The sequence below is a fragment of the Coregonus clupeaformis genome, chromosome 17, assembly GCF_020615455.1.
Source record: "Coregonus clupeaformis isolate EN_2021a chromosome 17, ASM2061545v1, whole genome shotgun sequence".
NCBI lineage: Eukaryota > Metazoa > Chordata > Actinopteri > Salmoniformes > Salmonidae > Coregonus > Coregonus clupeaformis.
In genome coordinates this window covers 29,241,335-29,312,100 of record NC_059208.1, presented here as the reverse complement: position 1 = coordinate 29,312,100, position 70,766 = coordinate 29,241,335, and the positions used below count along the sequence as shown (strand labels likewise).

The 70,766-nt window shown below is 42.5% G+C and overlaps 2 protein-coding genes across 5 annotated transcripts in view; both read right to left on the bottom strand.

Annotated features, from left to right (window-relative positions):
- Positions 1-11,239: 11,239 nt before the first annotated feature.
- Positions 11,240-37,866, bottom strand: LOC121586246 (aromatic-L-amino-acid decarboxylase). Its single transcript, XM_041902792.1, has 14 exons — positions 37,802-37,866; positions 33,996-34,203; positions 31,569-31,682; positions 30,818-30,937; positions 25,285-25,419; positions 22,518-22,667; positions 21,493-21,559; positions 21,227-21,321; positions 20,023-20,090; positions 18,218-18,294; positions 16,574-16,593; positions 16,311-16,409; positions 14,276-14,377; positions 11,240-13,929 (listed from the first exon to the last, which is right to left on the bottom strand). The coding sequence occupies exons 2-14, from the start codon at positions 34,194-34,196 to the stop codon at positions 13,729-13,731; spliced, it is 1,449 nt and encodes a 482-aa protein (XP_041758726.1). The 5' UTR covers positions 34,197-34,203; positions 37,802-37,866; the 3' UTR covers positions 11,240-13,728.
- Positions 37,867-45,154: 7,288 nt separating this feature from the next.
- Positions 45,155-70,766, bottom strand: part of LOC121586245 (growth factor receptor-bound protein 10-like) — an 81,661-nt gene continuing 56,049 nt past the window's right edge. For 3 of the 4 annotated variants that reach the window (XM_041902788.1, XM_041902789.1, XM_041902790.1), the window contains exons 6-17: positions 57,160-57,316; positions 54,190-54,305; positions 53,563-53,637; positions 52,098-52,235; positions 51,663-51,773; positions 47,950-48,045; positions 47,647-47,721; positions 47,249-47,365; positions 46,801-46,867; positions 46,600-46,687; positions 46,308-46,401; positions 45,155-46,125 (exon numbers count right to left, since the gene is read on the bottom strand). In XM_041902788.1, coding sequence (XP_041758722.1) covers positions 45,979-46,125; positions 46,308-46,401; positions 46,600-46,687; positions 46,801-46,867; positions 47,249-47,365; positions 47,647-47,721; positions 47,950-48,045; positions 51,663-51,773; positions 52,098-52,235; positions 53,563-53,637; positions 54,190-54,305; positions 57,160-57,316 — 1,281 coding nt within the window. In that variant the 3' untranslated portion in view covers positions 45,155-45,978. Of the gene's footprint in view, positions 46,126-46,307; positions 46,402-46,599; positions 46,688-46,800; positions 46,868-47,248; positions 47,366-47,646; positions 47,722-47,949; positions 48,046-51,662; positions 51,774-52,097; positions 52,236-53,562; positions 53,638-54,189; positions 54,306-57,159; positions 57,317-59,124; positions 59,426-70,766 lie in introns of those variants that run through there. The other variant, XM_041902791.1, reaches the window with a different exon arrangement.

The following is a 70,766-nucleotide window of genomic DNA, read 5'->3' as shown; positions in this document are numbered from 1 at the left end:
TATTTATCATTGTAAGGGAAACCACAAGCTCCAAATGCATTTGTAGATGCCATGGAAGAGGGTGAAAGGACTGCAGCTCCAGCTGTCAGAGAAGGGAGAGAGTTGGCTACTGGATAGGGCAGGTAATTTTGTGGGAGGACATCCAGTTCCAGTCCCTTGTAAGGGAAAGTATTAGGACAGAGAGATAATAGCAACACCACTAAGCAAGGGGCACCACCAAGCAAGCAACACCATGAAGATTAAGGAGCTCTCCAAACAGGTCAGGGACAAAGTTGTGGAGAAGTACAGATCAGGGTTGGGTTATAAAAAAATATCTGAAACTTTGAACATCCCACAGAGCACCATTAAATCCATTATTAAAAAATTGAAAGAATATGGCACCACAACAAACCTGCCAAGAGAGGGCTGCCCACCAAAACTCACGGACCAGGCAAGGAGGGCATTAATCAGAGAGGCAACAAAGACACCAAAGATAACCCTGAAGGAGCTGCAAAGCTCCACAGCGGAGATTGGAGTATCCGTCCATAGGACCACTTTAAGCCGTACACTCCACAGAGCTGGGCTTTACGGAAGAGTGGCCAGAAAAAAGCCATTGCTTGAAGAAAAAAATAAGCAAACATGTTTGGTGTTCACCAAAAGGCATGTGGGAGACTCCCCAAACATATGGAAGAAGGTACTCTGGTCAGATGAGACTAAAATGTTACTTTTTGGCCATCAAGGAAAACGCTATGTCTGGCGCAAACCCAACACCTCTCATCACCCCGAGAACACCATCATGTTTTTCATCGGCAGGGACTGGGAAACTGGTCAGAATTGAAGGAATGATGGATGGCGCTAAATACAGGGAAATTCTTGAGGGAAACCTGTTTCAGTCTTCCAGAGATTTGAGACTGGGACGGCGGTTCACCTTCCAGCAGGACAATGACCCTAAGTATACTGCTAAAGCAACACTTGAGTGGTTTAAGGGGAAACATTTAAATGTCTTGGAATGGCCTAGTCAAAGCCCAGACCTCCATCCAATTGAGACTCTGTGGTATGACTTAAAGATTGCTGTACACCAGCGGTACCCATCCAACTTGAAGGAGCTGGAGCAGTTTTGCCTTGAAGAATGGGCAAAAATCCCAGTGGCTAGATGCTAGAGACATACCCCAAGAGACTTGAAGCTGTAGTTGCTGCAAAAGGTGGCTCTACAAAGTATTGACTTTGGGGGGGGGGGGTGAATAGTTATGCATGCTCAAGTTTTCTGTTTTTTTTTCTTAATTCTTGTTTGTTTCACAAAAAATATATATTTTGCATCTTCAAAGTGGTAGGGCATGTTGTGTCAATCAAATGATACAAACCCACAAAAAAATCCATTTGAATTCCAGGTTGTAAGGCAACTGTCACGCCCTGGCTCTGGGGACTCTTAATTGTTGAGCCAGGGTGTGGATTTTCTATGTTTAGTTTTCATTGATTTTTGTTCTAGATCGTTTAGTTTCTATGTTGGCCAGGGTGGTTCCCAATCAGAGACAGTTGTAGCTCGTTGTCTCTGATTGGGGACCATACTTAGGCAGCCTTGTGGCATGTTAGGTTGTGGGATCTTGTTCCATTAAGGTTTTGTGTTAACCTAGGACTTCACGTTTCGTTTGTTGTTTTGTTCGTATTAAGTACTGAATAAAGTATGTACGTTTATCACGCTGCACCTTGGTCCGCTTCATCAGTCAACGATCGTGACAGAAGATCCCACCACCAGAGGACCAAGCAGCGTGCCCAGGAGGAGAAGAGGGCGATGGCTCAGGTGGGCGAATGGTGGTCATGGGAGGAGATATTCGCGGGCAGAGGGCCATGGGCAAAGGTGTATGCCCAGACAGAAGAGGAGACTGTGGAGGCGCGCTACAGAGAGGAGCAGCGGCAACACAGAGGGTACCAGCCGAGGAGGAAGCCCGGGGCTAAAAGGGTGGTTGGCAGGGCCACGTACTATGCCGCGAGTGTTCCGGCACAGTCCTGTACGTCCTGTGCTAGCACCACGCACGTGTCGTGCTAAGGTGGGCATGCAGCCAAGACGGAGTGTGCCGGCTCAACACTCGTGGCCTCCAGTACCCCTCCTCGGTCCCGGATATCCTGCGCCAGTGCCACGTGCTGTAGCGCCAGTATGAGTGCACAGCCCTGTACATCCTGTGCTGATGCCTCACACAGATTGTGTGGAAATAGGCATTCAGCCAGGACGGGTTGTGTCAGCTCTCCGCTCCAGACCTCCAGTCCGCCTCCACAGTCCGGCCCGGCCCGTTCCGGCTCCCCGCACCAAGCCAATGGTGCGTGTTCCCAGTCCAGCCCGGCCTGTTCCTGCTCCCCGCACCAAGCCAGTGGTGCGCGTCGCCAGCCCGGTCCGGCCTGCTCCTGGCCCTCGCACCAAGCCAGTGGTGCGCGTCGCCAGCCCGGTCCGGCCTGTTCCTGTCCCTGTCACCAAGCCTGTGGTGCGCGTCGCCAGCCCGGTCCGGCCTGCTCCTGTCCCTCGCACCAAGCCAGTGGTGCGCGTCGCCAGCCCGGTCCGGCCTGCTCCTGTCCCTCGCACCAAGCCAGTGGTGTGCGTCGCCAGCCCGGTCCGGCCTGTTCCTGTCCCTCGCACCAAGCCAGTGGTGCGCGTCACCAGCCCGGTCCGGCCTGTTCCTGTCCCTTGCACCAAGCCTGTGGTGCGCGTCGCCAGCCCAGTCCGGCCTGTTCCTGTCCCTCGCACCAAGCCAGTGGTGTGCGTCGCCAGCCCGGTCCGGCCTGTTCCTGCTCCCCGCACCAAGCCAGTGGTGCGCGTCGTCAGCCCGGTCCGGCCCGTTCCTGCTCCCCGCACCAAGCCAGTGGTGCGCGTCGTCAGTCCGGCACGGTCCGTGCCTGTTCCACCGGTGCCGGTCAGCTGCTCCACTCCGGAGCCAGAGCAATCCGCTCCACCGGTGTCCAGTCCAGCTCCGGCCAGCGGGACCAGACCAGGGGCGCAACGGGGGGGTAGAGAGAGAGTGGTGGTCACGCCCGGAGCCGGATCCGCCTCCGAGGCGGAATGCCCACCCGGCCCCTACCCTGTTGTGTTGGTGTGGCGCGGTCGCAGTCCGCGCCTTTGGGGTGGGGTACTGTCACGCCCTGGCTCTGGGGACTCTTAATTGTTGAGCCAGGGTGTGGATTTTCTATGTTTAGTTTTCATTGGTTTTTGTTCTAGATCGTTTAGTTTCTATGTTGGCCAGGGTGGTTCCCAATCAGAGACAGCTGTAGCTTGTTGTCTCTGATTGGGGACCATACTTAGGCAGCCTTGTGGCATGTTAGGTTGTGGGATCTTGTTCCGTTAAGGTTTTGTGTTAACCTAGGACTTCACGTTTCGTTTGTTGTTTTGTTCGTGTTAAGTACTGTATAAAGTATGTACGTTTATCACGCTGCGCCTTGGTCCGCTTCATCAGTCAACGATCGTGACAGCAACAAAATAGGAAAAATGCCAAGGGGGGTGAATACCTTCGCAAGCCACTGTATGTGTACCTATGTTAGCAAATGCTGTATACAGTTAAAAGTTACACAATGTATAACCCTATTACAACTAGGGCAGGCCAACCCTGCTCCTGGAGGTCTGCTGGGTGTTTCAGGCTTCTGTTCCAGCCCAGCACTAACACACCTGATTCAACTTATGGAACCTAATGGGTTGATAATCAAGTGTGCTATTGCTTGGCTGGAATAGAAGTCTGCTCACCCAGTAGATCAGAGATCAGTGGAGCAATGTTGGCCAACGCTGGTATATACTTATTTAGTTCACCTGAAATTATGCTTTAGTAATAATAGCCTACTTGTTACTACTCAATTATCTATTGTTGTATTGGTTGTAATGTTGCAATGTTTTATATCAAGGGTGGCCAAACATCCTCCAGGAGCGCTACAGGGTGTGCAGGCTTTTGTTCCAGCCCCCTCTAACACACAACATTAAAAAAATAATCTGCTCAACAGGACCTTGATAAACAGACTCTGTGTGTTTCAAGGCTGGACCAAAAGCCTGTACACCCAGTAGCTCTCATGATGGAGGGTTGACCACATGTTTTATACTGTAGCCTAACTAACAGTGCATTTATTCTACTTTGTGGGGGGTTAAGTGCCTTGCTCAACGGCACAATGGCAAGATATGATAGATGAATTCAGAGAGCAGCCTCCCATTGTTAAAGGGAAACTTAATAATTGTTCAACTTCATATTCATCACCTCCAGCACCACTAGAACATCAACATATGTGAAAATGGTGCATTTCTATGTTTTGTAGTTCAAATGATAGAGGAAGATATCTTTCCAATGACATCATCGATGTGCATCGTGTGATTTTGACAAATTGAGAGTAGTTAGTAGCCTACTAATTGCCTACTAATTGGTTGATGATGTCAATGGAAACGTACTTACTACAAAACATAGAAACGTGCCATTTTCACATATGTTGATATTGGGGTGGTGCTGGATATGATGAATATGAAGTTGAACAAGTTTGAAATGTCCCTTTAATACCATATTTATGCTTACTTTTTCATATATACATAGAGACGCCACCAATTATTGGTCATCGAAATGTGGTTAAAAAGTAATGGAGAGGTCATGACATTCCATCTGTCAAAATGTGTATGAACCCTGATCTATATACTGCTCGGCAGGGGAAAACACATTTGAATATAATAATGTAAAGAGTTAAATCCTTTGTTGTTGTTGTAATTAATACTTTACAGCCATGTTGTTTTTCCATCTGATTTTAATGACAGTATGTCAATAGGTTTTATTGGTTTAAACTCATTTTTATTGTTTCAGTTACCACTGGACAAGTAGTTAACCAAAATGTACCATAGGACCATATAGTCCCAGTCAAAAAACCTATGGTACAGCTAGGACCACATGATTACCATATAAACCTGGATTCCAGTGGTATACAGCTACCGCAAAATGTACCATTACCACAAACATTAACATTAAAATGTGGTGCCACCAAATTACCACACAAAAAACACAGGAATGAGAGCAGTCTGGACTGCCTCCCAGTCATGCTAATGCTAACATGCCTGTGCAAGGATTGAGTTTCTTCCTTAGTTGTTTGATGTTGGACGAGGTATTTCAAGTTTATAAATGTTTTCTACTTTATTCTTATTTTTGGGGCTCTGGCACTGTAAAAAGTCTTCCCATTTTACTTGAAAATAAACTAAAACTAATTGCAACTGTCTACAGTATTTTGGCACCTTAACACCATTCCAGCCGGGCGGTCTCTTTACAGTAACCATTCTAACCAAGGTGAATGATAATTTCATGGGTGACATGAACATGCCTCAACATGGGGCTGTCAGAAGCTACAGTTAACTAATCTGACACTCAAATATGTTTGGCATGCTTCACACACACATGCACACACACACACACCATCACACAAACACACACACACACACCCTACACACACACACACACACACACACACACACACACACACACACACACACACACACCCAACACCCACACACGGAAACAGTTGAATATGAACCTTTAATAGTGTATTTTGAAGCACTCTGTGGAAAACCGAGAAGCTTTGCTGCGTTATGATGTGTGGGCTTATCTTCTGGGAAATGCACAGACCACATGAGAAGGGAACTGTCATTAGGGAGACTGCATATGCTGCTGTAGTCTGCTGTCCAGATCAATGGACAAATAAACCTCAAACAGCACTCAGAAGGGCAAGCTGGACATGCTTCCTTTGACGGCCAGCACTCAGAAGAGCAGGCTGGACAGGCTTCCTTTGACAGCCTACAGTAACAGCATGCAGTGTCGAAAGTACCACACAAAGACAGCTAACTAGACTACTGCTGCCTGCATTGAAATCCACTAGACTCGTGTGTGGTCCAAGGCTGAATACAATACAAAGCAAGGGGCAATGATCCAACTGAATTTGATTTGTGATTCATCACGCAGGGGGGTATTTTTAGCTACTGGGAGTGTGATCTGACACCCGCTTGTCTTAGGAAAGCGGAAAGGCAGCCCCTTACAATTAGATTTAGGAGGAAGATGCAAGAAAGCTAGCAAGGCTCCACTATCTCCTACACTGACTGAAGCTCTCTGTCTTCATAGCTCTGCACACAAACAACAGCTCCTGCGATCATCAGTCTTTTAGATTGTGAACTTTAATTCAGTTAGGGATGCAAATTGATGGTGTGTGTGTGTGTATCTTTCACTGTGACAGTAAAGACATTTTTTGCAATTGTTTTATCATAGTTATTCAAAATGTAAACCCAATCTTAAGTGTTGTCTTAGTTCAAGAGGAGTTACGCGGCTGTCTTAGAATTTGAATACAAGCTCTACCTACGGAATGCCTGCAGTAAACAATGCATGCAATGCGAGTATAAAAACGTGGCACACAGAAATGCAAAGTATATTGCAACAATATCTATTGAGAACATCTGTGATTGACGTTTTGGAACAGAACTGTTTTTATCGCATTGCAATTTAAAAAAGCTCCATGCATTGTTTTCATAACAGGTCTTTCCGTTTCCCTTTGCATTAACATTCTGTATCACTTCTGTCTCTGTTCATCAGCATCAACCTTGCTACATTAACGACTGCATTACGACATCTGAAATCCCCAGAGGAATAGACCCAAAAATTAATGACATTGAACCCAATGTTCTCAGAGTGCACTAAACTCCCCACTCGGAGATGACACTGGCGGGAATAATATGTGGTCTTGCTTGTGGCCAGATCAATTAGAACAGAAAGCTCTTTTGATCCTCGGTTGGGTGACTGTCAGGAGCCACAAAAGAAAATGACGTCCAAGTCCAACAGAAGGACAAGCTAATCAAAGAGGATCATTAGAGAGGAGACAGATCATATATGGTCTCTCTGCGGCCAGCAGCACTATGAATCAACAATCAATCAATTATGAGGCAAATGCCATTAAAATGGCCTCTGCAAACTGAGTTAATTCAGTATAGAACAACGTTTAAGGTGTCAAATTAGTCTTTCTGAAAATGCAATTTTCTCATAATGACATTATGAGATATTGAAACAGTGGAACACTATACAATAACAGGCTATGGGACAGAATTCCTGAATTCAAATCTATCTAAGTTAGGTTACCTTACCAACATTATCTTAACATTGTATCCTACTAACTCCTGAAAATTATGTAATGATGTAAGGCAAATGCTACTGTTAGATACATTTCTGTTGTGTGTACTTGTGTCTCCCAATACAAAGACAGTGTTATTAGAGGAGCATTGGATAGCCAGCAGTTCAATGTATCACAAGAAAAGGACACTGTATATTCCATGAAATACCCAACTACTCAGAAATGTGGAATTACTCAGAAAAGACCGTTTGTTTGGAGTAGGCCGACATTCCAACCATGATATCCACCAGACATGGGTTCAAATAATATTTGAAATATTTCACATACTTTGATAGTTTGCTTGAGCCTGCCTAGAGTGCCAGATAGGAGATGTTTGCGAATTCAGGACTATTCCAATGATTTTAATGATTCCATTACGCCAGGAAAGATCAGTCGAGCACAGTTTAAGTATTTTAAAGATTTCAAATACTATTTGAACCTAGATCTGATATCCACTAGACATCTACCCCCATTTTAACCGTTTTCTCCTGTTATATACAATCAGTCGTCTGAAAGTATGTTGCTAATGTCCCCCATGTGTAGATGATGCATTTAAAAACCTGGGGAGAAGCCTGTTTTATTACATGTTATCATAATTATTTATGCAAGATCATTATTATTTTTAGAACAGCATCATAATGCATTATATATTTCAGCCTTACTTCTACTATATTACTGAAGCAGCTTCTCCTTAAAGGATGTTACACAATACAATAGGTAATAGGCTTTGCATGTAAAGTTGTGAAATACTAACCTTCATTAGCATTAAATTACTGGGGCACTTTGTGCTAATTTCATTTCAATGTGGTACTACACCAATCAAAGCACAGTTCAACACAAGCATTACACGCAAGCTCTGAAACAGGATACGCTAGTTCTCGGATATAGCTATGACTGTAAATTAGATTTGCTTCTTATGACTTGCAGTGATTTCCCATTCGGGTCTGTGACAGTGTCAAAACACATTATCTATCTAGTCTACTCCCAATTAACAATGTCTAATAGGGAAATGGCCGCGCTGGATTACAGGAAAATTTGGGATTGGGAATAGTTTTTAATACAACTTTGTGGATGCTGGAAGGCTGTGTGTAGCTTACATCTGCATCAATCACTTGTAGTTTAACTTCCTGCACACACACATGGGCTTTCTGTTTCACTAAGGGAGGAGGTCATAGACCTGGCAGTGTGGTGCCAGCACAACAAACTCTCTCTCAACGTCATTAAGACCAAGGAGCTGATCATGGACTACAGGAAAGAGCTTCCTGACTGGTTGTATCACCGTCTGGTATGGAAACTGCACCGCCCTCGACCGAAAGGCCCTACAGAGGGTGGTGCGGCCATCCCAGAGCATCAGTGGGGGCGAGCTCCCAGCCATCCAGGACATATATGCCAGGCAGTGTCTGAGAAAGGCCCGAAAAATTGCAAAAGACTCCAGCCTCCTGAGACATGGACTGTTCTCCATGCTCCCGTCCGGCAGGCGGTAACGGTGCATCAAGGCTCAGACCAACAGACTCCTAAACAGCTTCTATCCCCTGGCCATAAGCCTGTTAAATGGCTAACAATTACTGCTCTCCCTCTCCCACATGACTCTATGCCCATCCACAGGTCTCTACCCACTCAAACACACACCTTCACTGTCACTCCTCACACGCACACACACACACTCACATACACCCTCACTCATAACTGACGACACACACTTACACCCCCTCACACCTACGCTGTTCCTAATATTATTATTGATTAGATTTATTACCAGCATTATACTGCTGTTCATTGATTATTGATTGCCATTACCATTAGTATTTATCCTGCTACAGGTCAATACTACTCCTGTTTATATTACCATTTGTACATATTACCATAAGTAAAAATGTATGCACACATGACTGTAAATTGCTTTGGATAAAAGCGTCTGCTAAATGGCATATTATTATAGTATATTACCATAAGTATTTATCTATTCCTGCTACCAGTCATTTTTCAGCCCTGTTTACATGTATATCCTACTACCAGTCACTTTTTATGTATAAACCTACATCAACCACTCCAGTACCCCTGCACATTGAATAAGGTGCTGGCACTGACCTGTATATACTTGCATTCTCATGTTTCTTCCACTTATATCATACTTTTTGTGTTTTTTTTTTATGTATTTTTTTTATTTTCTATTATTATTCATATTTTATTATCACTGCAGGGTTGGGAAAGAGCTCTGAAGTAAGAATTGAATTTTACACCGGTTGTATCCTATGTACGTGGAGAAAAAACGTTACTTAAAACTTGAACTTTCAATACAGACCAGATCTGGTTGTTGGGCTCCCCTGGTGGGCCTGCTTGGAACATGGGTGTCCGTCCCAAATTACACCCCATTCCCTATTTAGTGCAATACTATACAGGGAATAGGGTGGCATTTAGGATGTAGACTGGGTATGTGACGGTTTTTATCTGAAGGTTTTACTAAATATTTGTTATAACTAAATCAAGAATGCAATGGGGGCATTGGCAGGGGCACTTGTTCAGTGCCACTTAGACTATTTACATTTTAGTCATTTAGCAGACACTCTTATCCAGAGCGACATACAGTTAGTGAGTGCATACATTTTTCATACTGCCCCCCCGTGGGAATCGATCCCACAACCCTGGCGTTGCAAGTGCCATGCTCTACCAACTGAACTACAGGAGGCCTATGCATGCTCTTCCTGGTACAATAGTGCCCCCAAGATAATAACAAATTAGTCAGGATTATTCTTAAACTTCCAGCCCTTACGCATCTTGACTACTCCCACTTTGAAAGCCTTAGATGGCTCAAAGTGGAGGAGAGAGTCTCTCAGTTTAAATTGTGTCTTGTACATAAGATTGTCCACGGTATGGTCCCCAGGTACCTATGCAACTACTTTAACTTGGTACGGGATAACCATAACTATTCCACTAGGAGTGAAACTGACGTTGTTCCTTTTAGATTTAAATGTGGTATGGGGAAATAAACTTTTTTATACTCAGCTGCCATTCTTTGGAATAGTCTTCCGAAGAATTTGAAACGCATAACCTCCATAGGTAGTTTCAAGTTCTCACTGAAAAAATGGCTAAAAGTGTCTCAAAAGTGAGTGGTAAGATTGTAGTACATGGCTGAGAAGGAAAAGCCTGGGATAGAATATGGTCTGCCTTTTGGTGCCTAGTGTTTATCATATTGTGATTGTCTTGTATATATTAGGGATTGATTGTTTTATATATTAAGGGTATGTGAGACAAGGAAGATGTACCTGTCCATAGTTGTTTATTAGGAAAGGGAATTGTACTAATTATCTCATGTTATGAAACGAACAACGATTTTGTCTGTCATTGTCTGTTGCCGCCTAACCCTGCTGCATTCCCCCTTCCCCCTTCCCTCTTCAAAAGGACCACAATGGAAATGAGCTTTTAAGCTTTATTGTGTTATCCTTCATGATTTTCTGAAATTGTATGTGGAGGTGTCACCAGCTGGAGCGCTCTTATGTGTGTATTTTAAAATTGTTAAATAAATTCAATCAATCAATCAAAGCCTGTCGTTTCCAATGGGAACAAATGAGTCATATTGGGCAGAACAAGCAAGGAGGTGGGCAGAGCCAAGCACGAGCTAGTGAGATCCTATTGGCGCGATTAATCGATGAGAAAATGTGAAGAATGTCAGCCAAAATCCATCTCGTTCCCTCTTCTCCCACTGCCGGCCAGTGTGCTTCCCCTCACTATCATATTTGGTAGTGAGTGGAAACGCCAAGCTGTTGCTTCACATTTATACATCCGGTGAAATATCTGTCTCATTGTTCTATCTGTGGCTTTACTGCCCCAACCCTACCTGGATTGTGACAATGCTGCCATCTAATGGTTTACAAGGGCGTCGCACCAAAACTCCTAAAGAAAATTAATTTGAAATTGCTGATTGAGTTTTAATAAATAATAATAATATGCCATTTAGCAGACGCTTTTATCCAAAGCGACTTACAGTCATGCGTGCATACATTTTTGTGTATGGGTGGTCCCGGGGATCGAACCTACTAAATAGGCTAATCATAAATAATCAGTTGTGGGTACCAATAGACCTTTCCAATCCAATGTAAAAGTATGACATACTCAAACACACATTGCAACACATTTATTTTGTTGTGTAAAGAGGAACGTACAATGATGTCACGAGGCAGATAGGTAGTAGGAAGCCACAAAGCCACTCAAAGCATATAAAAGACTACAGCTACACTTAAGTTTTTCCTCCTTCAAAAAACATAGGATTGCACTACCACCTTATTGCAATGTACAAGCTGATCAAGTTTACTGAGACTGAAGAAGTCAGCCAAGTGCTGGTTATATCAAGTAAACACAGATATAAAAGAGACAACTAGAGACCCCTACACATATTCTACACACACACGCACACACACCTCCATCCTTCATTCAAAAGACACACTTGACTTGCGAATCAAACCAGGGACAGGGATATTTTATCTCTTAAGATTACTTAGTTAATTTATTTAGAGGGACTCTATTACATGCTGGGATTCACAGCTTAAAGGTCTAATCAAATTAAACTGGTTTGTTTATCCAACCACCCAACAATAACATCACATTTGAAACACATTCATATTACCTTCTTAAGGTGAGACTCCTCTCAAGTCAATTCCTCTTAGGCTATGCCCAGTAACTTAATTAAAGCTTGGGACATATTGTATTTGTGTCTCTTCAAATCAACTGAGACATTAGCTGCTGTCTTGTCTGAATATTTTATTCATGTACTTCAGTGCAAAGGCCTACTGTAGGTGGTTTAATGGTTGCTCCCATAAGAACTCTTATTTGTCTCATCATGTGTCTCATGGGTTATTATGATGTTCAGGACAAAGCTGGGTATGAACCAGGGTTGGGGTCAATTCCTTTTCAATTCAGTCCATTATGGAACAAAACATTTATTTCTCAATGCTTCTCTATGAGAACATTATGGAATTTGAATTTTAGTTTACTTTCAGAATTGACTGAATTGAAATGGGAATGGCCCCAACTCTAGTATAAGCTACCTGTTTCTCTGGTATAAGATACCGGTTTCTCTGGTGTACGATACCTGTTTCTCTGGTATAAGATACCCGTTTCTCTGGTATACAATACCTGTTTCTCTGGTATAAGCTACCTGTTTCTCTGGTATAAGACACCTGTTTCTCTCTTTGGCATTTTCTCAACCTGCTGTTCATTTTTGTACTTATTTTTTTGGCTTCATGAAAACAGTGAACAGCTCAAACCTTGGAAGGCAATACTTCAGACAAACAGCAAGTAGGACACTAACTTTTTATATCTCTACATACTGTATAATGGTGCCAAACCATACAATGTTTTCTGACTCTTAAATTCAGCCCTATTGTAAACATTTTTGAATTGTGAACATGTATAATGTGCGATCTTGTTTTAGGGACCTAGACTACCCCAATGTTTTAATCAATATGTGCCTTTCTTAATTGCTGTTAAGGGGATAAATAATGTTAGACTGAATTGAATACCTCTACTAATCACTCCACTAGAGCAGGTAAACACAGCTGAGTGATCAGAGCCTGGATAAACCTCAGGCAGGATAAAGGCCCACTCATACTAAGTCCTTGCCTGTATTTTTAGCACGCTGGCCTTCTCTAAAGTGATTCGGATGAACAGTAGTATTAAGGTTGAGAGGGGACAGGGCAGGGTGGGTGAGGGGGAGAGGGGTTGGAGGAGCAGGCGGGGCATACACAGAGCCCTGAGGGGGATGCTGCCCGTCTCTAGCCTGGCCTGTCCTCTCTCATTTAGCACACTGGTGTGGAGTCAGAGCAGAACTCTTGGGCTCCACAGCAGAACAGAGTCAGTCTGGTTTTACATAGAACACATGCTTGTGTATTGTCAGTAAACCCTACACTACAGTAACCTATCAAACAAAACCTTAACATCTGGATATGATTTGCTTTACCCACATACGCACCTTTAATTTATTCACACTCATCCACACAAATTCACTGATTCACATACAGCCACACAAAACACACATGGGACGAGACAGCAGATAGAAAGGGCTGCAGTTACAGTATGCTGATGATGTAAACACAGTGAGATCACAGGAGGTTGGTGGCACCTTAATTGAGGAGGATGGGCTCGTGGTAATGACTGGAGCGGAATCGGTGGAATGGTATCAAATACATCAAACACATGGTTTGATGCTATTCCAGTTACTCCGTTTCAGCCATTATTATAAGCCGTCCTCCCCTCAGCAGCCTCCACTGAGTGAGATCCAGGCCTGTATTCATACAGCATCTCAGAGTAGGAGTGCTGAACTAGGATAATTTTAGCCTTTTACTTCATAAGGAATAAGATAACATGGACACTCCTACTCTGAGACGCTTTTTGAATACCGGCCATGGACAGGTCGGGTTAGGGCCCATATTCATCAAGCGCCTCAGAGTAGGAGTGCTGATCTAAGATCAGTTTCTAGGATCAATTTAGCCTTTTAGATTATAATGAATGGACAGGGGGGGACCTGATCCTAGACCTGAACTGTTACTCTGAAATACTGCTTGATACATACAGCTCCTGGTCCAACCCAGCCTGTCTAGTCAGTGTGGATGGTCAATGAGGCAGCTCCTGCATCACCTCTTTGGCCAGCTGTGTGATGAGTCGCCAGGCCTCGCGGACGTGGCGTGACTCGGTGGTGCGGGCGCAGATGGCGAAACGGAGCACAAACTGGCCAGACAGCTGGCAAGGCACCAGGTGGATCTTCCTGCCGTTGTTGATCCTCTTCAGCAAGGTCTCGTTCACCTCGTTGGAGCCCTTTTAGGAGGAAAGGTCTGATAGATTTTGTCCCAAATACCACCCTGTTACCTATATAGCCTTTAGGGTTCTGGTCAAAAGTAGTGCACTATATAGGGAATAGTGTGCCATTTGGGATGTACAATAGTCGAATACTTTTTTTTTTTTAACTAAAAGAAATGGATGCCGGCAGTGTGAACAATGCATAATAAGCATAGGTGCAAAAACGTCAACTAAAAATATATACCATAGACCTAAAGATAAATAGTTTTAGTCTTCCCAAGTCCAACGATAGTTTACGACGGTCTGTTGAACGTTCGATGATCATGTGTTGAACTAACATTCAAAGTTGGCTGAATTGTCTTACCTTTAGTCTAAAGCAGACCAGCCCCAAGACGACGTCTGCGCTGATCTCAAAGCGGTGGTCAGCACGAACCAGGCTCTCAAACTCTTTGGCCAACTCCACATGCTGTGAAAGCAGAGAGACAGTCATTCATTCATTCATACTCAGACAGCCTTCCGCTCAAGTCTGAGGTGCTGCTGATGGAAATGAGTTAAGGTGAACTTCTTGATATGGACACTAGGTGGCACCCCAGTAACTTAATTTGACTGAATCATTTTTCCTGGAGGTTGTTGTCCTTACAGCAGGTAGCTAGCTGGCTGTTGGTGCCGTTGTAATAAACCTTTTTTTTTCAGCAAATGCTGAAACTATGAATAGTAGCTACATTGTCTTTAATGTTCATTTACCCTTGAAAAGGGCTCCAGGCTCAACCAAAGGGTTAATATGATGACAACTATTAGACGTGTGAAAATACTAGATAAACATTAAAGCACATAGCCCTATCCATACACCTTCCTGAATCTAACAGAAAATGCCTTGTTGTTTAGTATGCCCATGCAACCAGGGATATCTCTGTTTTAGTATGGAAATTAAAAGCACAAGCTCTTTGACAATGAATCTAGTCATAAAAGGTCAGTATTAGCCCAAAGGCTGGCAGATGGTGATATTGAGTCATTTCATCTTAATGTCCAAAGAGGATCTTCAGTATGAAGCCGGCTATACACTCGTATCCCCCGTGGACCGGCTCGTACATAAAACATTCTCCATTCAGGCTGCAAAGGCATCGATTTCCTCCTTAACTTGATTTAGTGGCGACAAAATGGTGACTAATGCTACTTCCTGACATTGCCTACAGTGTTCAGACCAATGGTAAACAATAGTCTGCTGCAACCTGATTGGCTGAACGCGATACGCAACATCCAGGAATTGCGTTTAGTCACTCTAGCATGGTGGTGGAAAATTGTGTTTCATAAAGAAAGTATGCATATTTTCCCCGTTTTTTTCGGCCTTCTCGCCATTAAATAAAGTTAAGGAGGAAATCGACACCTTTGCAGCCTGAATGGAGAATGTTTTATGTACGAACTGGTCCACTGGGGATACAAGTGTATAGCCGGTTGCATAGATTCCCTTTGGACGGTAAGATTAAACAACTCAGTATCGCCATCTGCTGGCCTTTGGGCGAGGTCAGTATGTACTTTCATGTTTGGACAAAGATGTCCAGAAATCTGGAGAAAATCACCATGAAATAGTCATCAAACTGTTCAACCTTCCTTGGAGGGAAAGCTCCAAGCTAAATACCATGTCCTCTTCCAGCTCACCCTGTTCAAACTCTTATTCACCACAGGATTAAACATGTAATCCATTCACTAATTATCAAAGTACCCTGTGTGTGGCATTGAATGCTTAATGAGAATCGAAACGTGTATCATTGCATGTAATCACAATTACACAGTAGTACATGATGATGTACAGTATTTGTAACCAAAGGCTGAGTGAGAACAGCCAGGACAGGACTATTAGTAATAACTCCAATGCCAACTCACTCATTAATGAGGCCAAAACTCTGGTCCTAACTATGATTATTAGCTGACCACTCCACTTCCTCATTCCCAGCCAGTAGGTCACCACCACTATGAGGTTTAATGGTCCGTGTGTGTCCACTATAATTAACTTACTATTCGTATGTCTATTCAGAAACTGTATGCTGTTGTACCAAGATGATAGGAAAATCCCCATACAGAGACATTTCCGTTTCTTTGTCATCTGAGCTACAGTAATCAATGGTCAACTTGTTGAATAGCACTGTTTTGTAAAAAGACAACTGTAGCCTACATATAATTGATTACAAACATGTCTCTGCTTTACTGGAGTTTTTCTATCTAATATAGACAGTAGATTAATGCAGTATGGCTCAGTGTATGGCTGGAGGCCTTATGTGTTGCTGCTGCTTGTGCTTCATTTACTGGTAGAGCTAGACAGACACAGACCAGGCTGATTTGATTGACAGACAGAGACAGAGGAAGGGAAGGGAACCAAAGCTGTTTCTGTGCTTTGCTGTTACCTTACGGATGTAGTCCTGAAGGCCTTTGAGCCCATACATCCGGAACACAAACCACATCTTGAGAGAGCGGAACCTTCGGCCCAGTGGAATCTGCCAGTGCTGTGAGGCAAAGGGTGAGGTAGTGGGGGAGATAGGGTGAGGCAGAGGGGGATAAGTGGGTTAGGGTTAGTGGAGCAAACAGAGTGAATTCATCTGATATGACATCCAGTGCCACTCTTACACATAGACAGAATATAATGATAATAGATAACCATTCATCTTACCCTGTAATCTGTGACCAGCCCTGTAAATAAACAGATGAGTAATTATACTATTAGCAATTCACAGCCAACATTTTAATTCAATGTAGTCCATCACTTGTATTGTGTGTCTATACCATAATTATTAGCATTTTATGGAATGTTGTTACCATCGCTGACCTTTATACCAAATCATTACCTCTCTCTCTCTCTCTCTCTCTCTCTCTCTCTCTCTCTCTCTCTCTCTTTCTCTCTCTCTCTCTCTCTCTCTCTCTCTCTCTCTCCTCTCTCTCTCTCTCTCCCTCTCTCTCTCTCTCTCTCTCTCTCTCTCTCTCTCTCTCTCTCTCTCTCTCTCTCTCAATTTATTTTTCAATTTAAGGGCTTTATTGGCATGGGAAACGTGTGTTAACATTGCCAAAGCAAGTGAAGTAGATAGTAAACAAAAGTGAAATAAACAATAAATATTAACAGTAAACATTACACTCAGAAGTTTCAAAAGAATAAAGACATTTCAAATGTCATATTATGTATATATACAGTGTTGTAACAATGTGCAAATAGTTAAAGTACAAATGGGAAAATAAATAAAAATAAATATGGGTTGTATTTACAATGGTCATTTACAATGGTCTCTCTCTCTCTCTCTCTCTCTCTCTCTCTCTCTCTCTCTCTCCTCTCATTGCCTCCACAAAAAGTAGAAAAGCCCTGTTGCAGTGGTAATAACCTGTAATTTCATTGAGCTGGAGCTGTTCAGATTGAGCAGCCTCCCTCTGTGAGGAGAGGTCGGCGAGTCTTTTGTCTTTCTGTCAGTCCAATTAAGGAGGCTTCAGGCACAGCTGCAGCCTGGCAGAGGCAGACACTTGTGTTGTGTACAGTTGCATTCCAAATGGCATCCTATTCCCTACATAGTGCACTACTTTTGACCCGAGTCCTATGGGCCCTGGTCAAAGTAGTGCACTTTTCAAGGAATAGGGTTCCAATTGGAACACAGACTACATTTGCATCTAAGATGAGTGACACTCAGTCGCTGGCTAACACTGGCAGGCAGCGATGCAACAGGACCATTACTGGACTATTACAGTGCAAATGTTTTGTTGGGAGGACGTGAGGGACATCGGTAATTGAATTGGATTGTTTTAGAGTGACACATATTGTGTAAGGCGTGTTATTAGGTGAGCGTTTGGACGCCTTATTGTATTAGCTCTCTAACACAAGTACACACAAACGGTACAACTACATGAACACATGCACACACACACACACCCATGTTTGCATACACACACAAGCGTACGCACACACGTTTCCACGCGTACACACACACACGCACAAACTTCCTAACCACATAAAACATGGGGCTTTGGTGGTGAGTATTAGTTTATCCACCTTGGGTTTATTATCAAGCTTAAAGCCAGCAGGATTGTGAGGTGAGTAACCCGACAGACCCTCAGATCCTTAATGTGACGTACTGGGCTCTCACATTAACACCATTCACATCACATAACATTACAGGGACTCCAGGAATCATCTGCACTTCATCAAATTAAACCACTATACTGTACATAGACTGATGAGACTATTGCTAGATTTACCACATTTAAACCTAATAGATTGGGAATAACACAAAAAAGTTATGTCAATATAGACTATTGTCAATGTAAACATATCTACCTGACTCTTGATGATCATGTTTCAGGTATAGAGGATCCATCTTGAAGGCCCCAATGAGATCAGATCTTTTCCTCACCCTATGGACAGACATTGAAACACTTAAACACTGTTACCCTCGGAGAGCTCCCACAGAATACAGAAGGGTAGGCTAAAGGGCAAGGCTTTTTAAAGAAAAGCACAGAAAACGGGCTCCCCCACATACAGTAGTTGTTCAGTGTTACATTAAGTCTTACAAAAGAATAATCTCTATTTTATTGAAGTATATTCTCTTTTTGTTAACTTCATATTGAACAATAAAGTTGTATTGTATTATAAAGTGACAATGGTCTAAGGGGACACCCTACAGGGATGACATTGCAGCAGGCAGCAGAAATAATGTTTTTGTAAACAATGACTTGGCACAACTTGTGCTCTAGATTTAGTCTCTGAGAATGAGTTGAAAGAATTCTGTTTTCACAATCAGTTGAGCATGAAATAAGGAAGTAAGATCATAAGTGATACCAGGGTTTCTCAGTAACACATTCACCTGACGTATTGTTACAAATTGTTATAAACCAATAATACCATACTACCAGAAAAAAAAGGCCATGCAGCCGAAACTCGTCAGAGCTTTTAAAAAGTTGTTTCCATTGAACATGACATACAAATAAAGGCATTTGAATTAATTTGATGAAGAGTGCCTTGGTCCTCCTTTCTTTTTGAATACCATACTACCATTCATAAACTGAGATGCTTCTGTCACGATCGCTGACTGATGAAGCGGACCAAGGCGCAGCGTGATAAGCGTACATTCTTTATTTTGTACACACACGAACCAAAACAATAAACCAAACGATACGTGAAGTCCTAGGTTACAACACAAACCTTTCGGAACAAGATCCCACAATAAACATGTGCCAACAGGCTGCCTAAGTATGGTCCCCAATCAGAGACAACAAGCTACAGCTGTCTCTGATTGGGAACCACCCTGGCCAACATAGAAACTAAACGATCTAGAACACAACATAGAAAACTATAACATAGAAACCTACACACCCTGGCTCAACATATAAGAGTCCCCAGAGCCAGGGCGTGACAGCTACAAGTAATTGTAACTTTGTTCCAGTTACTAAAATACACTATAGCGTCATAAAAAAGAAGCAGACAGCTATTTCTGAGCAGACTACATAAGTCTCTCTTTACATAAGTCATTTCCTTTGTTAACTGATTTTGTCATGGCAACCCACCGGGGATGGAAGAGGGCATTGAGCGTTCTATCAACAAGAAATGTTGGAGTTGTTTGTGGGGTGATGAGCGAGAGGGCAGATGTCTATTCCCACCCACTCTGTGTAAGGAATGCTTTAGGTGTACAGATAGCGCCTCTGGAAGTGACTTTGTTATGACGGCCTATTGTAGAGTGGTGTAGTCAATAGCCACATTAAGCAACAGTGTAACTAAGGATGGGGAGAATAGTACAACCTTAGCTTTTAGGTTATAGACATGTATACAGTTGCACAGTGTTGTGCTGAGCTCATAAGGCAGTTTAGATTTTTTAAATGTTTGTACTTTTTTGCTAAATTAAAAACCATGGTGAAGCCGCTCCCCTCTCCCCCATAGAACAGAAAATAAACTAAAGGGTCATACAAAAACAATGTAAAAAAATATATATGATAAAAATTAAGATTTTACTTAAGGTAGTTTTACGTTTTTATTGAAATGACCAGCAGGGAATCTTACAGACTGTCCCCCTGGTCAGATAAAACAACCTGTTCAATAATAAAACAATGTTTATACAAAGGCCGACTGTCAATCACTTGATAACTTACCACATTGTAGAGCAGTCAAAGTTGACTAACAGCCATTTGTGTGGGTTGAAATTGAAAGAGTCTGCAAACTGAAAGAGATAAAAGAGTTCAAGCCTTTCAATCAGCTGATATTGACCCAAATGTACAGGTCACCCTGTTAATACACAAACCATTTTTTTCCTTCATTTAATTGTAGGAAAACAGTGGTCTTAGAATATATTTGACTTGTCAAAGCCCCTTCCTGCCATCACTAGGTTTGCGTTGACTGCAGCTGGCCTACTACCACAACAGATAACAATATTTCAATAGAATGGCTCCAAATATATGGCGTATGCAGCATATCTAACACCTAGGCAACCTTCATTTGAAATGCTAAATAGAGCATCCTGTACAATAACTCTATTGTCACCATCTTGGTTCCTCAAAGAGAGAAATCTCCAGTCTCATCTATTTGCTCTCTATCACTGCTTTTCTAATATCCTTCCCATCTGCCTTCACAGATCCAATAAAAGCAGGCAGCAATAGGAGACAATATCAATCAGAGGGGCTCGTGCCCAGTTGTTACCATGCTGACAGATGCAGGAGCCTGCCTATCACTGATATCCTAGCAACCAGCCTCAGCTGCAGAGGGAGCCGGTGTGCCTGACTGCCTGTCATTCAGGCGTGTGTGTGTGTGTGTGTGTGTGTGTGTGTGTGTGTGTGTGTGTGTGTGACCGGCTCCTCTACTACATCCCTGCCCCCCACCCCCACCCCCTCTCTCCAACATTATTTGAACTTGTGTCGCTAATAAACAGTGATATTTCTTTGACGAGGAGAGCAGCAGGGTTTTATCTAAAGGTCTGATGATGATGCCTGAGGAAATTACTTTAGCCTTATCTGTGCTCTCAGTGTGGCGCTCCACTCGGCTCCGCTCGGTTGGAGAGACGCATGCTATTCAAAAGGCCAACTGATGCTTTTCTAATTTCCTACTGATTTTTTGGCATATTACTCATTCTAGCACACTTCCCGCTTGACAGTGAAATTAAGTTATTATCAAACACAAATCATAATGGGTGTAAATACTATGATGAAATAAATATATTGCACTTAGCTACTTATGTAAACAAGTATGTTCACCTGCAATTTAACTGGAAGTTAAGCAAAGACAAACGTGTGTATGTGTGTGTGTGTGGTTAGTTGTACAAGACTGTGTGTGTTTGACTGTGTGTGTGTGTGGTTTACTAACCTCAATGCCATTCAACAGGGGTCTGAATTCAGGACAGATAAAGGAACTCCCAGCATATGCAGCATCAATGTGCATCCAGACTTTCTCTGCATTACCTGAGACAAAAATACAAATACATAGAAACAGTAGTATAGAAACATATAGAGCTGGTCCTGAGACATGGCTGTGCAGTAGATTCCTATGGCATTAGCAGTCTACAACCATGTGTCAGTGCTAATAGACAGCCTTTAGGAATATGTTAATAATGATTTGAGAATCGTACTTACATATGGGCCCAAGTTCAGTGATGTGATCAAATGCACATGAGGGAGTGGTCCCAAGAGTAGCACAGAACTAAATGAAAGAACAAAAATCAACAACTCATAAAGTATCATCATTATGATAACAATGAGTGAGGTGTATTATCATGGTCTAACAAAGGGCTCTTGGATAACTGAAAATATAACACCATAATACTCATTTAGTTCTCATGCCGGTAATTTCCTCCTCTAAAGACAGCCGTAGAAAGAGATTTGTCCATTCAGATAAACACTGTGATTAGGATATCTTTGTATGTTGGGAGACAGACTAGGACAGTATAGTAATCATTTACAGATACTGATCTCCTGGCTTTTATCATGGGTTAACAAGATCCTGTTATATTTGGTTTGTTACAAATAACATTAGCTGCTTTTGAGGCCTCAGGGCATGGTATTATTTTATATTGTATTTTTTTGTGATTTTTTTTGTGGTATTCTTTCTTAAAACTGCATTGTTGGTTAAGGGCTTGTATGTAAGCATGTGACAATTGTATTTTATTTTATTTGGTACACACAAACAGCATTGGACAGGGAGAGGAAGATGGGGGAAAGATGTAATTCACCGTTCAATTGTTGCCACTCTACGTTCTTTCTGGAAACATACAGTACTTTACATTATATTCATAAGCGTGTGTTTGTGGACTGTATTGGACTATTGGTTATTTCTGATTGACTATTGACTGTGGCATATTCTTTATAATGAGGGGAGAATGAATGTGTCTATTCTAACTGCCAATCTGCTGCCTCGAAGCTTGTCCATGTAAATGGACGAGTGTTCTGTTCTTCCATAGAAGGGGATGAGTGTTCTGTTCTTCCATAGAAGGGTATGAGTGTTCTGTTCTTCCATAGAAGGGGATGAGTGTTCTGTTCTTCCATAGAAGGGAATGAGTGTTCTGTTCTTACATAGAAGGGGATGAGTGTTCTGTTCTTCCATAGAAGGGAATGAGTGTTCTGTTCTTACATAGAAGGGGATGAGTGTGTTCTGTTCTTACGTAGAAGGGGATGAGTCCTGCAGCCTTGTCTTCCTGTATCATTCTCCGGAGGGTCTCTCCCTGGACAGCATACTTGACTGACTGCTCCGTTGGAATCTTCTTCATCCTCACTCCGGCAATCATACCTGCTCGTTCCACTGAGCAATGAGCCTGTTCAAAGAGAGTAGAGTAGAGTTAACACAGGTGACTTCAAGATAGCCAACTATGTCCCAACCCAAAGAGAGTAGATTATATACATGTAGGTCACTTCAAGAGAGTAGAGCTCCCAAGATAGCCAACAACATCATGCCAGGACAACAACCTCTCCCTCAACGTGAGCAAGACAAAGGAGATGATCGTGGACTACAGGAAAAGGAGGGCCGAACATGCCACCATTCACATCAATGGGGCTGTAGTGGAGCGGGTCGAGAGTTTCAAGTTCCTTGGTGTCCACATCACCAACAAACTATCATGGTTCAAACACACCAAAAAAGTGAGGGCACGACAACACATTTTTTCCCCTCAGGAGAATGAAAAGATTTGGCATGGGTCCCCAGATCCTCCAAAAGTTATACATCTGCACCATCGAGAGCATCCTGCCCGGTTGCATCACCACCTGGTATGGCAACTGCTTGGCATCTGACCGTAAGGCGCTACAGAGGGTAGTGCGTACAGCCCAGTTCATCACTGGGGCCAAGCTTCCTGCCATCCAGGACCTATATAATTTTAATTTTAATTTTTTAATATGCCATTTAGCAGACGCTTTTATCCAAAGCGACTTACAGTCATACTAGGCGGTGTCAGAGTAAGGCCCAACATTTTCTCTCAAGTCACCCAAGTCATAGACTGTTCTCTCTGCTACCGCACAGCAAGCGGTACCAGAGCGCCTAGTCTAGGTACAAAAGGCTCCTTAAAAGCTTCTACCCCCAAGCCATAAGACTGCTGAACAATTAATCAAATGGCCACCCAGACTATTTCCATTGACACCCCCCCCCCCCCTTTGTTTTTACACTGCTGCTACTCGCTGTTTATTATCTATGCATAGTCACTTTACCCCTACCTACATATACAAATTACCTCGACTAATCTGTACCCCTGCACGTTGACTCGGTACCGATACCCCCTGTAAATAGCCTCGTTATTGTTATTTTATTTTTTACTTTATTTTATTTAGTAAATATTTTCTTAACTCTATTTCTTGAACTGCATTGTTGTTTAAGGGCTTGTAAGTAAGCATTTCACGGTAAGGTCTACACCTGTTGTATTCGGCGCATGTGACAAATACAATTTGATTTGATTTGATCACAGCCCAAAGAGAGATAATGATTTTGGTGACTTAAAGATAGCCAACATCATCACGGCCACCAGACCTAAGCCAGATCAGGTTATTTTACACCATTCTAAATTATCATTCTATCTCAGCATATAGTACTGTACATTCACCCAAAGATGAAATAATGTATGTAGTCCGTCCATCAAGTAAGACGTTAAAGGACCAGTTGTACTGTGTAACGTCACTTCTAGAGAAAAGGGCTGTTACCCTCTTCCCCATAAAGGGCAGTGTTGTCCTCTGGGCAGATCCATAACCTAATCTCATCCTGCTCAGGTCAACAGAGCAGAGCTAGCATGACGGTGCTGCCTGACAAACAGACCCATATCATGAGAAGGGCTTACCAAGAAAAACGTCCAAAAGGACTAATTCAAGGCAGAAAGGAGTTGAAGCACGCAACAAAAAAAGCAGAGATTTATTTATTTTAGCTCACGTTAATCCATTGAACAGGATGCGAACAGGTGACTGACGTTTCGACGTCAAGCTGACGTCTTCCTCAGAGTGACCTGACCATTGCACTATTTATAGCCTAGTGGCCCATTGAGACACAAGGTAGGAAAATAATAATGATAATATGTTTCAAGGTAAATGGCAAATTATAGCACAAAATAATACTAATAATAAGATAAATAATGTGAAATTGAGCATGTACAGTATATTACATTTGTAGTGGTAAAATTAATGACGCATTGATTAACGAGACATTATTTATCTTATCATTAGTATTATTTTATGCTATAATTGACCATTTACCTTGAAACATATTATCATTATAATTGTTTTATATTGTTGTGTCTCAATGGGCCTCTAGGCTATAAATAGTGCAATGGCCAGGTCACTCTGAGGAAGACGTCAGCTTGACATTGAAACGTCAGTCACCTGTTCGCATTCTGTACAATGGATTAACGTGAGCTAAAATAAATAAATCTCTGCTTTTTTTTGTTGCGTGCTCCAACTCCTTTCTGCTTTGAATTAGTCCTTTTGGAAGTTTTTTTTGGTAAGCCCTTCTCATGATTTTTGTCATTGTTGTTGAGCACCCCTCCTTTCCTTTGTTTGCTGAAGCACCAACGTGTTGCGGCTCACAGGCCTTCTTCAGGGTGCACAGGTGCACAGCAGTGACAGGTGAAATGAATGACCAGAAATTAAAGGGGAGGTGATATACAGTATATTATCTTAAACAATAGATAAAGAGGAACTAATACCCAAAATTATAAAGAGAAAAAACAAACATTTACTGGCGCCAGTATGTTTGTTTTTTCTTGTAATTATTTTGGGAATTATTTCCTCTTTATCTATTGGTTAACATTGTTAACCAATAGATAAATTAGAAGTCCAAAACGCACCGGCATTACGGTGGGACTCATTGGGTTAAAGTGCTCTAATGTGCTCATCTGGTTTTGTGGCCTGACCTGTTCAGGGTAGGAGTAGGATTAGCAGGAGTAAGAGTAGAAGCCTGACCTGGTCGGAGGAGTAGGCCACCAATTTGGAGGTGATGTCAGTCTCTGGACGCTGTGGGTCACTGGCCAGGATCATTCTGACCGCCCTGGAGCGGGCAGCTAGGAGAGCCACCAGAGTCGCCTCACTGGCCGTACCCTACAGAAAGACAGAAGAAAGTAAGTGGGGTGACTTTCGATGACTTCAGTCAAACCAGTAGGCCTTGCAACATGTACAGTGGGGAGAACAAGTATTTGATACACTGCCGATTTTGCAGGTTGTCCTACTTACAAAGAATGTAGAGGTCTGTAATTTTTATCATAGGTACACTTCAACTCTGAGAGACGGAATCTAAAACAAAAATCCAGAAAATCACATTGTATGATTTTTAAGTAATTAATTTGCATTTTATTGCATGACATAAGTATTTGATACATCAGAAAAGCAGAACGTAATATTTGGTACAGGAAACCTTTGTTTGCAATTACAGAGATCATACGTTTCCTGTAGGTCTTGACCAGGTTTGCACACACTGCAGCAGGGATTTTGGCCCACTCCTCCATACAGACCTTCTCCAGATCCTTCAGGTTTCGGGGCTGTTGCTGGGCAATACGGACTTTCAGCTCCCTCCAAAGATTTTCTATTGGATTCAGGTCTGGAGATTGGCGAGGCCACTTCAGGACCTTGAGATGCTTCTTACGGAGCCACTCCTTAGTTGCCCTGGCTGTGTGTTTCGGGTCGTTGTCATGCTGGAAGACCCAGCCACGACCCATCTTCAATGCTCTTACTGAGGGAAGGAGGTTGTTGGCCAAGATCTCGCGATACATGGCCCCATCCTTCCTCCCCTCAATATGGTGCAGTCGTTCTGTCCCCTTTGCAGAAAAGCATCCCCAAAGAATGATGTTTCCACCTCCGTACTTCACAGTTGGGATGGTGTTCTTGGGGTTGTACTCATCCTTCTTCTTCCTCCAAACACGGCGAGTGGAGTTTAGACCAAAAAGCTCTATTTTTGTCTCATCAGACCACATGACCTTCTCCCATTCCTCCTCTGGATCATCCAGATGGTCATTGGCAAACTTCAGACGGGCCTCGACATGCGCTGGCTTGAGCAGGGGGACCTTGCGTGTGCTGCAGGATTTTAATCCATGATGGCGTAGTGTGTTACTAATGGTTTTCTTTGAGACTGTGGTCCCAGCTCTCTTCAGGTCACTGACCAGGTCCTGCCGTGTAGTTCTGGGCTGATCCATCACCTTCCTCATGATCATTGATGCCCCACGAGGTGAGATCTTGCATGGAGCCCCAGACCGAGGGTGAATGACCGTCATCTTGAACTTCTTCCATTTTCTAATAATTGCGCCAACAGTTGTTGCCTTCTCACCAAGCTGCTTGCCTATTGTCCTGTAGCCCATCCCAGCCTTGTGCAGGTCTACAATTTTATCCCTGATGTCCTTACACAGCTCTCTGGTCTTGGCCATTGTGGAGAGGTTGGAGTCTGTTTGATTGAGTGTGTGGACAGGTATCTTTTATACAGGTAATGAGTTCAAACAGGTGCAGTTAATACAGGTAATGAGTGGAGAACAGGAGGGCTTCATAAAGAAAAACTAACAGGTCTGTGAGAGCCGGAATTCTTACTGGTTGATAGGTGATCAAATACTTATGTCATGCAATAAAATGCAAATTAATTACTTAAAAATCATACAATGTGATTTTCTGGATTTTTGTTTTAGATTCCTTCTCTCACAGTTGAAGTGTACCTATGATAAATGGATTAAAATCCTGCAGCACACGCAAGGTCCCCCTGCTCAAGCCATGCGCATGTCGAGGCCCGTCTGAAGTTTGCCAATGACCATCTGGATGATCCAGAGGAGGAATGGGAGAAGGTCATGTGGTCTGATGAGACAAAAATAGAGCTTTTTGGTCTAAACTCCACTCGCCGTGTTTGGAGGAAGAAGAAGGATGAGTACAACCCCAAGAACACCATCCCAACTGTGAAGCACGGAGGTGGAAACATCATTCTTTGGGGATGCTTTTCTGCAAAGGGGACAGAACGACTGCACCATATTGAGGGGAGGAAGGATGGGGCCATGTATCGCGAGATCTTGGCCAACAACCTCCTTCCCTCAGTAAGAGCATTGAAGATGGGTCGTGGCTGGGTCTTCCAGCATGACAACGACCCGAAACACACAGCCAGGGCAACTAAGGAGTGGCTCCGTAAGAAGCATCTCAAGGTCCTGAAGTGGCCTCGCCAATCTCCAGACCTGAATCCAATAGAAAATCTTTGGAGGGAGCTGAAAGTCCGTATTGCCCAGCAACAGCCCCGAAACCTGAAGGATCTGGAGAAGGTCTGTATGGAGGAGTGGGCCAAAATCCCTGCTGCAGTGTGTGCAAACCTGGTCAAGACCTACAGGAAACGTATGATCTCTGTAATTGCAAACAAAGGTTTCCTGTACCAAATATTACGTTCTGCTTTTCTGATGTATCAAATACTTATGTCATGCAATAAAATGCAAATTAATTACTTAAAAATCATACAATGTGATTTTCTGGATTTTTGTTTTAGATTCCGTCTCTCAGAGTTGAAGTGTACCTATGATAAAAATGACAGACCTCTACATGCTTTGTAAGTAGGAAAACCTGTAAAATCGGCAGTGTATCAAATACTTGTTCTCCCCACTGTACCTCCTCTGGTGTCATAGGGAGGGCCCAGAGAAACTGTCTCGGGAAGTCTGGTTAGATCAGCTACTCAGTGCAAAATGTTTGATAAAAAATGTACTTTACATGTAAAATCTGCTCCATACAAACCTGATGGTTTTCAAAGAACTCTTGTTCTTTGCTGAGGCTATTCATATGCACAGCCACTCTAAGCATCATCAATGCCTATTGAGTCAGCTTGTTGTGCTGTTAGAATCTCCTTTGATCCTATCTGCTAGCCTGCCTGTTGACTATAATGTCCACACCTTAATGACTGAAAATAACTGATATGTCACAGACAGCAGCAAGTCATTGTACAACTATTATTTAGGAAATTGTATGCGGCAAAACAAATGTTCAGATTATAAATATTGAGCATGACTCCTGAACTATTGGAGATATCAAGTTTGATGACGTAAATCAATCCATCCTGATATTTACACCGGTGTGAAGTGGCGCTCTGGCCGTGGAGGCTTCAGGAAGGAGGCGGCAGACAAGTGGATACGGTGTAAAACTCAGGATGAGCGTGTTTAGTTCATTTACAGGGAGTACAAAATAAAGCCGGCAAAACGGTACACTATGCAGGCCTACAAAATATGTACAACAAAAATAACAAACAGGTCGATGAAGAGAGGAACAGAAAGTGGGGATAAACAGACAATATACCTAAACTTAACGCTGCACTCTCAAACAGCCTAAACCAGGCCTCGATCATGCCTGCATGGCAGCAGACAGTATTCCAACCTTAACCCTGTCTGTCTGTCTAGTAGATTAATGACAGGTATTAAATAGGATAGCAATCATAAATCAACATGTTTAATAAATAGAGCTTACATGAACGTAGGCTACAAATCATCATGACCATCTTGAGGTAATATATTTGACATTACATAATTAGCCTATACACTTTTAAATAATATTGTAGAACCATGCCTTAAGCATTAAAAGCCAGGATACACATTTCTCTCCCCGAAGGGATTTAGCAACATTGCATTACCCAACACCACAGGATAATTGGCACTCCCGAACGCAGCTTGATTGACACACACCCTACCTGAGCATGGTCAATGGAACAAACAATTAATCTCTTTAAATACAAGGATTAAAGTAACTGTCCACATTCTGTTAACTCATACCCAAATAATGTTGTTGAAAGATTTGTCATAGGTCCTCATATCCTCAAAAAGTTATACAGCTACACCATTGAGAGCATCTTGACTGGCTGCATCACCGCTTGGTATGGCAACTGCTTGGCATCCGACCGCAAGATGCTACAGAGGGTAGTGCGTACGGCCCAGTACATCACTGGGGCCGAGCTTTCTGCCATCCAAGACCTCTATACCAGTTGGTGTCAGAGGAAGGCCCTAAGAATTGTCAAAGACTCCAGCCACCCAAGTTAATGACTGTTGTCTCTGCTACCACATGGCAAGCGGTACCGATGCACCAAGTCTGGAACCAACAGGACCCTGAACAGCTTCTACCCCCAAGCCATAAGACTGCTAAATAATTAGTTAAATAGTTAACAAAACAGCTACCCGGACTATCTGCATTGACCCTTTCTGCACTAACTTCTTTGACTCATCACATACACTACTTCTACTGTTTACTATCTGTCACTTTATTCCTAGTTATATGTATATATCTACTTTAATTACCTTGTACCCCTGCACATCCACTCACTACTGGTACCCGTGTACAGTATATAGCCAAGTTACTGTTTCTCATTGTGTATCTGTTATTACTTTTATTATTACATGCTTTATTTGTCAATTATTTCTCTATTTTCTTTCACTCTGCATTGTTGGGAAGGGCCCGTAAGTAAGCATTCCACTGTTAGTCCACACGTTGTTTACGAAGCATGTAACGAATACAATTTGATTTGACAGTATTATCATTTAAATCACAATCATAAACGCAAATCTCACTCATTAGCTACAGTCCCCTGTAGCTCAGTTGGTAGAGCATGGCGCTTGCAATGCCAGGGTTGTGGGTTCGTTTCCCACGGGGGGCCAGTATGAAAATGTATGCACTCACTAACTGTAAGTCGCTCTGGATAAGAGCGTCTGCTAAATTACTAAAATGTAAATGCAAAATAAAACTGCTCCTAAATGCATCTCATACTCAAATGCTCATCTGAACATGGTACATCATGTGAGATGCCTGCAACTTGTCACAGCTCTCATTAGGCTGGCAACAAGTGAGAGGAGGCCCATTTGTTGCCATAGTGAAGGGCACTTAAAACCACAGCCACAAACAAAACACCCCTAGGATGAGCCATGCTCCTCGATGGCTTCAATAAAGGGCCATGAAATGATCTCTCTCTCTCAACCACCTCTCCTATCTCATCCCTGGCTGAGACATTCACCTCAGCTGCTCTGCTGTATCCACAACAATAAATGAACGCTTCACCACACAAAATAAGTACCCACAAACACACACACACACTAGCCCATCTTTGCCTGAAATATTAAAAGGCAATTTCCTGCTGTTTATCTGGTGTTGTGAGGCGAAAAAGAACAAAAAATAATATGACAGACAAATTGCTGGGAGCAGTCAATTGCTTCTTCTATTTTCCTAACAACTGCATTGTTTTCAAAGGCAAAGTGGCACAGACTGTGGATAAATATGGTATTGACCCTATTGTGAATGCCATGTGTTTTGTACAAATATTTGAATTATAATGACTTGGCTATCCTTACTTGAAATATGACTATGACAAATATCCCATTAAATGTTTCATTTAAATTCATTAATTGAGTAATTACATGTATTTTAAAGTATGCTGTGGCAATGCAGCAATACAACTGTGTAAATAAAACCAATGCATTGTCTAACCCCAAAGAAATGGTGGGTAGTTTTACCATACCTGGATGACGCCTCCTCCCTGTCCATGTGTCCCGGCAATGAAGTCCTCTGGCAGCTTGAGCATCTTCCCAAGCCAGTCCATCATGACTGTCTCCAGCTCTGTACACGCCGGGCTGGCAGCCTATAGTAACATGGGGTTAGAGACAGGGTCAACACGCAGCTCTGTACATGCCGGACTGGCAGCCTACAGTACCGTGGAGTTACCACACCATTTGGACATGATGCGCGAAAAATGCTAATATCGGTCCAATGAATTGAATGGGATTTGTGCCACAAATGCTATAACGTTAATATTTGGAATCTAAACCAAAGCATGGATTTCTGTCATACCTTGTCCATAATCTGCTTACAGGGTAAGGAAGCCGATGTGTCATTTTGTAATTTGGTTGAACTAACCCTTTAATGTCTTAAAATAGTGATACTGTTCAATAGAAACACTGTGATACTGCTCCCGAGTGGCGCAGCGGTCTAAGGCACTGCATCTCAGTGCTTGAGGTGTCACTACAGACCCCCTGGTTGGATTCCAGGCTGTATCACAACCGGCCGTGATTGGGAGTCCTATAGGGAGGCGCACAATTGGCCCAGCGTCGTCCGTGTTTGACCGGTGTAGGCCGTCATTGTAAATAAGAATTTGTTTTTAACTGACTTGCCTAGTTAAATAAAGGTAAAATAAAATATATAAATAAAATATAAAAATCACATCCAAAAGAAAGAGAGAGGGTGACAGAAACAGATGACAAGGTCATACATACCCAGGAGAATCCGATGCAACCAATTGCTCCAGACAGCATGTCTGCCAGCATGGCCGGGAAGGAGTTAGCCGTGGGGAAGTAGGCATAGAAGTACGGGCTGTGCCAGTGGGTCACCTAAACTCAGAGGAAGAATCGTGTCAGGTAGCCTAGAGGTTACATGCGCCGAATACAACAGGTGTAGACCTTACAGTGAAATGCTTACTTACAAGCCCTTAACCAACAATGCAGTTTTAAGAAAAATAAGTGTTAAGTAAAAAATAGGTGGGTAAAACTAAATAAAGAAGAAAAATAGAAAAATAACAAATAATTAAAGAGCAGCAGTAAAATAACAGTAGCGAGGCTATATATATAGTGGGTACCGGCAGCGGTGGAAAAAGTACACAATTGTCATACTTGAATAAAAGTAAAGATACCTTAATAGAAAATGACTCAAGTAAAAGTGAAAGTCACCCAGTAAAATACTACTTGAGTAAAAGTCTAAAAGTATTTTTTTTTTTATATACTTAAGTATCAAAAGTAAATGTAATTGCTCAAATATACTTAAGTATCAAAAGTCAAAGTCAAAGTATACATAATTTCAAATTCCTTATATTAAGCAAACCAGACGGCACCATTTTCTTGTTTTTATTTTATTTACGGATAGCCAGGGGCACACTCCAACACTCAGACATCATTTACAAACGAAGTATGTGTTTAGTGAGTCTGCCAGATCAGAGGCAGTAGGGATGACCAGGGATGTTCTCTTGATAAGTGTGTGAATTAGAATATTTTCCTGTCCTGCTAAGCATTCAAAATGTAATGAGTACTTTTGGGTTTCAGGGAAATGTATGGAGTAAAAAGTACATAATTTCCTTTAGGAATGTAGTGAAGTAAAAGTAAAAGTAGTCAAAAATGTCAATAGTAAAGTAAAGTAAAGATACCCCCAAAAATACTACTTAAGTAGTACTTTCAAGTATTTTTACTTAAGTACTTTACGCCACTGGGTACCGGTACAGAGCCAATGTGCGGGGGCACAGGTTAGCCAAAGTAATTGAGGTAATATGTACATGTGGGTAGAGGTAAAGTGACTATGATATAGATAATAAACAGAGAATAGCAAATAGTCCGGGTAGCCTTTTGATTAGCTGTTCAGGAGTCTTATGGCTTGGGGGTAGAAGCTGTTAAGAAGCCTTTTGGACCTAGACTTGGCACTCCGCTACCGCTTGCCGTGCGGTAGTAGAGAGAACAGTTTATGACTAGGGTGGCTGGAGTCTTTGGCAATGTTTAGGGCCTTCCTCTACCATGTATTGCCGTGGTGCCACTGAGCCCTTGAGCAAGGTACTTAACCCCTAAACTGCTCTAGCCCTTGAGCAAGGCAGTTAACCCGATAAACTGCTCCAGGCCGAATTCCAGTCTTGTGCGTGTGTGGAGCACCAAGCAAGAGGCTGCCAGTGTCCCTGTCTGTCTCCCTTACATGCTTTCCCCATGGTGAGTCATTCATTAGACTAACTGGGCTTATTCCACACTGTTAAAAGCAGAGGTGGTAGAGGAAAAAAACATGTTTTAGAGGGTCAGATTGATAATGGAATAACGGCTTTCATGTTACAGCTAAGGAAAGGGTTTGGGTTGGGAGTAGGGGGCAGATAGATTGAAACTGGTGGTGAGATTATTGTTGTGAAGTTAATCATTCATTTAAAGTCTTTGAACTCTGCCATGTGAAAGCATTTTACAACCATTTGGCTGATACGTGTCATATACAGTTAATGTGAGCTTTCATTAACTGATTGCTCAGTACAAACAACAAAGTACAACGGAACACTTTGTCTTTGACAAAACTTTCAACAACGAAGCTCCTTACTATACATCTTCTGAATGATTACTAAACAACAGTCAACAGATGCCTCCCCTCCTTTTTCCTAGAAAAATATTTCATTCCATATGCACCACCTATTCATAAGGAAGTATGCATAAGATTGACAACACCTTTATGAAACCTGTCATAACACCTTAATGAGTATTGCAGTATGATTAATAACAACCTTTATAACACATTTACTCAATATATTTAATAATCTCTTGAAATCTTAATTTATCCATTGTACAGTGAAAATGTAAGAGGTTGGGAGCAGCACAGGGTTAGCGGTTGGGTGACTGTGTGTATTGAGTGTTGTGTATGTTCTCGTGATTGTTCAATGCAGCCGGATGCCACTGGGTAAACAGCCCATTGGTATCATCAATATTATCATATTTAATTATGAACTTTTCACTGACGAAATCTGGGAGATAGCGGATCTCCAATAACAGAGTACCTGACCTAGAGCAAGTTATGAATGCCTTACAGTATGTATGCCACCTTCAAGTAAAGTGTCACCGTCATCTTATAGCTGTTATCACCCTTCAATCAATAGTCACCTCATCTATGATAATATAATAATCTAAGCCACCTACCCCAGGCATGATGACCCTCTCAATGTCTTTGACCACGTCTTCGTAGGTGTCAGGCTCCTCAGGGGCCTCCTCAGGGATGAGGGACCGCAGGTACCCAGGCTCCACGTCGGGGTACACCGGCCTCTGCTCTATGTTTTCCAGGTAATCTGCTATCAGGTCTACCATCTCCTTCCCTCTCCTCCGGAACTCTGTAGCGTCCATTTTACAACTGGAACAGACAAATGTCCCACTTTATTGTCCCAACCTTCAGTAACAGTCCCATACACTTAATCCCCACCAACTCAAATCACTGGTAAGAACCTGATTACATGCACGTGCACACACACACACACACACACACACACACACCCACACAATTTAGCATAACGGATTATAAAGGGAAAGCCAGCCACGTTGCGGACACCGACGCCTAGCTTCCAGACAAACTAAAAACTTCGCCCTGTTTTGAGGAAAACAACACTGAGCCGCCGACGTGGGCCCCCGCCACTCACGAGGACTGTGTGCTCCCAATCTCCGTGGCTAAAGCGAGTAAGACATTTAAGCATTTTAACCCTCGCAAGGCTTCCGGCCCATACGGCATCCCAAGCCATGTCCTCAAAGCATGCACAGATCAGCTGGCTGAAGTGTTTACGGACATATTCAATCTCTTACTATCCCAGTCTGTTGTCCCCACTTGCTTCAAGATGTCCACCATTGTTACTGTACCCAAGAAAGCGAAGGTAACTGAACTAAATGACTATCGCCCTGTAGCACTCACTTCTGTAATCATTAAAGTGCTTTGAAAGGCTAGTTAAGGACCATATCACCTCCATCTTACCTGACAACCTAGACCCACTACAATTTGTATACTGCCCCAACAGATCCACAGATGACGCAATCGCCATTGCACTGCACACTGCCCTATCCCACCTGGACAAGAGGAGTACCTATGCAAGAATGCTGTTCATCGACTACAGCTCAGCCTTCAACACCATAATGCCCTCCAAGCTCATCACTAAGCTCAGGGCCCTGGGTCTGAACCCCTTTGTGTAGAAATTGGGTCCTGGACATCCTGACGGGCCAACCCCAGGTGGTGAAGGTAGGCTACAACACCTTCGCCACGCTGATCCTCAACACGTGGGCCCCACAGGGGTGTGCGCTCAGCCCCCTCCTGTACTCCCTGTTCACCCATGACTGCGCGGCCACGCACGTCTCCAACTCAAGTTTGCTGACGTCATAACAGTGGTAGGCCTGATTAGCAACAACGGCAAGACAGCCAACAGGGAGGAGGTGAGTGCCTTGGCAGACTGGTGCCAGGAAAATAACCTCTTCCTCAACGTCAACAAAACAGAGGATCTGATCGTGGACTACAGGAGACAGCAAAGAGAGCACCCGGTGTCACAGGAAGCCCAAGAAGATCATCAAGGACCCCAGCCACCCGAGACACGGCTTGTTGACCACACCAGCATTTTTTTAAACATTCTTTACATTTTAGTCATTTAGCAGACACTCTTATCCAGAGCGACTTACAGTAGTGAGTACATACATTTTCATACTTTTTTGTACTGGTCCTCCATCTACAAGGCAGAGACAATACATGTGCATCAAAGCTGGGACCAAGAGACTGATAAACAGCTTCTATCCCCAGGCCATCAGACTGATAAACAGCTTCTGTCCGCAGGCCATCAGACTGCTAAACAGCCACCACTAGACAGCCTCCACCCAGTATCCTGCCCTCTGCCCAGTACCCTACTTTGCCCCTTAGTCACGGTCACTAGCCGGCTACCACCGGGTACTTTTGCGACTGCACTTGAAGAAACGTTAGAAGTTCTTCACATTTTCCGAATTGACTGACCTTCATGTCTTAAAGTAATGATGGACTGTCGTTTCTCTTTGATTATTTGAGCTGTTCTTGCCATAATATGGACTTGGTCTTTTACCAAATAGGGCTATCTTCTGTATACCACCCCTACCTTGTCACAACACAACTGATTGGCTCGAACGCATTAAGAAGGAAATCAATTCCATAAATTAACTTTTAACAAGGCACACAAGGTATTCCAGGTGACTACCTCATGAATCTGGTTGAGAGAATGCCAATAGTGTGCAAAGCTGTCATCAAGGCAAAGGGTGGCTACTTTGAAGAATCTGAAATATAAAATATATTTTGATTTGTTTAACACTTTTTTGGTTACTAAATGATTCCATATGTGTTATTTCATAGTTTTGATGTCTTCACTATTATTCTACAATATAGAAAATAGTAAAAATAAAGAAAAACCCATGAATGAGTAGGTGTGTCCAAACTTTTCACTGGTACTGTATCTACTGCACTAAATGTTTTATAATTTATTTTTATTTTGGATTATTGTGTGCTTGTTTGACATTTACTGCATTTATTGATATGAACTAGGAACATAAGCCTTTCGCTGCAACCGCCATAACACCTGCTAAACTGTGTACGCGACCAATACAATTAGGTTTGAACACAAGAACAGCATGACAAATACTACAGACTTATATTGTGAGTTGATGTAATTTCTTATCTATTGATTAGATAGATAACATAGTGGGGCTAATATAGTACAGAGAGGTGTTCTTCCCCTGACTGACCACAGTAAACACTGCTACTCATAATCTCCTGTAATCCGCTCTAATGCAGGTGTGTGTGTGTGTGTGTGTGTGTGTGTGTGTGTGTGACCCACTCAGTCTACTGCTCTATTTGATTGCTTGACAGAACATTCTATTAGTGGTGATAAACCTAATCACCTTGCTGATACACTTGCTGGTTCATTATGCCCTATCCAGACTCCAAAATCTGCATCTCTAAACTAGCATTAAGAAAGTAGTTTAGTGCAGGATTTCCCATGCAGCACCACGGAAACAACGTTTCTAATAGAGGTTTATAATCTGTTTCCGTGGTGGCCTAATCTGAAACTAGTGATAAATAATGCAGGCTAAATGCTTAAGGCATGTCAGCAAGTTTCTTTCTTACATATTGAAGATTTATCAAAATGGGGAAAGACAGTCTACAAAATGAAATACATAAAGCTAACTGTAATAGAACAAATGCTCTGATGCAAATAACACAGTTCAGAGAGAATTTCAAGAGCAAAAGAGAAGCAAGAGAGAAAAAAACACAAAAGCAATTGCACTATAGTCTATCAATTCTGTTATGAAACACCACAGTACATCTACAGAAGCATATCATTCTGAATGCCACCCATGCATGCAGCACTCAACAGAGACATACGAACATTGCCCTCTTCTCTTAGAAAAAAGGTGCTATCTAGAACCTGAAAGGGTTCTTCAGCTGTCCCCATAGGAGAACACTTTGAATAACTATTTTTGGTTCCAGGTAGAACCCTTTTTGTTCCAGTTAGAACCCTTTACAGAGAGGGTTCTACATGGAACCCAAAATAGTTCTACCTCGAACCACAAATGGTTCTCCTATGGGGACAGCCGAAGAACCCTTTTGGAATGCTTTTATGTAAGAGTGTACAACCCAACATAGTCATTCAACAGGTGTTGTTATTTCTATAAATCCTCCGTGCCAGAGCTGTGAGTATCAAGATAAGGAGTGCTGATCTAGGAACAGTTTTGCCCTTTGGATCGTAACGACTAAGATTATATATACACCGGAGGGACCTGATCCTAGATCAGCACTCCTTCTCTGAGAGGCTGCATACTGTACATACTGTACATGTATTCTGCATGTATTCTGCAGCCCAGTGGAGACCTGCAGTCCTGATCAACCCTAACAATATTAGAGCGGTGGGTGGGTAGATGGTGGGTGGTAGTAGGCGGTTGGCGGTGGGTGTACTCACATTGTCGGGCACAGCGTGGTCGGGTCCTCCTCTCCTTCAGTCTTCACACACAGCAGCAGTGAGTGGTGGAGTGGTGTACAGCAGGAGAGACACGCACGGCTCTTTTATCTGCCGTGGCCCCCCTCAGCCAGCCAATGGGAGTGTGGCTCCTGGCCAAGGCAGTGTGCACAGGCAGGAAGGGCTGATTCACAAGGAGTTAATGAGATCCTACTCACTTTCCACACAGCCTGATCGACACAGAGGCTTCGCACACAGCTACCTGTTGCACCGTACTGTTATAACTACTACTGTTTATTGATATTACTGTTAGTATTACCAGTTACCAGTAAAGCCTTATAATCTTGGGTTTTGGCAAGCAGCTAACTAGCAAACATAATTTCAACCAATGTGGTATAACTGTTTATTACAGACTTATAAACTCTCTCTAAACTACTAATTTAAAGCGTACAAACTACTTATAAACCCTGTTATGACTCATTTTAGGTATACCATTTTGGTTGATATTTGATAGAGTTAAATCAGTAAACCAAACTCAAACTCAAATGTGCGAACTATGTTGACATTTTTGGCTCCAGGGTTAATATTTGAGACTTAACCCATTGTCAACAAGTTAAACTAGTTCCAAAATATGGTTATGCATCCTCTAGGGTCTGTGGATATCTTAATGCTTAAATACACATTTGAGTTTATACAGACTGGACAGATGTCAATCTGATGAAAGACCTTAAGCAAGATAAACTGATACCTCTTGTCATCTGAAAATCAGAGTACATCTCAATTCTCATCTGCATAACCAGGCTGTTGGTTTATCTACATCCTCTTATGGGGCCTGGATGATTGCTCCATTCTTATGCTGCATTCATAACCAAGGGGCAAGGTGGTAATTACCAATTGTGAAGTTGTAAATACGAGTTAGATGCATTCACGTCCCTTAAACTTGAGAAACGTTGTTTGGCTAATGGCAAAAAAGCTGCATCAACCATAAACTAAAAGTACAGCTAGTGCTCGCAAACAAATTATAGTGTTCACAAACAATATTAATAGATTGCTTTTTATAAATGTTTTGTTTCATTCAACTGCCGAAAATGCTGTTATAGAGGTCATTTCCTTAGTGGGTTACGTCAGAGTTCAGCATGGGAGAAGTCGGCGCTCAGGGATAATAGAACAGTTTCCCACTAGTAATTACCAGTTGGAGGGGCGGTCAAGTGGATTTTTCACAGTTGTATGCTTGTATTTACGAATTTACAATATGTTATTAACGCAGCATTAGATCTGTATCGAGTAAACTGTCCAAGTCAAATTCTGTGTCTCTCAGCTCTTAACAGTTTTGTGCCAACATCTGTGATGCTTTTGAATGAATATTGATTGTTGGGACATGTGAACAATCCTTAAAATGTGAAATGTGTTAGTTCATGACATCTGTCCCTTAAATGGACAATCTGCAGTTTCTACATCCATTTTTGGACTTACAAATTAATGATATGTAGCTTCACACTGATTCTTGAAGAATATAGCTTATAAATGCCTCATGATCTTAGTTTAACTGCTGTACCCCCATCAGACCCCAAAATATAAGCTTGTTTTACTCCAATGTTTGTAAACAAAGAAAATGTAAACATGGCCTCAAAACATGATTAAAACTATCATCATTTTGATATCATGGATGGTCAGTCCTTGCATCCATAGCTCTGTCTATGAATTTGAGAGTAGTTACTCCAGCCCCATCCCTCAGCTTTTTACCGAAACAGTGCAGGGAATATGCTTTGTTATTGTTTCAATGGATGATGTCCCATTTAAGTAGAGTATTTGATTCGCTATTCGTAGTGGTTGTCTGCCATCTAATGGGCAAACAGGGTGAAGTACAACCCCATGTACAGTTGAACATTGATGACATTTATGATGGCTAGATGAAAATATATAACTAAACTCATGGTAAGATGCAGTGGAATTGTAATGCCATCTAGAAGAATTAGCATTTGCAATAGTATTAAAAAGAAAGAGTATGATTTGCAAATAGAATGCAGTGATTTAAATGCATTTGTAATTACCTTGATGAGGACTCAAGGTAATTGAGTAATGAGGAAAAACGTAAAACTTCCCTACCAAGACAATACCAACACAGCTTAAATTAATAGCAATGTATTAATGTTTTATTCTAATTACAATACACAGAACATATCAGTCCCTTATTTGTACAAAAATACCTGAAAAGGTTACAATTAAGATATATAAGCCATTCATCTATTTACAGATTGAAGCAAAGCACAGTATGAATACAGGATCTTTCTCTTAAAAAGAGATACACGTTCTTTTTTTTGTTGCATTCCCTGAAATACATAATCGTTTATATTTATATATATATATATCTATATATATTTGCTTTACTCCTTTGTACAGTCACTGTATCTTGCATTGTGACAATATATGCAAAGCACAAGTCATTATCGATCACTGGAAAAGGTTCCCATGAACGGTCCAAAGTCAGCTCTAGTTTAGTGCAGAGAAAAAGGTCATCAGAGGCACCTGCTGCGTTTTAGGCTTCTTGAGACAAACAGACGTACACAAGAGAAAAGAGGACACCTTAAATCAACTGTGCTGTACTACTATTTGGGAGAAACTACTGGTATGCTGAAATAATATCATAAAGGCCAAACTACTTACTAAAGAAAAAACTGTTTGGTGAAATACTATTAACCCCAAGTTGATCAAAAGAACTACACAATGTATTCGTCGCACATACAAAATCTCACTGGTCTGACGATATGATCAGTTTTCAACAGGCTCCATGTCAACCCTGAGCAACCCAGTTACATTCATTTCTCTGAAATATAAAAAAGTACATTTACTTCACTACTTTGCAGGTGACTCAATGTCACTCGTAACATTCTACTAGTTCATAGCAAGACACTATGTGAGAGAACTCGCCTCTGATATGAGTGTTTCTGAATATGAAAAACACCTATCTGTATCTAACAGGCCTAAACAGTTAGTGTTGAGAAGTCAGTGGTCTGAGTAGCTTAAGATGACTTGCAGGAACTATGAAAAGATGTATGCCCAAGCCTAGTCCAGTTCCATGCCAGCAACATTTCAATATTACAGACATTTGTGAAGAGCTTTTTACATGACAAACATATAAGAAATAAACTCGATATGCACATTAAACCAAATTATAAAAACCACTAAAATAAATCAAGTTTCTTCATTTCCTAAGTAGTTAAGAGTAAGCCAATGCGGTAATAATAGTGATCTGTAACCTAAATACAGTGTTGCATCTACATGGTTTCATATGCTAATATGGTACATTGATTCAGTACACAATTTTTACATGAGTTGCATATAACATTGTACAGCTAAGATTACCATCGGAGGAGGCAATCCTAACTGATTTCTACTGAAATCATTATGACCAATGGGAAGATATATTGTCCCACATTTTGACCTAATTTAGCAAAGGAGTAGTAAACAGCTTTGGCACCTAACCTGCTCATGGTAATGTCATGATGATGCCACACCCAGAGCCTTATATTAACATATATATTATATATATATGGCTCTGGTCACACCCAACAAAACAGTAAAGTGTAGCTCTGAAGTTACTCTCAAAATTCCATGGAAAAGATACTGAAATGGGCATCTAGTGGTGCCATCACATCCAAGCCATTAAAAGGCTTTCTAATTGGATAATACGCATAGCACACTATGTTGTGGAAAAGGCTTGGCTATTTAATGTACTGTACCCCAATTTGTTTTTTGCAAGTGTGGCTCAAGTATTGTGAATGTATAGCTTCACTTCTGACATAAGAAACAAAGTTCTGATTAACACAAAGTTTAAAGAGTGAAAGTTCTGTAAAATGGAAGACAACTAACTGTAATGAAAGGGACAGAGCAACTGAACTGACAACGCATGAATTAAATATCCAGATAAGAAATTCTAATTGATCGACAGTATCAATGAAAGTCACACTTAAGAAGATGTCTAATTTTTAAATATGTAAAAAATATGTAATCTAATTCAACCTGTGTGTTTGAAATATTCTTGAAGGGTTCACGTGAAAAGATTTCCTAAATGTAGAAGAATATGTGAGAGAAAGGCATTAAACTGAATATCGATGTGAAACGCATTGTGACTGAAATATTAGTGACTTTTATTCCCCACACTTTTTCTACTGACACCAATTTGGAATGAAAACCATGACATTAGGGAACACCCCTTGCTTTCAACGTTACTTCATAGTAAGTGTTGGTGATAAAATAGTTTGAGTGTTCAAACATAAAAAGCAAGAAGTGAAATATAGGATATGTAATAATTATGCGGTTCAATCATTCCACGGTAATGATAAAACAGTACCGAACAGCGCTGAGAAAAGAGCTACATTTCAAGTAATCACTCACATCCAGATAAATAAATACATTTGCGAAACAATACTTGAAATGATTGAGTCATTGCATCTTATATTTAAAAATGTCATTGTGCAGAACTTGTAGATAGTGTGGCTAATATTCTGTATCTGAATCTATCTAGCTTAAGACACCATAAATAAAATAAAAAGATGGCTCTTTCTTAATGTTGCATTACAGGTAAAAACATCTTTACAAATCTGTGTTCACTGCAACCTTGGACAAGGCTAGATAGTAAACACCCTTCCACTTCAGGGCATCATCCATTACTAGGGCTTCACAGTGTCTGTTCTAAAAACAATCATTCAATCACATAATGGAAAAGAGAAGACTCGGGCTGAGTCCCAAATGGCACCCTATTCCCGATATAGTGCACTACTTTTGACCAAAGCCTTATGGGCCCTAGTCAAAAGTAATGCACTATGTAGGGAATACAGTGCCATTTGGGACGCATCCTTGGATTAAGGAGATGGGTCCTCGCAGCAGATGAGTCGATTGATTCCAGTTTCATTCTACAGACAGCACAACAGACAGACTGACACTGGACTGTACACATCAACTCTGAGCTAGTCAGATCACTCTAGTGAATCAAAAGAGGTTGGTGGAGTGGTTATATTTCCCTGTGTTATGATGGAGGGAATGCAAACAGGTAGGTTTAAAAGAAAACTGTGGCACCCTCCCTCCCCAGTGGCCTAAGTTAGGTTTTAGTTCTGGTCATATAATCATAACCATGTCTTTAGAGAGCTTACAACATCGAATTACAGTCCACAAGATGGCCACATGCTTTCCAAAGTTTTACATATACAGTGAGGGAATAAAGTATTTGATCCCCTGCTGACTTTGTACGTTTGCCCACTGACAAAGAAATTATCAGTCTATAATTTTAATGGTAGGTTTATTTGAACAGTGAGAGACAGAATAACAACAACAAAATCAAGAAAAACGCATGTCAAAAATTGTATAAATTGATTTGCATTTTAATGAGGGAAATAAGTATTTGACCCCCTCTCAATCAGAAAGATTTCTGGCTCCCAGGTGTCTTTTATACAGGTAACGAGCTGAGATTAGGAGCACACTCTTAAAGGGAGTGCTCCTAATCTCAGCTTGTTACCTGTATAAAAGACACCTGTCCACAGAAGCAATCAATCAATCAGATTCCAAACTCTCCACCATGGCCAAGACCAAAGAGCTCTCCAAGGATGTCAGGGACAAGATTGTAGACCTACACAAGGCTGGAATGGGATACAAGACCATCGCCAAGCAGCTTGGTGAGAAGGTGACAACAGAAACACAAAAGAACTGTCAATCTCTCTCGGCCTGGGGCTCCATGCAAGATCTCACCTCGTGGAGTTGCAATGATCATGAGAACGGTGAGGAATCAGCCCAGAACTACATGGGAGGATCTTGTCAATGATCTCAAGGCAGCTGCGACCATAGTCACCAAGAAAACAATTGGTAACACACTACGCCGTGAAGGACTGAAATCCTGCAGCGCCCGCAAGGTCCCCCTGCTCAAGAAAGCACATATACATGCCCGTCTGAAGTTTGCCAATGAACATCTGAATGATTCAGAGGAGAACTGGGTGAAAGTGTTGTGGTCAGATGAGACCAAAATGGAGCTCTTTGGCATCAACTCAACTCGCTGTGTTTGGAGGAGGAGGAATGCTGCCTATGACCCCAAGAACACCATCCCCACCGTCAAACATGGAGGTGGAAACATTATGCTTTGGGGGTGTTTTTCTGCTAAGGAGACAGGACAACTTCACCGCAACAAAGGGACGATGGACGGGGCCATGTACCGTCAAATCTTGGGTGAGAACCTCCTTCCCTCAGTCAGGGCATTGAAAATGGGTCGTGGATGGGTATTCCAGCATGACAATGACCCAAAACACACGGCCAAGGCAACAAAGGAGTGGCTCAAGAAGAAGCACATTAAGGTCCTGGAGTGGCCTAGCCAGTCTCCAGACCTTAATCCCATAGAAAATCTGTGGAGGGAGCTGAAGGTTCGAGTTGCCAAACGTCAGGCTTGAAACCTAAATGACTTGGAGAAGATCTGCAATGAGGAGTGGGACAAAATCCCTCCTGAGATGTGTGTAAACATGGTGGCCAACTACAAGAAACGTCTGACCTCTGTGATTGCCAACAAGGGTTTTGCCACCAAGTACTAAGTCATGTTTTGCAGAGGGGTCAAATACTTATTTCCCTCATTAAAATGCAAATCAATTTATAACATTGTTGACATGCGTTTTTCTGGATTTTTTTGTTGTTATTCTGTCTCTCACTGTTCAAATAAACCTACCATTAAAATTATAGACTGATCATTTCTTTGTCAGTGGGCAAACGTACAAAATCAGCAGGGGATCAAATACTTTTTTCCCTCACTTTAGCTTTATTATTGCGTTGACACCAAGAGAGACCCAAGACCAGAGCCTTCCTTAGCCGTTATGTTGCTTGTTATCACCTGAGGAGCAGCATGGTAGCCTAGTGCCATACTGAATACGTACTGTAGCAAACAATAGAAGGGTTGGTTATAGCACACAGTATAGGACTAGGCTCGCAGCGTGGACCTCAACAGCTATCTACTATGTGGACTTAAATGAGTGGATGAGATGGGGAGTGAATGAATCCCTGTAGTAGTGAATATGTTGGGGGGAGGTTCATGTGGAACACTGTATGGTGGAGACGGAGAGATTTAACACTGAACTGGATGTAGTGTTGTTGTTGTGTGACTGTTAGAAATCAAAATGCTCCAGACTACTGATAAGAAACTAAAGTGGAGTAAGATGATGCTGTACTAAAATGGCATGAATACAAAAGCCTGTGAGGTCACCAAAGAAAGAAAGAAAGAAAGAAAGAAAGAAAGAAAGAAAGAAAGAAAGAAAGAAAGAAAGAAAGAAAGAAAGAAAGAAAGAAAGAAAGAAAGAAAGAAAGAAAGAAAGAAAGAAAGAAAGAAAGAAAGAAAGAAAGAAAGAAAGAAAGAAAGAAAGAAAGAAAGAAAGAAAGAAAGAAAGAAAGAAATGAAGAAAAGTCCTATGAGAGTGGAATGAATGGATCCTGTGTAGTCCTTGAGTATCCTTCAGCTCCATCCTAAATTACCAGCTCCAGCCTTTCCTTCCTACAGCTTGACAGAGACAGCTGGCCTCGTGATCTGTCTCGTGATGTTCTTTTTCCGAATATCAGATTGTCCATCCAACCCTCCAACACAGGAGGGATTTGCCATTGTTGGTAATGAGAAGAATGAGAGAGTAGAGGAATTCTTCTTCAGTCAGTGTGGAAAGGCCTGTTTCCAGTTTCACAAGTGCCAAACTAGGAAACAATCAGCTTTTCAAAAAGAGGTTGTAGTATAGATGATTTGTAACAAAAAAATACTTTCATTATGTAAAAAAGTGGCCCAGACTAAACAAAGTCCTGATGATTGTACAAGGAAAATAAAAAACTACTTTGATCTCATAAACTGTCACTAAACTGTGTCAGTGGATCAGAGCTTATTGGTGACTATGAATATAAACTTGAAAATGTTTTTGTTTTTTTATAAGAGTTAATAACAACGTGGTGCATCTTTTTGCTTCTTTATCTCCTCCTTCCTTCCGGAACACAGAGGTCACTGAAGTACACTAGCGTCCATCCTAACCCAACAACCACTCCGTCCCGTTCCGTCCGCAGTCGCCGACAGCTCATGACACAACAACAACAACATGAGTTCATCACATCAGCCTTTCCTAAAGAAAAAGTATTGAGTTTGTTTTTAGGCAGAGTCCGGTCAAGTCATAGGTCAGGGGTCATAAGGCTACGAGGGTGCAGGGGTGCTTGAGTTTACAAGGCAGTACTCCTCTGTTGAGCTGGTAGAACTCCACCAGCTGGATCAGGTCGGTGAATTTGGTGGACCCGTCGTCAAGGCTGAAGAAGATCTGGCCGTCCTCTTCACACTGCAGGACGGACCATAGAGACAACAGTCAGGTGAGAACAAGAGGAAGTAATGAACAACTACTTACTTTACTCCATAAAATTGTTAGCTGCTTCACTTGGTTTTCTAGTGTGCCTGTAGACGTGAGAGAGAGGGGGAGGTCAAAGAGAGAAGAAGCCCAGAGGCAAGGTTAAGCTCACTTACCGGTAAGATCTGGAAATGCTTGATTTTCTGGTGATGGCACAGTGTGAGAACAAACGCCTTTGGGTTGCTTTGACTGTCCCTCAACAGAAACAACCTGAGCAAAAAAGGGAAGAAAATCAGTCTTTGGTCAAAACTTCCAACGTCTGTCATTACAAATTTAAATCCAACATATATTGGAATGTGGGCTGGGCATTCTGAAGATGCAAGACACTTTAATAATCAAATAACTCAAAATTAAATAATAGGTTGGCTGTGTGGTTGCAGAGACTGAGGAGCGACTGAGGAGTCTTACCCGTCCACCTGGCCTTGTTGGTGGATCATCCGATGGGACTCTTCTCGCGTTATCCGCCCATGGAACCACAGCTGTGTTCTGTGAATAACTGGACGTGGAAGAGGAAAGGAGAGCTTTAGGACAGGAACAAGGCTTTATCTACACAGAATGTAGCCAACTCAAATAACAAAGCAATTGTGAGAACTTATGTTGTTGAATTACCTGAGCTTAATAAACAGTGATGTAGTGGACTGGGACTACCTAGAATGTTCATCCGTTGACTTCTCTTCTGCGATACAGAACAAACAAGGATTAGTTTGTTAATAAAATGGTTAATAATAATGGTTCTTACTCCATTGGCACAGCTGCGAGACGGATAGCGTGATAGCTTTGTGACAAGCATGACTCAAAGAAAAGTTGTTGCACTCTTGCTCTGATACAACCAATTATTAACAAATCACCAACGTTTCAGCAGTATGTTTTCTTTCTGACCATTTAAGGTCATATAAGCATTGTAATATCTTAATAACGTTGTAGTTGCGTTGTGGTCACATTGTAGTAACATTATTGTAACGTGGTTACGTTGTAGTAAGGTTGTATTATTGTTGTAGAACCATTGTAGTAGTAACATTGTAGTAACGTTGTAGTAACGTTGTAGAAAGAGACTCACCCTCCAGGCATTGCCCTCCTCCATGGCAGCGCTCTGGGCCTCCAAAGGATTGTCGATCACCCTGCCTATCCTTCCTGAGAAATCCATGGCCACCAGAGAATTCTCCGACACACTCCGCTAGGGGGAGACAAAGCAATGTCAATGTCAATACACTTCCTGTTACAGTACTAGGGCTCTTTCTTAAGAGTCGTTAAGTCCTCCTCTCTCCTCACTTCCTTCTCAAAATGCACTGGACAGGTAACCTAGCGGTTAAGAGTGTTGGGCCAGTAACCGAAAGTTTGCTGGTTCGAATCACAGAAATAGAGGACACAAAGAATCAAGGAAAGACAACCGAGTCTGGATGTTAACAACAGTTTGGCTGGCATGGTGGCTGTAAGGAGCTAAAAGGAGAGGCTTACCACTGGTGTTGAAAAGTGTGACAGAGTTTTTCTCTGCTGAGGAATCTTGTAGTTCTGATATAGGACTATTCCATACTATGAAGAATAAGGAGAATATCCACAAATTAAGGGTTAAGTCAACCAATAGCTAACCTTCCAAAATATTCATGAAGTTCATAAAGATATATAGTATTAAAATTAGCATGGTATAACTGACTCTCACAACAACCCATTTGAAGTGAACTTGCATCTAATACACCCTTCTGGTATAACTGAGGCACTACTTTACAGTGTATTGAGGGTTTGTTGCCATAGCGTTGGTACCTTGAAGAGTCTGAAGGCTGTCATCCAGGAAGTTCTGCTCTGTTCGTCTTCAGTACACAACATCCTCAACTCCTTCAGCTCAGTCCTCTTGTTGGGCTGTCAATCAACACACAACAACCAATTAAAGAGACCAAACAAACACATCATTAGAAACAACCATTCAGACAGTATGGTTGTACTAAAACCCTCCTCCCTCGTACACTGTGACATATCCCATGAGATGATAGTAGATCTTGTTCAGGGTTGGCGAGTAAAAAAACTAACTGGAACTGTAATCCATTATGTTACCTGCAAAAATATTGTAATCAGATTACAGATACTTTTGAAAAACTAGTTGATTACTTCTAGGATTACTTAAAAATTCAGAAAATCTTTATGACACCTTTCTGTTTTCTCAATGACATTCAAATCAGCATTGAAAAAGGCACAAGTTTAAGTTTTTCCGCCTGAGCAAGTCAGACCACAGGTCAGAGACCACTATGACGACACCAAATGCATTAGATAGATTGTGGGAAAAGAGCAGGAATTGGCTTTTATAGGCTACAGTCCAAGCTAAGTCTTCCAATGATGTGACTGCTGTCGGCATCCAAAGATTATCCAACTTGAATAAACGCTTGGAGGTAAGGACGACAGCAGTGGTGTAGCCTACAGGCGATACGGATATCACTTATTATTGATATCTACAGTTGAAGTCGGAAGTTTACATACACTTAGGTTGGAGTCATTAAAACTCGTTTTTCAACCACTCCACACATTTCTTGTTAACAAACTATAGTTTGGCAAGTCGGTTAGGACATCTACTTTGTGCATGACACAAGTAATTTTTCCAACAATTGTTTACAGACAGATTATTTCACTTATAATTCACTGTATCACAATTCCAGTGGGTCAGAAGTTTACATACACTATGTTGACTGTGCATTTAAACAGCTCTGAAAATTCCAGAAAATGATGTCATGGCTTTAGAAGCTTCTGATAGGCTAATTGACATCATTTTAGTCAATTGGAGGTGTATCTGTGGATGTATTTCAAGAACTACCTTCAAACTCAGTGCCTCTTTGCTTGACATCATGGGAAAATCTAAAGAAATCAGCCAAGACCTCCAAAATAATATCCACAAGGCTGGTTCATCATTGGGAGCAATTTCCAAACACCTGAAGGTACCACGTTCATCTGTACAAACAATAGTACGCAAGTATAAACACCATGGGACCACGCAGCCGTCATACCGCTCAGGAAGGAGACGCGTTCTGTCTCCTAGAGATGAACGTACTTTGGTGCGAAAAGTGCAAATCAATCCCAGAACAACAGCAAAGGACCTTGTGAAAATGCTGGAGGAAACAGGTACAAAAGTATCTATATCCACAGTAAAACGAGTCCTATATCGACATAACCTGAAAGGCCGCTCAGCAAGGAAGAAGCCACTGCTCCAAAACCACCATAAAAAAGCCAGACTACGTTTTGCAACTGTACATGGGAGACAAAGATCTTACTTTTTGGAGAAATGTCCTCTGGTCTGATGAAACAAAAATAGAACTGTTTGGCCATAATGACCATTGTTATGTTTGGAGGAAAAAGGGGAACGCTTGCAAGCCGAAGAACACCATCCCAACCGTAAAGCACGGGGGTGGCAGCATCATGCTATGTGGGTGTTTGCTGCAGGAGGGACTGGTGCACTTCACAAAATAGATGGCATCATGAGGAAGGAAAATTATGTGGATATATTGAAGCAACATCTCAAGACATCAGTCAGGAAGCTTGGTCGCAAATGGGTCTTCCAAATGGACAGTGACCCCAAGCATACTTCCAAAGTTGTGGCAAAATGGCTTAAGGACAACAAAGTCAAGGTATTGGAGTGGCCATCACAAAGCCCTGACCTCAATCCTATAGAAAATGTGTGGGCAGAACTGAAAAGGCGTGTGCGAGCAAGGAGGCCTACAAACCTGACTCAGATACACCAGCTCTGTCAGGAGGAATGGGCCAAAATTCACCCAACTTATTGTGGGAAGCTTTTGGAAGGCTACCCGAAACGTTTGACCCAAGTTAAACAATTTAAAGGCAATGCTACCAAATACTAATTGAGTGTATGTAAACGTCTGACCCACTGGGAATGTGATGAAAGAAATAGAAGCTGAAATAAATCATTCTCTCTACTATTATTCTGACATTTCACATTCTTAAAATAAAGTGGTGATCCTAACTGACCTAAGACAGGGACTTTTTACTAGGATTAAATGTCAGGAATTGTGAAAAACTGAGTTTAAATGTATTTGGCTAAGGTGTATGTAAACATCCGACTTCAACTGTACATAGTGCATTGATGTGAATCACACTGCTGCTCTGTCATTTAGTTATTTGCGTAGTTATTGTGGTTGTTGTGGATGGCTGTTTACATATGTATGTGTATTTTAACCCAATAATGGTTGAATTGACGAAGTTAAAGCTGCCTATCAATCATTGTTTTTGCAACCAGTGGACTGCGAGTTAGAAAATGCACTCCCTCAACAGCTGCATAGTGTGGATCCCAGCCTATGGAATGAACGTTTCAATTCCTTCCTTCTAAACTCCTCTGTGGCATTGTGCTCCATACCGTCAAAAACAAGTTTCATTTAAGAAGACCACGAGTGGGGCTTTTATTGCTCAATCTAATTTGTGCTGATTCAAAATGTCCATGGGCCTAACGGATAAATGCTCAAATGCGCACACTTTTGATAGACTTAAACAGCTGCAAATGATCAAGATACTAAAGTGTCACCAACAAAAATTTTAACAATAGGCCTATAGCAAATGCAGCTTATGGCATACATTTTTCATATGCAAATAGCACTTATCGGTAGTGCTCAAAGCATGCCATTCCATGAGAGCAGCATTTATTTTTCAACTCGAAGCAATGAGCCCAATCAGTCCTTCATGACAACAAAATCATAAAAAACAGAGTAGGCTAATAAGTCCTTCGTTTTTGGGTTGTACTCAGGTAAAACAATTTGCCTATTTCCAGGTCCTATTCTTGAATATCAAGGGGTAATAAATTAATTGGAATGACTGTAAATACTGTAACCTAATCGTATTATTATATGTATAAAAGTAAAAAGAATGGGTTAGAAGAAGCCAACATAACAAACCCATAAAGTAAAATGCAACATCCATTTATGGCCAGCTATGTAACCTCTAACATTGATTTATTCTGCAATAGATGTTGTTCAATTGGTAATATAATGTTTTTTCTTCTTCTAATGCCTCTTAGGGGAAAGTAATCTAAAAGTAACTGAAAGTAATCAAATTCCATTACTGAGTTGGGGTAATCCAAAAGTGTCCAAAAGTTATGTTACTGATTACAATTTTGGACAGGTAACTAGTAACGGATTACATTTAGAAAGGAACCTACCCAACCCTGATCTTGTTGCAGAATAAAGCAGGATTTTGTTTATTATATAGCCAGAAAGTGGGTCAACACAGACCACACAATTGCACCGAGGCCTGCCTCTTGTCAGGCATGTCTTAGCAAGATACAGGATGCGTACCAAATGGCAACCTATTCCCTATATAGTGCAGCATTCGGGAAGCTGACACAGTCTAGACACGACACTGTTCAATAACTGTAATAGGAGACGGCTAGTCCTTCACAGAAGACAGTGGAATAATAGACAACATATGAGCGTCTGAATAACTTGCAATGCCTCGCGTGCAGAGGTTTTCCTTTCTCTTGAACGTACCTTTATACAGAACTCGTAGTCTGTTGGCGCACTGTGTAGCTTCTTGCCTGTTGTTACTGTGAAGACATTGCTGTCCTCCAGGTCTGCTAGTAACTGTAAATGCCTGGGCTCCTGTGGAGGATAAATCAATAGCCGATGTCATTTCATCACGAAGAAACCTAAGCCTGGAGGTAACAGAGAGCAGAGCTCCACTCAAATCAATAGCAGCTTGTGTGGATGTATGGGAGCTAGAGAAGGCAGGCAAATCTGAGCAGCAAGTATGTACACTGATGATTGAGGCAAGCAGCCTCTTAACTAACAACTAAAGTATTAGACTGTAGGCTATTACTAGTGCAGTTCAAATGTGGGATATTGGCTCAAGGATTCAGTAATACAAGCCTAATACTAACAGAGTTAGTGTACTAAGCATACAGTAGAAGAGAGTTGGCCATGTACCTTTGACGTTCCTTTCGTAGAAAAGTAAAGTCCTGAGCGTCTAAGGAACACATACAGCTTCTTCCAGGATTTCCTGCCCATCTCTTTCACGTATAAAAAGCCCTGGATCTCAGGACAACTGCTGGAGTTCAATAAATTCTGAGAGAAGGAGAGAGAGAGAGAGAGGTGGCGGCTTTAGCACACAGCTATCATAATAAAATATCATCATTTTTATGGGGCTCGGAGAAGAAAAAAAAAACACCCGTTCCTTCCTAGCCAGAAAACAAACATTTATATAACAAACAATCTTAGCATTCTTGTGATACCAATTTTTATGATCCACCTTAAACATGGGAGAGAAATGTTCAGACAGATGTTCTGTCTTACGTAACAGTATCAACCAAGACACATGCACACTATAGAGATAGACCATTCAAAAAGGAGTTCTGATTCTGACAGCAAGTTGTTCCAAGAACTGACTGGGGCGATAAGATAAGCACCAACTAGTTTTAACATGCCCTGCTCTTTTTTACAGTACCAGCCCTAATACAGCACTCTCTCTGCCACATTCAGACACTGTCTCCTGACCTGACAAGATACTAACTAAAGCTGCAATATGTAACTTTTTGGCGACCAAATTCACATAGAAAGTGTGTTATAGATCTGTCATTCTCAAGTCTAAAAAGCAGTAGATGTGTTTTATAAGCGCTATTTCTATGCTTCCTGTTCTTAAGTTTCGCTTTTGCATCTTTTACTTTCGGCTTTGTACACCAGCTTCAAACAGCTGAAAATACAATATTTTGGGTTATGGAAAATATATTTCACAGCGGTTTAGATGGTACAATGATTCTCTACACATAAACTGAAAGTAGGCTAACTATTAGAATTTTTGCAACCAGGAAATGGCCTTTAAGTGAAAAGATCCACTGTTTATGATCTGCCTTCACTGGATTCCTGGAACCTCCCCCAGCCGGCTCCTTCAATCTGACCATGTCAGGGATGTTATCATTTTAAAAGCTTTCTGCCATAGTGGATGGATTCCAGTCATGGCCCTTTAATGACGCTTTGTCACACTACTACATCTGCAAGCTGAACATGTAAACTTCATTCCATTAGAGCCTCAGGTCTTTAAAGACACCATGCATCTACGCTGTGCTGCCTGGCACAGGATGGGAGGATGATGGCCTGACGTGCTGTGCTATAACATTCAGTACGTTCCTTTACTCTCCTCTCACAGTTGCTTCCCTTCAGAAGCTGTAATGTCTGTCTGTCTGTTTGTCCTTCTGTTAGGCACGCCTGGCCTGCGTGTGCAGAGACACTCGTATGTCAACAGAACATCAAGTGTTACAGTCTGTTCTCTGACAAGACATGCACAAGGAGGTCAAAGGTCAGACTTTTGAAGGAGATCAGACATACAGCACACAACAGAGACTGAAGTATGCAGTATGCTAAGGTAGTGGAGTCTTTACGGTTCTACGGTACATACCTGTAAAAGTTGAGATGGTGGGATTGCACCATTTGTTTCCTGGCACCACGCAACCATATGCTCGGGAAAGAAATTCTGTTGGTAAGTGAGAGAGGAAAGCAGTCGTTTAGCGAGGAGGTTGTGGGTAAAAGGAAACTCAGAAGGATGGAGGTGGAACGCCAAGAGACATTAAATTAATCCCCTGTCCCAAATTAAAATGAAGAAAAACCTTCAACAATAACATTTTTCTCATAGCTTTTCAAACTAGTTTCAAACTGTTTCTGAAATAAGTACGTTTAGGGCCAGTTTCCTGGACCATGGTTTAGCATTTCTGAGTCCTGGACAGTTATATCCAACAGTCTAACAGTATTATCAGAAGGGGACAATCTGTTTATTTTTATGAGTGTGAGTGAAAGATGAGGCCCACTTGATTGTGAGGGTGTACTAGGATTTTTCTGGGTAATATTCTAAACTTAACAAGCCCAACCAAACATTTACCACTCATTTAAGAAATGCATAGCTTGTAAACGAAAAAGAACATCCAGGCTGTTTAGCTTGTTGTAACTGTTTACACATGTAGATAATATAAATAGGACAAGCAAAAACGCTGGGATTCTTTGGAAATAAACAAACAAAAAAACAACCTACCAAGGGATTTCTGAAGAATTCATATTTGGCATAGTTCTTCCTGAACAGAAATCTGCCCTCGCTGGTCATGGACGCCTGCACTTGTACCACCAGCTCATGGTCCTCCAAGCACCTCTCTGTAGAGAGAGAGAGAGAGAAAGAAGGAGCTAGTTACCAAATGGAAGGACACAATATCACATGTCTTTAACAAGAAAAAGAACAACATTTGTAATAATTTTCATGTCCTGAACATAGGGTAAATAGAGCAAATGATGAAAGAACAAGCAGTTCAGCCTATGACCCCCCCCCCACCCTCCACCCCACACCCTTATCCCAAACTTACAGACAAATCAGCATGTTCTCACTATATTCCAGGGTTGGGGTCAATTCCATTTCAATTCCAGTCAATTCAGAAAGTACACAGAAATTCCAATCCCAATTCTCTTCAATGCTTTTCAATGAGGAACATTTGGAATTGGAATTTGGTTTACTTTCTGAATTGACCCCAACCCTGCTATATTCCTCTCCCCCATCCTGTCGATGTCTTGAGCATACATTCACTCCCCCCTCTCTCAAACAATTAGTGGGGCTATGCTGCTATGCTCTACAGGCCCTGCTGTCTGCCTGGACCACTGACCCTGCCTGGCCCCTGTTCTCCATGCAGGAACACATGTTTCACATCCAACTGTGGAATCAGGATTCCTAAATAGATTTTGGCAGCAGGAAAGGAGACACTGGGGACTGGGGAGGAAGGGCCCAGGCTCTCTTGAATTCATTCAGAGGAAGAGAAAGAGGAAACAGACAATGTGGAAGTTTTCAGAAACTATGTGTGTAGTTTCATATTGATGTTGCAACCTGGTTGGATTCCAGTCGGCTTATATCCTAAAAAGATTGAGAGCCAATCCAATGTTGTGCAGTATCTCATCTACCTTGCCTTTACTGAGGCTCTTTGGTGAGTCACTTCCTCTCTGACCATGAGTCAGTCAAGCCCCTGACTCACTAGCTTAAAGCCTGTAGAGGTTGTAACCCTTTGTGGGGGAAGCTGAGGGAGTGTCATTGGCCATTAGCTCTCTCTCTCTCTCTCCACCCCCACTGATTGTCCAGTTGTCTTTCAACTATCTCCTCTGGACTCCCCCATCCTGAAGAGATGACACAGTAATGACAGAAGCTTTAGCCTTCTTTATACCAGGGAGTCATGGACCCCATCTCCATTTTGGATCTGTGTGTCTCCCTGTCTTTCCCAGTTTCCTCCTTAGTGAGGGGATTGGGAGCAAGGTTGGGAAAGCAACATATCTAATTGGCTGGATGTCATTCTTATACAACAAGGCCCATCTGGACAGGCCTGGTCAGATTAAGGAGCAATTAGGAAGAGTGACCTTGCCTTGCCTCTAGTGGACTGGACTCACCATAGACAGCCTGCCCTAGCTCCATTCAGGAGGCTTCTAAAGGTCAGATCAGCCCTGGTTACTTTTACAACGAATTGAGGTTGCGTCCCAAATGGCACGCTATTACCTTATAGTGCAATATAATGACTTGTAGTGCACTATAAGAAAAGAGTGCCATTTGAGATGCATCCATTGTCTGTATTGAGTAGGCCAGAGTTTGGCCATTGTAGAGGGATGATGTCATACTGGCTATCCCAACTGCACTTAACACGGTTTTGGCAGCGCTGACACCAAACCAATCAGAACAGATCATGTGACGGTATTTTAAGAGCTTTAGAGGCCTGTGCTTCGTATATGTAATATTGTTGTGTTCTAATCGTCATACAATGTGATTAGTTTAAAGATGTTTAAATAAATATGCCACTTCCTTTGGACTATAATGCGCTCAGGATATCAAAAGCAAATTGACGTTTATAAGCAAATTCATAAAAAAACATTCAAAACCTGGATATTTCAGACACACATATCAATATGAACTACACTATCTTCACATATGCAACATAAAACCTAAATAATTACTGCAAATAATACGCATATAATTGTCACCCTTTCTGTTGTGCGTACATATTGTGTAGCCTATATTTCAGTGTTTAGACCTAAACGTTCCCAGAAATACAGTACTCTCATTTTACCCATCTGTTATAATGAAGATATAAGCCCAGACACAACATGTGCTTTATAATTGCTCGTTCCTTAGGGGGTTAAAGTTTGGAACATTCTGCTTCTCAGAACTCTAACAAATCACTGCAATGACGCCACATTAAGCGTTCCACATCTTGACTTACACAACCTAATTTAAACTAATCTAACATTCAGTGAAACTAGCGTTATCCTGTTCAGATACAGTGTAAACCCAAAGTAAAGTCCCTGTACACATGTTGACTAGCATGGGGGAGGGACACAGCAAGGTACCTGTATGATCCAGTGATCGCTACTCCTGGTCCAGAATTAGATAATAAAGGACATCTCTTACCATATTATGGTACATTCTTATCTCTAACTGTAAGTGACCATATATCCATTCTCAGGTACTGTAACAAACTAAGGTTTGGGAGAGTGATGTCAGGAGGGTTCCTGCGTCTCAAATGGCACCCTATTCCCTACATAGTGAACTTCCTCTAACAGGGCTCTGGTCAAAAGTAGTGCACTATATAGGGTGCCATTTGGGACACAAGAAAGGTCATAGTCTCAGCGATCAGCTCCATCACCTTCACTGGTATCATCTCTTGATCAATAACATCACCCAGCCTTACTATGGCACCACCCCCCTCAGCCAAGCCAAACTTTTACACCAGATTCTGAAACTTAAAAACTAGGAGCAGGCATAGACATGCAGCTAAAGACTGTTAATCAAAATAATGATATACAAGAGAAAATATAGGCTATAGATGTAGGCTATCTATTATTTATGATGACTCTAGGTTCATTATCCTGTTGGCTTCTCACAGAGCGAGGGCCAAGGGGGGAGGGGGCGCTAGCCTATGTCCTGCCAGCCAGCCTGCCTGCCCACCAGCCCACCCATCCAGCACACAAGGTTGCCACTTACCTAGTCCGAGAAGGGGGTGATGCTCAACAAGCACCCAACTGTTGTCGTCCACACAATGGCTTTTGGACACGAGGAGCTGGCAAAGATCTCTGGCAGTCATGTCGGCTGGTATTTCTACTACTTTCCCCATGCCGTCCTCGCTGAAAATTTTTATAATCTAAAAGAGAAAAGAAAAGGCCCTTTCATGTTAGAACTATTCCCAGACACAACCTCGTAGGCAGACAGACATAATTCAGATAGATGAGATGCATAGTTCAGGCGTAGACAGGCATAGTAGTATAACTAGATAGCACAACATTTGCAATATAGTACCAAGAGCTAATTCACTTTAATTCATAACCATGCGTGTTTGATGAGCATACCAGACATATACAATACATTCTCAATGACAGGGGTTTGTGGGAAAATATAGATTATATAAACATAAATGTGACACTCATCAGAATCATACTTCAAGCTTAAATACTAAGGGGACCGTTTTAGTCCTTCAATCCACACCACCTGTTTCCATAGAGATTACCCACTGACAGAATTAGGCACAAAGATACTGTATAGAAAGATACTGTATAGAAATACACTGTATAGAAATATACTGTAGAGAAAGACACTATATAGAAATATACAGTTTAGAAATATACAGTATAGAAATACACAGTATAGAAATACACTGTATAGACACTGAAAGATACAGTATAGAAAAATACTGTACATGAAAATACTGTATGGAAATATACTGTATAAAAAGATACTGAAAGATACTGCATACAAAGATACTGCATAGAAAGATTGTGTATAGAGATACAATGTATAGTATATACTGTATAGAAGGAGAGTGTATAGAATGATTCAGTATAGAACAAGATACTGTATAGAAAGATACTGAAATATGCTGTATAAAAAGATGCTGTATAGAGGAATATAGCGCATTAATAGAAACAATGGATAAATGGCAACACGTCAAGTCGCTCAATGTCAAGAATGGCATCAGGAAAGGGAGTGAACTGTGAAAGGAAGGGGTAAATGCAATGACGAGGGATTTATTTTAAGGTATTGCAGCCGTATGTCTTTGTGTGTATGTAGAGCATGTCAAGTTTGACATGGTTAACTTACTACTTGGATAGTTAGAACAATGGCTGGAAGTCTATGGGTATCTGCTAGCTTACTGGCACATACCCATAGACTTCCAGCCGTTGCGCTAACACTAGTTAGCATTGGTTTGCAAAACTACCTATAACTTCCTTCATACTGGACAGAGACATACAATTTTTATCTACGAGTTCATCGGACTCTGGGGAAGTAGATAAAATCCCGAAGTATCCCTTTAACTCACGATTTGTTAAAACTTGCTTGCATGAAATTACACCAGTATCTCCAGATAAGTAGGGCGGCAGGTAGCTTAGTGGGTAAGAGCGTTGTGCCAGTAACCGAAAGGTCGCTGGTTCTAATCCCCGAGCCGACTAGGTGAAAAATCTGTCGATGTGCCCTTAAGCAAGGCACTTAACCCTAATTGCTCCTGTAAGTCGCTCTGGATAAGAGCGTCTGCTAAATGACTAAAATGTAAATGTAAATGTAAATCCCCCTCTGAGCACAGATCCTATTTCCTCTGGTTCCCCCAAAGAGATTTTAGCAGGAATTTAGCTTCCTTAGCCTTCCCACTTAGGCTACAGTACACTCACTTTGAACATGATGTCTTATAAAAAAGACAAATTCTCATTCCCTTCTCTAGCTATAGCTTCAACAAATTCAAAGCCTTACAACAGAACATCAAAAACTATTTCTCCTTTCAAGCGGGCTTCGATTCATTCTGAGCCTCTCACATATTCCCTCCTCGCTCGTCATATCTTTAAAAAAAGACAAAATATCTTCGACCTTCAAAGCGTATACTTTAACCCTCGTCTCAGCGAACCTTCGTCAGACTTCAGAGTAAAAAGGGAAAAGCGGTTAAATATGTCTATGAGAGCTTACCTCTACGGCCTGTAACAGGCAGCAGTCCGGAGAGCACGATGGCATTTTTGGAATGAGCCTGCCTCCGCACAGAACACACACAGACGAACAACCCTTTCTTTTTCCCTCTCCACAACTTGGTTAAAAAAAAGACTGTAGTACAGCACAGTTCCTTCCTCTCTGTCAACGGCTGCCTGTTATGGTACCTGTCACAATCTCCCTCTAGCTCTCCTCTCCTCTGCCTAATGCAGGATAGAGCAAGCAGATGGCACTATTTCCAGTCCGGCTAGCTGACAACTTCCCTCTGCTTCCCTCACAAAGGGTTACAGCCATGGGCTTTAAGGTAGTGAATCAAACCACACTTCCCTAACCAATCATAGGGCTCGCTCAGGCTGATGTAATCATTCCCACACAGACACACACTCACACACCCTCGCTCTCTCTCTCTTTCTCTCTCTCTCACACGCACGCACGCACAGACTCACATACACAGATGCACAGTCATGCACAGGCTTTTTCAGGCTGCTGCTCTGAATAGCTTTCGGATTCTTTTTGAGTAAAAGCGAAAATGATCATTTAAGAGGGGTGTGGGGCAGAGGAAAAGTTGTTTTAACCTCCCAACATGTTCTGAAGTTTCAAGTGAAGGCTTGTTTCTTTTCTTTTGTCTCTCAGTGGCTCAGCTTTGAACTTTGCAGTCAGAAATCTCTCTCACGACAGCGCACGGCTCATTACGGGCTAAATGAAACAAACCTGAGTACTTTAACTTCTCGTTGGCCTCCCCTCGAGTCTAGCTTCATGCCAACATTCTTTCTCTCAAAAGAACAAAACCCGGAAACTTAGTGTTTTCACTATTCGGCTCGCCCCCCACCCCCATTATTTGTTTTACTTCAGATACTTAATACACCACTGACTGGACTGACAAAGGCTCTGCCCCACCCTGTCTGGAGTAGACATTTAGCCTATGTCCTTTCAACATCTCTCATCTCAATGGGTCAATATCTGTATACAAAACACTATGCTCATGGGAGAAGGAGGATAATGGGAGGTCTTAAATAACAGTTCCAGTGTAGGAAGCAGGAAGCAGCCATAGTGGTCAGGGAGGATGATTTAGGGTTTCACTACTATTGCCACGTTCAAAACAACTGGGAACTCCAAACTGGGAAATCTCAGACTTCCAATTTCAGTGCGTTTAAGACAACTGGGAACTCGGGGAGCTCCAACTGGGAAAATTCGTTTTGAACGGTCTTCCAACTCGGAATTCCAAGTCGGGAAATCGGGCCTCTTTCTAGATCTACGACCTTCCAACCTGAAGATCCCGGACGTCATGATTCAAATTAGATTCTTTCAGTTTCCAGTTGTTTTGAAAGCACCATAAAGCCTTAAAGAGAGCGGGGCTATGGCGGGGGAGGGGAGTATGACGAGACAGAGGAGTGGGTGGGAGGAAGAGAGATAGAGACAGAGAGAGAGAGAGGGAGAGAGAGAGAGAAAGAAGAAAGAGACATAAGTAGATGGGAAGAGATAGTGAAAGATAAGAGAGAGATAGAAAGAGAAAGAGAGAGATAAGTAGAAGGAGAGATAGTGAAAGAGAGGGAGAGGGGAGGGAGAGAGAGCAGATACACAGAGACAGACAACAGTGAGAGGTGATAGACAGTGAGGTGGGTGAGAGAGAGTGAACAAGAAATAGAGAGAAAGAGAGAGAAAAGAGGAGGAAAAAGAATGTTCCGTGATAGTATTAAGTAGGGCTATGTCCAGTAGTAGTAGGACTATGTGTAGTATACATGCCACTATACTAGACTTCCAGCTGTCACTGCAGCCACACCCCTCTCCTCATTGACTTGTCACTACCTCACTACTGGCCTGCCTGGTGAGTCAGTGGGGAAAACCCCATTTCACATGCCTACCATGCTGTAATACAACAGGACACACTCCTACGGCCAGCAGCTAACACTCCTTACGTGACATGAGATAGGACAAGCCAGTACGACACCACTATACCTATTACATCACCATTACATAGTCATTATTATCCTAGAATACATACTGTACTGGATATTATGAAGAGAGGTCACATGTTTTTAAATGTGTGTAGAGAGCACAGGGTCCCAACTTAACCGAACAAGAACAGGAACATTAACTCTCAACCTTTAAGTGGAAAATGTTTCAATCCGAAATTGCATCCCAATGTGATGAAAGGAACGGAAAGACATTCAACTGAGTGATGAGGACTGAGGAGACATGGCACGCTTCCTTGACCTACTCCACTTCTTTTTTCTAAAAGAGAAAATATGTACTTGTGTGTGGGGTGGTAAAGAGAGAGGGAAAGAAAGAGAGAGAGGGATGTAGGGAGGGGAGAAAGAGAGAGGGAAAACGAAAGAGAGGAAGGGGAAGAGAGAGAGACAGAAATAAAGAGAGGAGAGGGAGAGAGGCAAAAAGAGAGAGAGCGAGGGGCAGAGAGAAAAAGCAAGGGGGAGAGAGAGAGAGAGCGTGCTGGGTTGTCTTCCTGTTCTCTCTGAACACTATTCTCATTCAGTGGTGGGCCTCCGGGATGACTCAGGACTTGTGATGTAATTACCCAGGGACAAGCTGCTGAGAGCCCCAAGCAACACACACACATGCAATGTCCCTCTTCAGCCACTCTCATTCTCTCACAAACACACACATTAAAAGCACAACATTTACATCAGCGATGTGTTCAAAACTCTAGATTACTGGTTATTACTGGTTACTAGTATCTTAGGGATGATTAACCTCAGTCTAATATGGACTTCAGTAGAAGTCGATGTTTTACCATGCTAAGTACTGTAAATGGTGCCATTTGGGACGCAGCCAATGAAGACAGCACTGATATCTCGTTTGGGTCTTCAGTAAGTAGGCTACAGTAGTGGTAATTCCATAGAATTAGAATGCGTAAAACATAGTGCACCCATGAGTTTACCAGTGAAACTGCCCAGGTTAGAGGTTCCAAGTCTATTCTGTTCATTCTATTTCTATGGGTATTTCCTCCTCTGACCTGATCTCTTTGAGAGGCATTATATATTTTATATAGCCTACCATATAGCCAGGCCATAAAATAACATTTTATTGGCTATGACATAAGAAGCAAGGAGTAAGTGGTGGAACCAATTGACTGTGACGATACCAGTCTCTCAATATTTCCATGACAAAAATTAAAACACAAAGCAGACCAAATTCTTTGGTCCTTTAAAAACCTGCGGTTTGTAAAACATTGTGTGCTATAGCTTGGGATATAAATAAATGTGACTCTGGATGACAACATAATGATGTTTGTTTTCAACATTAGGGCTTGTTTTCCTAAAGAAGTTAAATCTGCTTTGTATTTTGTTTCCTTGCCGCGATACTAACGAGTATCGTGATACTGGTATCATCCCGGACCTACAATTGAATACCTTTAGGTGTAAATCTTCTTCATAAGAAAAACCTGAGTTCAATTAAATCTCTAAGGAGGTGATTCTAAATCTAGTGCTTCTCTGTAGGCTTACTCCATTATTAAGTTATTAAAAACCAAAACCAAAGAAGTGGCTCTACTCTCTTATCCCCCCAAAAAACAGGCATTGATTAAACAGTGTTGGCTAACGGTCGACTGAGCGGTGGTCTCGCCCCTGCTCTGCAACCCACCAACAAACCAGTCCCGTTTACAAGTACCTCTTTAATGAAGTCAAATGTACTGTGTGCTCTGTGTGGTCTCTGAACTGCAGTGGCCATTGACATCCACTAATGAGAATGTGAGACAAAACCTTGTGGAATAAAGACAATAGACTTTTCAGTGGAGCCTGTCATGTCCTGAGCTTCACTCGCTGCCTGCAGCCCGCTGGCCCGGGGGGAAGTGCTAGGCTGAGTCGGCCTCTAAAAGGAACGCTACGTAAATACTGCTGACTCACGAGGTGGACATGAACAGCTCCTTGTTGTCTAATTTTTGTGTCAAATTAAGCGCCCCCAAAGAGGGGATTGATCCAGGCTCACTATAGCAGCATAATGACCAGAACATCAGCCAGGACTAAAATGGGGGCTTTCGGATGCACAATACCAAGTCATGTACAATGCACTCTCCCTTCCACACAGTTAGTTAGTTAGCTAGGTACAGAGCAACAGAATATATAATAATGCACGTTTCGCAGTGTATTTAGCAGATGCTGGGGCCAGTTAAAACAGTACTTTGCTGTTTTCAGAAGTGAAGAGATGTGGATGAACTAACGCCATACTGTGGTTAACATCTAGGCCACAGTGACTACTCATCCCCATCGAACTCCCACATGCAAACCACCCAGCTCGTGGCTGAAACTCAACCATATCCCATTGATATAACGAACGTTAGCCATGGGAGTACAGTACAGTCAAAGAAAGTCAGTCTATTGGCTCAAAGGGAATGATGAAAAAACTAGTCTCTTTGGAAAAACAATGATTAGGTTATAATATATGACTAACTCAGTATATATAATTTGTTTCTGGTGGGTCCAGATATCAGCATATGTTCCAAAAATGCTGAATAACTTGACTCATTAACTAAAACTCAACAAGTTACCACTATGGAATGCACCCCCAAAACCAAACAATCCCTCAGTTCCTTAGTCCCTTCAAACCAGAACAAACCACAAGCAAAAAGACCCACAGTCGGTGTCTATATATAGATCAAATAGAGGCTGATCCATCGGCTCTGTGCATTCCTCTGGGAAGAATCCCCCCTGAGCGGAGCCTGAAGTGCCCATACCTCCTCCCTGCCACACAGATCACATCGGCCCCAGCCTCCAACCCCAACAATCCCCTTTGAATGGCCGAGTTCTTTCCCTGCGGCTACCTACTGAGATCAATCCAGAGAGGAGCCAAATATTTCCCCAATAAGAGCAGGCTGGTTAATTGCGCAGCAGGGGCCTGGGTAGCACCCTTTCAGGCCACCGCACTGCAGATCATTGTCCCCTTACAGGACTCAGGGACTGCCATTGGGCACTCACAAAGGATGACATCATTACATTTTGACTACACAATAAAACCAGCCGCCCGCAAGCTGCACTCACTGTACTTCTACTTGCACTGTTCACCCAAGCTGTAAGGCTAGGCCAGGCAAGGCCAGGCCAGCTGGCTGCTGGTGGTGGCACACAGACACACACACACACACACACAGGGAACCAGCTCACTCAGACACAATAATGCTCTGCTCTGGTTTAGGTCTACCTACTACAATACAAAAAGTCAGCAGCAGAATCTGTTTATTAAAGGTGAGTGTTGAGAAACGGTGAGAGAGATTTGATTTCAGAGATTTCACATAGCTGTACATTGTGTCCCAGTATAATTAGGTGTTTCTGGAGAGAAGCCGAGATCAGGCCCCATTCCAATGGCGCTGCTCTGCTCTCTACTCTGGACTTACAGTCATTACTGCTCTTTGAATTAAGCCAGTTGTCTGTCTGCATTTCCTCCAATTGTTGCCTTTTCAACATTTAACAAGTTAGAGATTAATTGAATGTAAATGCTGAGAGTGTGGGAGTATTGTTGCATCTCTTTTTTCTCTCTTTCTTCCCTTTTTTCCTGTTTACACAAAGCACTTTCCTTGTGTCTCCATCTCTCACTCTCTCCCCCTTTCATTTTCCCTCTCACTTTCTTCCTCTTTCTTTTCCCTCCTCTATCTGTGAACACTAGTTCCACTTGAGAGAAATCTGAGCTGTCCTACTTTCCTGTATGAGAGAGAGTTGAGAGAGACTGAGGGATATGCAGAGAAAGAGAGAGAGATTTGAGAGAGAGGCAGGGCAGAGAGAGAGTTGAGAGAGACTGAGGGATATGCAGAGAGAGAGAGAGAGATTTGAGAGAGAGGCAGGGCAGAGAGAGAGTTGAGAGAGAGTGAGGGAGGTGCAGAGAGAGAGAGAGATTTGAGCGAGAGGGAGGAAGAGAGAGAGGCAGGGCAGAGAGAGAGTTGAGAGAGAGTGAGGGAGGTGCAGAGAGAGAGAGAGATTTGAGCGAGAGGGAGGAAGAGAGAGAGGCAGGGCAGAGAGAGAGTTGAGAGAGAGTGAGGGAGGTGCAGAGAGAGAGAGAGATTTGAGCGAGAGGGAGGAAGAGAGAGAGGCAGGGCAGAGAGAGAGTTGAGAGTGAGAGAAGCTGCCCTCTTCTCAGTTGAGAGAGCATTGAGAGGGAGAGGGAGGCCTGCTCTGCCCTGCAGTAGAGGATTCCATGCAGTCTCCATGACCTACATGAGTCCTGCTGAAGCTTGGCGGGCCTGCTGAGACGCTCTACTCGGGCCAGATGAACTCACAGCTTGCAGCAACACATTCCTCCCTGTCAAGCCTCCATCCTGGACACAGAGCAGGGCAGTTCACATTCCCTCCAGTAAAGTCATGCAATGATGAATCAACTGGTCTTTTCTCAATATAGGCTAAACACACACTTCTATATATAGACGGCTATTGTATAATGTTCTCAGACTAAAACTGTGGCCCATGCAGGAACTTTGGGAGCATATCCATGGTTGACACTGGTGTAAATCTAGTGTGAAACACTGGTGGGAAACTGTGAAAAACTATCCATTTGTGTTTATTACAGACGATCACATTAAAATACTGAAAAACATGGATTAATTTCCCCAAAAACGGAGTGAAAATCATCAGTCTACATAATGAGCATAATGAACAGAATTAGGTCATACTAACAATAATATAACAGCAAATCTCTAAAACAGGGACACGATCAGGGACTCACATATGCTAGAGCAGGGTTCCCCAACTGGCGGCCCGGCCTGCGGGCCGAATTCAAATAAAATAAAATGTTATTTGTCACATGCTTCGTAAACGACAGGTGTGGACTAACAGTGAAATGCTAATTTACAGGCCCTTCACAACAATGCAGAGAGAAAGAAAATAGATAAATAATAGAAAAGTAAAACATGTAATAATAAAAGTAATAATAGCTACACAATGAGTAACGATAACTTGGCTATATACAAGTGATGCCAGTATCGAGTTGATGTGCAGGGGTACGAGGTAATTGAGGCAGATATGTACATATAATTAGAAATAGAGTGACAGATAGTAAAACAGCAGCAGCAGCGTATGTGAATCAATACAGGATCAATGCAGATAGTTCAATAGTTACCCAAATAGCTACCCGGAAGAAATATTTAGCAGTCTTATGGCTTGGGGGTAGAAGCTGTTCCGGGTTCTGTTCGTTCCAGACTTGGTGCATCGGTACCGCTTGCTGTACATTAGCAGAGAGAACAGTCTATGACTTGGGTGGCTGGAGTCGTTGACCATTTTTAGGGCCTTCCTCTGACGCCAACTGGTATAGAGGACCTGGATGTCAGGGAGCTCGGCCCCAGTGATGTACTGGGCCGTACGCACTACCCTCTGTAGCGCCTTGTGGTCGGATGCCAAGCAGTTGCCATACCAAGCGGTGATGCAGCCAGTCAAGATGCTCTCAATGGTGCAGCTGCAGAACTTTTTGAGGATCTGAGAGCCCATGCCAAATCTTTTCAGCCTCCTGAGGGCCTCTTCACAACTGTGTTGGTGTGTTTGGACCATGATAGATCCTTAATGATGTGGACACGAGGAACTTGAAGCTCTCGACCCGCTCCACTACAGCCCCGTCGATGTGAATGGGGGTGTGCTCGGCCCTCCGTTTCCTGTAGTCCACGATCAGCTCCTTTGTCTTGCTGACGTTGAGGGAGAGGTTGTTGCATCCCTATAGGCTGTCTCATCGACGTCATTGATCAGGCCTACCACCGTCGTGTCGTTGTCAAATTTAATGATAGTGTTGCGAGTCGTGCGAGGAGACGCAATCGTGGGTGAACAGGGAGTACAGGAGGGGACTAAGCACGCACCCCTGAAGGGCCCCATGTTGAGGGTTAGTGTGTTGTTGCCTACCCTCACCACCTGTGGGCGACCCGTCAGGAAGTGCAGGATCCAGTTGCAGAGGGAGGTGTTCAGTCACAGGGTCCTTAGCTTAGTGATGAGCTTGGAGGGCATTATGGTGTTGGACGCTGAGCTGTAGTCAATGAACAGCATTCTCACGTAGGTGTTCCTTTTGTCCAAGCAGGAAAGGGCAGTGTGGAGTGCAATAGAGATTGCGTCATCTGTGGATCTGTTGGGGCGGTATGCGAATTGGAGTGGGTCCAGGGTGTCTGGGATGATGGTGTTGATGTGAGCATCAAAGCATTTTTTGGCTACAGATGTGAGTGCTATGGGGCGATAGTCATTTAGACAGGTTACCTTGGCGTTTTTGGGCACAAGGACTATGGTGGTCTGCTTGAAACATGTAGGTATAACAGATTGGGTCAGGGAGAGGTTGAAAATGTCAGTGAAGACACTTGCCAGGTGGTCAGCGCATGCTTGGAGTACAGAACCTGATAACCCGTCCTGGTAATCCCTGCGGCCTTGTGAATGTTAACCTGTTTAAAGGTCTTACTCACATCGGTTACAGAGAGAGTGATCCCACAGTCATCCGGAACAGCTGGTGCTCTCACGCATGGTTCAGTGTTGCTTGCCTCGAAGTAAGCATAGAAGGCATTTAGCTCATCTGGTAGGCTCGCGTCACTGGGCAGCTCGCGGCTGGGTTTCCCTTTGTAATCCGTGATAGTTTGCAAGCCCTGCCACATCCGACGAGCGTCAGAGCCGGTGTAGTAGGATTTGAGCATAGTCCCGTATTGGCGCTTTTCCTGTTTGATGGTTCGTCGGAGGGCGTAGTGGAATTTCTTATAAGCGTCCGGGTTAGTATCCCGCGCCTTGAAAGGGGCAGCTCTAGCCTTAAGCTCAGTTCGGATGTTGCCTGTAATTCATGGCTTCTGGTTGGGAGATGTACGTACGGTCACTGTGGGGACGATGTCATCGATGCACTTATTAATTAAGCCGGTGACCGTGATGTGGTAAACTCCTCAATGCTATCGGATGTGCTAGCAAAACAGTCCTGTAGCTTAGCATCCGCTTCATCTGACCACAATTGAGCGCGTCACTGGTACTTCCTGTTTGAGTTTTGCTTGTAAGCAGGAGGAGAGTGTTATGGTTAGATTAGCCAAATGTAATTTGTCCCACGGGTGGTTTTATTTGGCCTCTCAAGTATTATACATTTTTGTAAAATGTATTTTCATTATTGGACATAAATCTGTTCAAGTATTCCCACGCATAATAGAGAGACACGTGATCATATACAAATGTAAGCAAGGTTTGAAATGATTATTTTTTTGTCAAAGATTATATCTGTTTGGGCTTCTTGCGGTCCATTTGCAGTCTACAAATTATTTGTAATTATGTTCCGGCCCCCCGACCATCCGCTCAAGAAAAAATCGCCCCGTGGCTGAATCTAGTTGATGATCCCTGTGCTAGAGTAATGAACAGGCCTGTACTAAGTGAGGGAATGGTTCTGGCTTGTAACTTTACCTGCTAAGAGAACTCACTGTGTCTATCTCAGTTAAGCTAGCATGACACGGCTAACCAGGGTATTGTCTAGCAGTCTCAAAATAAGGGACACAAAACACAGAGGTACATGAAGGTGTCGACCTATAACCTTCCGTTCTTGTTTACGTAATGAAGAAAAGAACAGCACAAATCAACCAAGGCATTTAGCAGCATGACAAAATACACTTTTATGTCAACTTCCCTCACAGATAAGCCTATTTTCCAGTGAGTTAGCGCTTGCCTGTGAGTGACCCAACATCGCCTGTACATACATGTTGACCATTTGACCTCATTAACTCATAGAAAATAGGTTTATTACTTAGTTTGACCTGTGACCTGGCAGGCTCAGTGTACAGAGTGAGGGACCTTAATGTTGTTCTCCCAATGGGGGACCACAGCCAGCCAGTTTGTCCAGGTAAGCTTACATCATAGCAGTTAGCGTTTAGCCTAGCATGGTTTAGCATAGCCTAGCCCCCTCAAATTCATATCTAGACCTCAAAGCATATAATTATTCCCCTCTAATCAAGGACTGATTTAAACCTGGGTACCATGTTGGTGCAATTAATTATCAGGTAGAACAGAAAACTAGCAGTAGTCTAGCCTGACAACTCACACTAAATTCTTCCACTGCTCTGTCGTTCGCTACATACTTTAGTCTGAGACTGTCATCAGTCATGTGTGGTGACGAGGGGCACGAGGGGCGTTGTACAAAACTAAGTCATCATCGATTGGATCATCTCCAACCAATCAGAGTATCAAAGCCAATTACGAATTCAAAACCATGTTCTGGCTCTGGCCCAACCGATCGGTTTCTGGACCAATCAGAGACGGCCCCGAATGTGTTCACATTCAGTGAAGGGTCGGGGAGGCACTCAGGGACTCATTGCGGAAAATAAATGAACGTCCGTAGGCGTGGCATAGCGTTTGGCTGGAGCAGTAGTCCAGACCTCGGGTAAGATCTGAATACCCCTTGCCTAGCCTAATATAGCATAGCATAGTGTCTCTCAGTTCCCCAGAGCTTAACACACAGAGCAAGGCAAGGCTGTAGATTAAACAGTCACAGATCTTTGTCACTGAGTGACTGGTGCATTGGCCAAGTAATCCAAACAGCAGGTTGAGGCTTGTCTTGCTGGGTAAGTGGAGGGTTAAATATGGCCTGACACATGAGATGTTCCAGACTAAACCACAAGCTCCCTGGCACGCCTCCAACGAGCATTTGTTAACAACACAGTTGCAATTTGTATCTCAAGAGTGCTGCCAGTCAGCGTGCAACACATAGGTGCACACAGACACGGAGGCTATGCGGACACACGCACACACACACACGTATGCAGGCACCAATTTAAGATTACTTCACCCACGTATGGATTAGATACTGGGCTACAGTACAGCAGCCTCTCCTCTCCAGTACCTCTGCCTGCAACGTCCCTCAATTAATGAAATTGAACCCAAACAATTATCTTTGGGGGGTTGAGAAAGATCTAGTCAGAGCCCAGCCAACTGAGTCCTACAAGCAGTTGCAGGAAGAACGTTATCTCTCCCAGCAGCAGCACAGAACTCCTAGTGCTGACTGATCCCATGTAATCCTTCCATGTTCCATTTGGGAACATTCTTTGGGAAGGAGAAACAATAAGCATGCATTGCTTCAATACACGGGGCTCTGAACAATTATGGGCCGTGATTACATGATACTTTGCCTGCGTTCCAAATGGGACTCTCTTCCCTACATAGTGCTCTACTTTCGACCAGAGTTCTATGGGCCCTGATCAAAAGTAGTGCACTATATAGGAAATAGGGTGCCATTTGGCAGGCACACTAAGTCAGCCCGCTGTGGGATCAAGGATGTGCTGCTTCACTCTTGGTGTGGTTTAAGAGCCTGTTAAAACAGACTGCCTCTAGTCTAGAAGCGAGGCAGCACATTTCTGGCACTGGTCACTTTGATCTCCAACTCAGCGCTGCAGAACACATTAACTTCAGATTGTGTTCCAACGCAATTAACCTAAACATGCAGACTAGCCAACATCAGCAAAATACCAACATTTTATTTACAGTGGAAAAAGGTGAACTCTGACCCAAACTCGGGCATTCCTGAATCCCCAGCAGCCAAGTATGATGCTCAGCTGTGGGGGTGATAGAGCACTGCACATCCCTACTAACATGTAGTGAGTTTACTGTGACGTTGATGAGTGGCCTCACATACTCTGCCATGGAATCCCATAAGAAAAGAATACATGTACAATTATGCACATTATATTAATTCTATGTTCTAATTAGCCA

Excerpts from the sequence above, each read along its gene's own strand:
- LOC121586246 (XM_041902792.1), bottom strand. The coding sequence starts at position 34,196 with ATGGACGCTACAGAGTTCCGGAGGAGAGGGAAGGAGATGGTAGACCTG. Across the intron at positions 30,938-31,568 it reads GTTGCATCGGATTCTCCTGG|GCTGCCAGCCCGGCGTGTAC; the intron begins GTATGTATGACC and ends ATGTTACTATAG. Across the intron at positions 16,410-16,573 it reads GGCTGGTCACAGATTACAGG|CACTGGCAGATTCCACTGGG; the intron begins GTAAGATGAATG and ends TTTGCCTCACAG.